The sequence below is a fragment of the Megascapheus bottae genome, chromosome 13, assembly GCF_031878675.1.
Source record: "Megascapheus bottae isolate mThoBot1 chromosome 13, mThoBot2.hap1, whole genome shotgun sequence".
Lineage (NCBI taxonomy): Eukaryota > Metazoa > Chordata > Mammalia > Rodentia > Geomyidae > Megascapheus > Megascapheus bottae.
In genome coordinates this window covers 34,474,488-34,546,576 of record NC_143521.1, presented here as the reverse complement: position 1 = coordinate 34,546,576, position 72,089 = coordinate 34,474,488, and the positions used below count along the sequence as shown (strand labels likewise).

The window sequence follows — 72,089 nt, the reverse complement described above, 5'->3', positions numbered from 1 at the left end:
CTGCACCAGAATCAGTATCCAAATCGATCAAACCTGAAAATAGGGAAGCATTAGGGCTCCTTGGAATGGGTTGAAACCTTAAGTAATGATCCAGGAACATAAGTCAACAAAAAGCTGGATAAATCAGAGTTCATCAAACGCAAGAGTTCCTACATGGCAAAAACATTGACAGCCCACAGAGTGGGAGAATATCTTTATTAGCTATGAATCAAGAATATAGAATATACTTAGAGCTAAAAAAATCAGTCTTCCCAAAACAAACACTTAAAGAAAAAAGATTAATAAATGGGCTAAATTCTTAAGGATTTATCTAGGCTTGTCTTGAACTATGATCTCAGCCTCTTGATCAGCTAGGATTACAGGCATGAGTCATTGGTTCTCCACTTCTCTTTGCCCACTTTAAATTTATATTAAGCTCATTCATTAATGGTTTCCACATGTAGAATGCATCTTCACGGAAACTCTCAAAAACAAAGAGCCTAAGATGGAGAATTATAATATTCATAGGGATAAAGGATAAGGTAACAAATATATGAAAGATCGGATTTCACTAAGAAAGGCTTAAAGTGTAACAAGAAGGAAAAATTTTTAGAAAAATATTGGACCAACAGGAAATATGGTCAATTTCTTATTTGAAAATCAAAGTGGGTTTTGTGTTTCTCAACATGGATACAAACTTGTTATTAAGGATATGTGTTTAGTCATTTACCTTAAGAAAAGGCAGTGTGTTCAAACACATGTCCATGAACACATTGCAGAATAACGGGGGAAGATAAATTTAACATCAGTGTCTTCTATGCGTACCTTATCCTCAGAGAAGGCAGAAAAATCACCATTCAGAATGACTTCTGTTTTGATAGGTGCAAATAACTTACAGAATATAAGTAGATAAATGATAAGATGATAATGACTGAAGCAAAACCATGATTTAAAAAGAGAAGATGAAGCCAGGTACCAGTGGCTCACACCTATATGCCTAGCTATTCAGGAAGCTGAGAGCTAAGATCCTGATTCAAAGTCAGCCAGAGCGGGAAAGTCCATGAGACTCATTTCCAATAAATCATCAAAATGTAAACAGCTGGAAGCAGAGCTGTGGCTCATGGGGTAGAGTGCCTCAAGCAGAAAGAACTCGGGGATAGCTCGTAGGCTCTGAAGTCAAGCCCCAGGATTGACAAAAACAATTTTAAAAAGGATATGCGAAAAATTGTGTACACTCAATGTATATATTTGAAAAGGGATACAGATTCCTTGGAATGGGTAGGATATGGAGAAAAATGACAGCAGGAGTGAGATTGATCATGGAGCATCGTATTCAGCATATTGAAATGAAAGCTCTTTGTTCATCTACTTAGATAATAAAAACAAGAAATCATTCAAGAAACAGTGAGAGGGAAATTATTGCAACTGTTTCCATGTGATTACCAATGCCCAATTCTATTTTTTTCCATTTCATACAGGGAATTCATGCAATGAATCAGGGATTATACTAGGACTGAATATGACCACAAGATTTCCTAAAATATCAGAAGGATTATAGCACTAACATATGTTTGACAGGAATTTAAGATGTGGGAGAATCTTAATTCTAACATGAAAATGCTTAATACATTAAATTAGAAAACATCTAGCTATATTCCTTCTTGGTGCTTTTTAAAAATTTTGTTTCTCAAGGGCCATTTCTAAAATGGTAATACAAAATATAATTGAAGAATGATTAAAATAGTGTGTGAAAGGAAAGAATCCTTGTGGGAAAATTCAGAGGTTTTTCTTCTGTTTGAGTTCTTTATTTTGTTTCACTTTGATCTTTCAGTGATAATGAAATTCAGCATTTACAGAGTCAGGAGAAATTGTTAACTTTAATTAAGACTTGATAACTCCTATAATATATACCTAGAAACACAAATACTTGATTTAGACAAAATAGATTTTTACATACTTTACTCTGTAATTCTGATAGTTCATTGGGACTACTTTAATAAGAGTGTCATAAAGGGAAAACCTTACAAACAAAGGAATTTTATTCCTCACCATTTTGGAGGCTGGGAGGTAGAAGATCTAGGTGTCAGAGCATTCAGTGTTTGATGAGTGCTTTCTGCTGGCACTTCTTGCTGTGCATTTAATTTCTGGAAGAAACTAGCTCCCTCATTTTGTTCTCTAATAAAGGCATTAAACCCAGTTAATAAGACATTGATCACACCACTTAATGCTACATTAAACCCCATCTTCCAATTTTATATCCTAGTGATTAGCTCTCAGCCTATAGCTTTTGTTGAGAACCTATTTAGGCCACACCAGTATCTATTTCACAACAACAACATCAACAGCAAACCAACTATTTGTATACTATCACAGAAATTAAAAATGTATTCTTAGGAAATTGGGAAACTAAAAGTCAATTGTCACAAAGCCTTACATTTGCCATAGTAATGTAACAAACGTGTTCATTTCTTTTTAATTTTTCCTCAAACAAATTACATGTAAGTATATTTAATATACTTTGTATTAATGTGATTGGTTATTATTAGAATAATGAATGTATTTAATACATTAATATTAATGCAATTTAATTGTAAGGATGTGTACATGAGTGACTGGTTCTCTACTAGATTTTCTTCAAGCAATCTAGCATCATATAGATATTTAATTTTTTATTCCATGCTTTGTTTTTTTTTCTTTAAATGTTTTGCAAAAACTATTTTAATGTAATCTGCTACTATACCATTTACTGTTAGTTTTTTTATTGTTGAAATGTCTAAAGCTTAGGTAAAATCTCTTCAAGATTATCTTTAAGTGCCCCAAAATACACATTTTAATAGCCAAATTCCATTGGTTCTATCCTAAAGACTGTGATAAATTGTTTCTGGTTATTTATATTTGTGTCCTTCATAACAAACATTGAAAAGTCATTTTATAGTGTTTATTACAAATAAAAATGTAAAGTCCAAGGATATTGAGTGATTTGCACACATCAGCACAGCAATCTCGGGGGAGCTAGAATTCTGAGTGCTACTTGTGATCTGTTCATCTGAATTAGCTAGTTACGCTGCCCATATGATTATAACAGGTACAAATTATCATGATTTGAAAAGCATTTACAGATTATCTCATAAATGAGATAGCTTTACAAAGCTTTTAGTAATTTCCAAATACACAGCCTTTTAAATAGATTAGATCAAAGTACTTCCTAACAAGTCAAAGAAAGAATTCAGGTCACTGTAGTTAGAAAATTGACATGCTGAAGTTATTCAAAGAATTTCAAAGGTATCACATTAGTTCTTGTATGCTCAGGAATCCATACATTTTTGGTCAACTAATACTGTTATCTCCTTGGAATACTATTTGGTTCTACATTTGAGGTACAATTAAGTTTTAACTATTAAAATCTCTGATATCTAACCGTAGCCTGACTTTGGTATTGTTTGATTATATGTACTTTTTGGTTTTGAAACACAAATTCACTACAAAATTGCCAGTGACATAAAGAAGATAAAACAAGCAAACACAAACTTCTTGTTCTTTCTCCATGGGTTTGTCCCGTAGACTAGAAATCCACAAACTAGATTGACAAAGTAACAAATCAACAAGAAGAAAATCAAATGCAAGTTATTAGCTTGTGCATCATGCACAGTAATAAGCAACTCAAAACTTTAATAAGATATTCATCGGAATGGAGCAATAACAAGCTTGTATTTACACAATGGTAAGGATAACTTGGGAGGATATTTCATATATTTACATATCTGTGACAGTGATAATATTAAACACTTTGGGCAGTCTTGAAAAGAGCCTACCAAGAATGAAGTCATTGGAGTCCATTTCATGACAGAGATTTACAGAATTTGTGTCAATCATTGAACAAGATTTTCCTAATAGAGGTAAATCTATCCTTAATCTTATAGATTGTTGTTCTCTTGAGCACAAAACTGAAGCTCAAGAATAATTTAAAAATTTTAAATTTCCTTCAGAAAATATGTCTCTATTTAATCAGTGAAAAGGATTGCATGAAGTTCAGAAAAGCCTACACACACACACACACACACACATACACAGACTTTAAAAGACATAGCCCTGGAACTACCTAAAAGTAGAATTACATTTTAAATACATTTTAAATCTATTTTCTTTGAAAACACACAAATGATAAAAGGGGAATCATAGATGATTACAACTAGATCTTTACTATTAGCGTAGGAGGATTTTCTTGTCTGAGAATGGTAAAATGTGTGAATTTTCACTAGGACTGATACTCAGGAAGCAGAGCCAAATATGTGTATGTGTTTCTTTTTTTTTGTGGGTCATGGGGCGCAAAATCTAGGGAAGGACACTGTCCCTAAGCTCTTCAGCTCAAAGTTACTGCCCTATCCCTGAGCCACATTCCCATTTTTCTAGTGAATAATTGGAGATAAGAGTCTTAGGTTCTTTTAGTGACCCTGCTGGCTTTGAACTTTGATTCTCAGATCTCAGCCTCCTGAGTAGCTAGGATTACAGGCATGAACCACTGTGCCTGGCTATCAAGTATATTCTTATCTAGTGTTAAAACCCTGAAGTTTGTTACAATAGGTTTTATTTAGTCAGTTAATCTGATCACATTACAGGGCCTTGTGCATGATTGGCAAATGATGCAACTTGAGCCTCATTCTCAGAAAATACTTACTCAAAATTCCCTAGGTCCTCTGTGTACATGGGCAAGCCTATGTCAGAAGAGGTTTATAACCCTGATGTCTTATCTCCATGTCTGTCTGAGCTGGTGACCAAGTATTTTTGTATTTAGCCCTCATGTCTGTGTCAATATGTTAAAAATAAAATATGTCAAAGTATGATTTTAAATAGTTTTTTTCCTTCAAATTTAAAACACAAAGATACATAAAAGACACCAAAGATATCAGGAGGATGGCATGGGGAGGGGACAGAACCGAAGAGTAAAAGGGTAAAAAAGTGCAGCAGTGGAGCTCACTGAACACTGATGGAAGTGAACTATACAGTTTGTGACAAGAGACAAGTAGAAGAGACTGGGAGAAGATGAGGGAACAGAAGACACTGTATGAAAGGAAATGTACTTATCATCTTACTCATGCAGTTATAATTCCTCTGTACACTATTTCTATAATAACACTAAGGGTTTTTTTATTTTTATTTTTTTATTTTTATTTTTATTTTTTTTAAATCAGTCCTGGGCTTGAGCTCACAGCCTGAGCACTGTCCTTGGACTTTCTCAAGGCTAGAGCTCTACCTCTTCAGCCTCAGCACCACTTCCGGCTTTTTTCTAAGTATGTGGTGCCAAGGAACCGAACCAGGGTCTTCATGCATGCTAGGCAAGCACTTTAACCACTAGGCCAAACTCCCGGCCCCATTAAAAGACACAAAAGATAAAAGAGAGAATGAATTAAAATCACCTTTGAAACCATGGGAAACTACCAAGTAATTAATGATACAGATCAATTATCCAAAGAAACCCCAGTAAGCTCAAATTTTATATAGTTTATTCTTTCAAGGTAACTTTTTTTAAAATTTTTTTTCTTTTCTTTTTTTTTAAATCAGTTTAAGTAATTATTCTACATTTATCATATATGCTTTCTACTGTATTCCTTCCCTTTCTCTTTCTTAAAGGAGATGGAGAAAAGGGGCTGAATCCAATGATAATAAGCAATTTCTAAATGTTTGGAGGCTAGTGATTGTTGCCATTCAAAACAGTGGAAATTCTGTGTAGCTTTTTTTCATATATTTTTATTGTAATTAATAGAAGGGTTACATTACATTCATCAGATGGAAGGTGCATTGCTTCACATACATTGATACCCTTTCACATGTCTTGGTCCCCATTTCCCTCCCCCCCAACCCCCACCCTCATTTTGTTTTCCCCCCTTCCCTATCCAATTTCAAATATTCAAACACAAATATATCCGATATATCAGATAACAAAGTGAGATACTGTAACAATATGAGATAACCAATGAACAGCAAAAGAGATGAGAGATAACATAGTACATTAAGGACAACAATCATTCATTATATGGCTTATGTTTCTATATCCTAGAGGTCCTTTCATTTAGTGTCATACTATGTGGCCTTGTGTATCTAGCTTTTGCTCTATTGCAAATCTCTGCTAGGAGAGCCCAAGGTTTCTACTGATTATGACAAATGAGGGAAAACATTGAGCCTAAGTTCCTTTGAGTCGGGCTTATTTCACTTAATATGATTTTTTCTAAGTCTTTCCATTTCCTTACAAATGGGGAGATGTCGTTCTTTCTGACAGCAGCATAGAATTCCATTGTGTACAAATACCACATCTTGGTGATCTACTTATCAACTGAGGGACATCTGGGTTGATTCCATGTCTTTGCTATGGTAAATAGTGCTGCAATGAACATCCTTGTGCTAGTGGATTTAGTATGCCCTTGTTTCTGGAAGGTTGGTTAAATGCCAAGTAGTGGAATTGCTGGGTCATGGGGGAGCTCTATGTTTAGTCTTTTGAGGAACTGCCACACTGCTTTCCATAGTGGTTGAAGAGTTTGCACTCCCACCAACAGTGTAGTAGTGATCCCTCCTGGCCACATCCTCTCCAGCATCTGTTGTTACTAGTTTCCTTGATCCTGGCCATTCTAACTGGAATGAGGTGGAATCTTAGAGTTGTTTTGATTTGCATTTTCAAGGTAATTTTTTGTTTTTGCCAGTCCTGGGCTTGAGCTCAGGGCCTGAGCACTGTTCTTGGACTTTCTCAAGGCTAGAGCTCTACCACTTGAGCCTCAGCATCACTTCCGGCTTTTTTCTATGTATGTGGTACCGAGGAATCGAACCCGGGTCTTCATGCATACTAGGCAAGCACTTTAACCACTAGGCCAAACTCCCGGCCCCTTCAAGGTAATTTTTAATGTTAAAAATCAGGTAAAAAAATTGAATGTAATGTTTCAGCTAAATGTGCACAAATCTGGGGACATTTTTGTAGAAGTAAAACACAGATTTGAATTTTAGGAATTATGTTGTGTACAATCACTACTTGCAAACTGTTATTTCTATTGTTTTTGAGCAAGTGCATATCCAAGAAAAGAAAAATATCAAATAGCCACCCACTAGAAAATCCTCAATCAAACCGCCCCTTGGAGCAATATTTAAATAATAGAATGTAAAGCCAGAGCTAATTCCCAGAATTTCTCCATGGGTAATTAGAAAGTAAGAATATATATTTCTATGAACATGATATAAGAATAGAGAAGGAAAGTAGCACAAAGTTTTTTTTTTTAATTCTAGGTTGTTTTCTCTTAGAAGAGCAACAATTTTTACCAATCTTATGCACTTTTCTGAGTTATTTGCTACGCTGTTTCATTCAAATACATGATTTATTATTTATTAAGCATCTAAAAATCAGTACAATGAATTGTATTGTATCCTCGGGGACCAGGCATTTTTTCATGTATTTGTTTGATAAAGGGAAATAGGGATTTCCAGGGAAATTTCAAAGAAATTATTATGCTAATAGAACCATTATGCTAAGAAACAATAAAAACCTCATCAAATAATAAAGTTGAGGTTATTTTCTAAATGTTAGGAGATTGGAGTGCAAAGTTCTTTCATTTGTTCATTGCAGAAATTTAAAAAATTAAGCCACTTAATGCATTCTAGAATTTGCAAATGAAACCCATCAAAAACACATTCAGAATATGTAATGAAAACCAATAAAGAACGTGAAGAGATGTTATTGTAAAGTTGGTTATAGAGGACACTATTAAGTCTTTCTTTAATGAAAGATAATCTCAGCAACAATTGCAAGCATAAAAAAGTGAATGGATGAAATTCAGATGGAGAAAAGTGACATTTGCGTAATGATTGCTGCATCTCTATAAAAACTGATCATTTAAGCATAGTGAAGGTCATTACAAATGCATTAACATAGTCAAAGTTTAAATTCCATTTTCAGGTAACAAGTTCTCCTATCATTATTTTCCAAAAGATTATGAAGATATTGTAACTTTTAAAGCACTAATTTAGTTGATAAATAAAAATGGGAAGTAAATGATACAGAAAAAATAGTGGGAGATCATCTCTTTAAGAAAAGTATTTTTTAAGGGGCTGTGTAATTTATTCAGTGATATTTCTAAGTATATAACATAGAAAAGCAAATGTCTTACCAGTAGGGGTTTGCTTGAGTTAATACATGTCCTAGGGTAGATATTTTTGTGTTGATATTTGTAAAGAAGAATTATGAAAATACACAAAAAATAGATTGCAAAATTGGCACAGAAAATTATGGAATTATGCCTCATTTATCATTCCATGCACTAAGAAGTTTCAGAAGACTACATAGACATATAGATAATCAACAATGATGATGATAATAAAATCGAAGAGGACAATGATAGATGAATATATTGGTAGGCTCATAATATTATTGGTTGATAAAGTTAGTATTGTATGACAAAAATTTGAAACTCATTTCAGGTTTTTATTGTCCATAGAGAGTATGATGAAGCAGAGTCACTTATGAGTCATATGTTGAAGTAGCTCTGTGGCTTAAAGTGGTAGAGCCCTTGTCTTGAACAAAAGAGATCAGGGATAGAGTCTATGCCCTAAGATCAAGGACTATGGCTAACAAAAAACATGAATAAATAAAAAATAAGTTTCAGAGAAAAAAAGGGGGACAAAAACATGATAAGTGGTGTCAATGTTCAAGAGGTATTTTATCTACTGCCTAATGAATGCAACTGTAACCTCTATGTATATTACCCAGACAAAATACAATTTAACCAAAGAATCATATGTTGACCCATAAAAGAGGAATAAACTTAGCAGAGATTAATTAGATGTGCTCAAAAATAGAAAATTTTATATAATGTATAAATTTCTAGACAAAACTAAGTGAAATACCATTAAAATTGTTGAAACTCTAATAGTACTAATTAAAAGGCATTCATTGTTAAAGCTGATTTAAGAAAATATATGTTCTTTTAAAAATCCACTTTTGCTTGTTTACAAAGCACAACAGTTTCATATACCTAAAGGTTTTCATGTCAATATGAGGAAGGATAATCATTTTTCTCAAAATTAGGTTTTCAGGACATTGAAGCACTTTAAATCACAATTAAGTACAAGCCCAGATAATCAGATCAAGGACAAATTTTTGTTTACATCATGGATATAAAGATTCTTCTTATCATGATATATCAGTCATTTTTACTTTGCGAGCAAATATAAACATTTCTTCATTTGTAAAAAAAATAATTACTAATAATAATTTGTTCTTACACAGCATGAGGGCTGTGAGTTTTTGCTTTCTCCAAGCTGTGGCCTGAATCCAAATTTCTTCTCCATGCAGTACCAGGATGAAGAAGAAGCTGTCCATGGTGTGTTTTGGTAGTGGAAGAGAGGAAAATAGAATCAAGAAAAGCTAAAGATCTTCACCAGCCATACAAAGGACAAAGGCCTCATATCTAAAATATATCAACAGCTCAAAAAATTGAATCACTCCAAAACTAAACTCCAAAGTAACAACCATCCCATTAAAAAATGGGCCAAAGACTTAAAATCATCTCTGAAAAAGAAACAAAAATGGCCTATAGACACATGAAGAAATGCTCAACATCTCTGGTCATAAAAGAAATGCAAATCAAAACAACTCTAAGATTCCACCTCATTCCAGTTAGAATGGCCAGGATCAAGACAACTAATAATAACAGATGCTGGGGGGATGTGGCCAGGAGGGATCACTACTACACTGTTGGTGGGAGTGCAAACTCTTCAACCACTATGGAAAGCAGTGTGGCAGTTCCTCAAAAGACTAAACACTGAGCTCCCCCATGACCCAGCAATTCCACTACTTGGCATTTAACCAATCATCCAGAAACAAGACATACTAAATCCACTAACACAACGATGTTCATTGCAGCACTATTTACCATAGCAAAGATATGGAACCAACCTAGATGCCCCCCAGTTGATGGGTGGATCAACAAGATGTGATATTTGTACACAATGGAATTCTATGCTGCTGTCAGAAAGAATGACATTGCCCCATTTGTTAGGAAATGGAAAGACTTGAAAAAATCATATTAAGTGAAATAAGCCCGACTCAAAGGAACTTAGGCTCAATGTTTTCCCTCATTTGTCATAATCAATAGAAACCTTGGGCTCTCCTAGCAGAGATTTGCAATAGAGCAAAAGCTAGATACACAAGGCCACATAGTATGACACTAAATGAAAGGACCTCTAGGATATAGAAACATAAGCCATATAATGAATGATTGTTGTCCTTAAGGTACTATGTTATCTCTCATCTCTTTTGCTGTCCCTTGGTTATCTCATATTGTTACAGTATCTCACTTTGTTATCTGATATATCAGATATATTTGTGTTTGGTTATTTGAAATTGGATAGGGAAGGGAGGAAAACAAGATGAGGGGTGCGTGTGGGGGGGAGGGAAATGGGGACCAAGACATGTGAAAGGGTATCAACGTATGTGAATTAATGCACCTTCTATCTAGCAAATATCATGTAATCCTTCTATTAATTACAATAAAAAATATATGAAAAAAAGAAAAGCTAATCAAATGAGTGCTCAGCTGTGTTTGGGAACATTTTTCATGATCAGACATATCTCATTACAAAATCCTGTGGCCAGGCCCAACACTAGTCAAGAGATGAAAGCACATGCAAAACACTTAAAGGAAATAGTCCTAAAATTGCTTACAATGGTAAAGCAGTGAGTTGTGAACTACTTAGGGATAATTGAAGAAAGCTACTATGAATTCCTTTCACTGAAAGTAAGCTTTCAAATAAAACCACCTATAATTTCATACTATGAGACTGGTACTGTATAATTCCAAGTTCTAGGAAGATTTTAATGCATTTGCTTCTTTGTAAGAAGTCTTCTTTCTATCTTTTTTCTTTTGTAATACAAATTTCTATAATGATTTTGTATTCCAATTGCATTCAGTTTTATGCGTCTAAAGAGTTGATTTTTTAGTGCACTATGTGAAGCACTACTTATGTGTGTGAATTTATTGTATGGTGAGTATGTACTTTATATATGAAATAATCCTTTTCTTATATGTTTCTAAGACATCTTAAAGTCATAATGTCTACATTCATTGATGGCTATTTCAGTAGACATAAAAACAAGAAAATAACAATTATAGCCAGTTTAATCCAAATTTAGGTCTCCAGTGACCTGCTTGTGTATTTGAAGTTCAGTTGTTTCCCCACTGCACAAAGCTGGGTCCCACAAGTCCACTTGACTCTGTACATCTTATGTCAGTTTTGGAGCGTGGACCACTAATTTTGTACAAACATTTTTTTCAGTTGGTCATGGAACTTGAACTCAGGTCCTGGTTGCTGTCCCTGAGTGCCTTTGCTCAAGGATAGCACTCTACCACTTTGAGCCACAACACCACTTCCAATTTCCTGGTGTTTATTTGGAGATAAGAGTTTCATGGACTTTCCTTCTCCAGGCTGGCTTCAAACCATGATCCTTAGATCTGACTCTTGAATGTATAGGATACCATGCCTAAGCTACCAGTGCCTGCCTGTAAAAGCATTTTGCAGAACTGTGCAAACTCTAAATACGTGCTTTCTTCTTAATACATTGGAAGACTCTGTTTCCATGGTTACCTAGCTGCCAAAGAATCCTCATGCATATATACTTCTTTGGGCAATGTTTGTGCACTTGTATATGTGTTTGTTTAGAAATCTTGCCTAATTGACTATATCATGATATAAACATGAACAGAAAGTTAATTATGACCTAAATAAAAGCATTTTTTTCAAATGGTTATGTTTCCTTCATGGTTGAGTAGACAGTGTATCACAGACAGATTAAACATTTTAATCAAGTATTTATGTAACATAAAATCTAATTTTGAGAGGAATTTGAGGGACTAGATGCACAAGAGGATGAAAGGATATATTGTGGGTAGCAACTGACCATCTTCACCCTTTACACTGCTACTTGTTTACTGAACTCTCGTCTTTATTTTGCAAGTCTTCCTTTTGTTCATCTGTTGTGGAAGTATTTCAAGGACCTTCTCTTTTACAGAGTTGTACATGCATACCTGGTATTCATTTTGGGAAAACATACAAGTATATAAACTGAATAAATTTTCATGTATCAGTGTCTGTTCCTACTTCACTAATCCAACCAGACCTGTCAAAAGAGTATGCCAAGATGTATAGTATTATGGGTTACTCAGTTAGCTGCAGGAATTTCTAGAACTATTCAGTGGCTTCCCCAGTAGATCTTTGAGAACCTTCTAGATTGAATCACATTCAGTGTTATGTTCCAGCAAACATGTTTCAGCCAAGAGGAAAGGCTAATACATTTTTTATGGAACCTTCTGGTCTATAAATGTACAGAAAATTTGTTTAGAACAATCACCTACAAACTAACACTAAATTTTCCAGTGAGTTCCTAGTTGTTTCATTGATATCCAGAAGCAGACTGGCCTGCAGAGCGTTCCTTCTCAGTGCTTACATGGCAGCACCATAGAAAATGAACCACAGCACAATGTAGCTGGTTCAAGAGAATGTTGCTCTACATCAGATTTTGACTTTAATCGCTAGGTGTCCTTTCATATAGTTCCACTTCAACTATTTTCAATGTCTCTCAAGTGAATGATTTTCAATGTGTTCTCACCCATCAGACTGGCAGCCACTAAGAGTTTTATTTTTTCACTAAATTATATTCATATTCCATCACTCATCAAGTGTGGGAAGAATTTGAAACAGTTTAAACATTGTTTTTCCTTTGACTTCCTTTTTGACTTTATCTTAAAAAAAACAGTCAGATACTGGAAGAAATTTCATTTTTTCTTTGCTTTCTTCCAGTGCCCCATGCTTTTCAACATTGTGGCTGTCAAGAGACGTGACCACAAAGTTTATCTCTGTGGGTTCAAGTCACTGAAATTTGGATTGATTCCGCTACTGTAGGATACCCTAGACTCACTCATAAATTCTTTTCTGATTAGGAAAGTGTTAGGCGGTCCTATCCTTTAGAATAGGAAATAAATCCTGCCTGCAAAGTACTATAGTTACAAAGAAGGATTTAATGAATAAATGAAATAATGCAATGAGAAATACCTCTCTGTATACACTGCAGTAAGTCAATCATGTAAGATGTTGATTTTTGATGATTGTAAGGGACCTGAGTGGGAGAATTACAGGTATGAACTACTGGAACATGACAGTACATTTACTTTTTTTTTCATTCTTTTTTTAAATTGCAATTAATAGAAGGGTTACATTATATTCACCAGATAGAGGTGTATTACTTCACAAACATTGATACCCTTTCTCATAACATGGTCCCCATTTCCCTCCCCCAGTACTATTTACCATAGCAAAGATATGGAACCAACCCAGATGTCGCTCGGTTGATGAGTGGATCAACAAGATGTGGTATTTGTACACAGTGGAATTCTATGCTGCTGTCAGAAAGAATGACATCACCCCATTTGTTAGGAAATGGAAAGACTTAGAAAAGATCATATTAAGTGAAGTAAGCCAGACTCAAAGGAACATAGGCCCAATAGTCTCCCTCATTTGTCAAATTCAGTAGAAACCTTGGGCTCTCCTAGCAGAGATTCACAATAGAACAAAATCTAGAGACATAAGGCCAAATAGTATGACACAAAATGTAAGGACCTTCAGGATAAGATAACAAAAGCCATATAATGAATGATTGTTGTCCTTAATGTACTATGTTATCTCATCTCTTTTGCTATCCCTTGGTTATATCATATTGTTAAAATATTTCACCTTGTTATCTGGTATATTTTATATATGCTTAATTGGTTATTTGAAATTGGGGGAAAATAAAAAAGTACATTTACTTTTAAAAGTACATGAATTCTATGCCATGATTAATTAAAATGTCTATATTCCCTTTTGATTTTTTTTGGCAATCCTGGGGCTTGAATTCAGGGCCTGAGCACTGTCCTTAGACTTTCTAAAAGACAGTTCTCTACCACTTGAGCCACAGCACTACTTCTGGCTTTTTCTGCATATGTGATACTGAGGAACCAAACCCAGGAATTCATGCATGCTAGGCAGGCATTCTACCAAAAGACCACATTTCAAGGACCTCTCTTTAGATTCAAATAGAAAATTTACATTGGAATTAAAATTTCACTGCAAAGACAATGAAGAGGTTCAGGGAGAAAAGGAACTGAATTTAACACCTCCATTGGAAATCTCATAGGTTGTTTCAAATTAAAGCCAATGGCCTTCTCAAGGAAGTGCATAATTTAATATTTTCACGGGTACCACCATTTTCCCAAGAAAGATCATTTTCTTAGATCGATCGATAGATAAGTAGATAGATAGATAGATAGATCTACTTACATAAGAGTACACCTCGTTATTTTCATGAAGCATCCATAGTCAACATATACAACACATTGTAAAAGAGTTGGATATTTTTGGCATACAATGTGAGTCACTATGTTAATACTCTTATTTTGTTTCTGGTACATTTGAAATAGTATGGATTAGGATGTGTATTAACCACCTACTTCACAATCTGTGATTTAATAAACTCAGTGGTCTGCAACTTCCACCAAATTTTTCTCTATGCCAGAATTCTTACCTTTCTTATGAGAAAATTCCACTTTGAAAAACTGGTAGCAGGTTTTATCTGTTATAATTGATTTCTAAGTCATTATCATGTTAATAGTTATCATATGGAAATTAATTAGGGTACACATAATGAGGTAAGTACTGGAGTGTGTAATTTTGTGCAGTAGTCATTTATTAAGTCTTTAATTTTATTCTGTTTGTTCAATTCAACTCAATAAAATGCCATTCTCTTGATCCTAATTTATTTGTGCATACCAGTTGTGTCATGTATAAGGATGTCATGTATAGGGATGTTTTTGTTTGTTTCCTTTTTTTGTTTTTGTCTATCATGAGACTTGAACTGTGGGCCTTGACGTTGTCCCTGAGCTCTTCAGCGCAATGCTACTTTCCTACCCCTGAGCCATAGTGCCACTTTTGATTTTCAGGTAGTTAACTGGAGTCTCTTCGATCAGCTTCTTCTTTGGTTCTTAAAAATATTGTTCAATCATGATAAATGTGGTGTAAATTTAGCTGAGTGTACAGAATATGTGTGTGCTCTGAACGCTCTGTCATTGAGTTCTACATACCTGTATTTTCTGTCTTCCGTATGTAGCCCTCTGGACATCACCTTGACAATAAAATTAAATTAAATTTAGAAAACAAGAAAAGATAAGTGAGTTCATTCCGTTCTTCAGCAACACTTCTGGCAGGGAACAATGGCTACTATTAGCTACACATAAGCATTTGTAGCACTGTTTTGAGCAAGACACAGTCTAAGTTATATATATATGGGTCTTTTATTCCTACCTCTTGTGTCATAAGATACAAATATGTCTTTGGGAAAAATATCATGAGCTGAGTATAGTTTTCTTTCTTCAAATAACAAAAAATGATATAATCATGTCTTTCACATATAGAAAAGGAAATATTTTACTGAAGTAATTATTCTAATAAACAGAGCAGCACTCTGAAACATTGTATTTTTTAAAAATAAAATGTCAATTAGATAGTGAAATTTTGATTTCTAGAGAACTTTACAACATACATTTGATCACTTCACACTGTGAGTTCCAGAATACCATTTAATTTAATTTTCTAAGCTTGTATTCCATGTATTGATACTACTTGAATTAAGATTCTACAGTCACGTGTCTAAGACAGATCAAAGTATAGTTCTTACTTCTGCTTAACTTACCTTTTGATGACTTTCAGACAAAAGGAACTCTTTTTTATCTTGTCTTTTCTGGTATCGATGTGTGAAAACATAGTATTTTACTAACCTAGGTTTATCAAGGACATGACAATAAAATAATTTCCTGGTTTTAATAGATTATCAAAGTGAGAAAAGAGCAATTTCTGTAATTATATGAATTTTTAATGTCAGCTCTTGATCCCAAGTCATGTGATGTGTGCATGAACATGAGGTCTTGGGCTTCACAGGCAGTTCCTCTACCACTTGAAGCATGCCTCTAGTTCCTTTGACTTGATTTTTCAGATGACTTCTCATCTATTTCCATGAAATCCAGCCATGGACTGGGATCCTCCTACCAGGCCATTCAATCAAGTAGTTAGGACAACAGGCATGAGCTATCATGGTTAGTCTAAGATATTATTTTCCTTTAAAATGCATTTCTCTGGATAATAGTTTCCTTTTTTATATCACATAAAAACATAAAGGTTTTTCTGTTGTTGTTAACATTTAGAAGCTCAGTAATCTCAAGTGGCATAGAACAGAACTATAAAGTCTATGGTGTGGTCTTTGTAACAACTGTACACATATATACATATGTATATTGCTTTCCATACAATTAAATTTTGTAGTTGATTTGTCCTTTTTAAATAAGATGTTTAAAAATCAAAGTTTATCTCTAATAAGGTCTTGGCATTTTATTCAATTATGTTTTATTTTATTGTACATGTCTAAACAATTAGTTTGTTCTTTAGTAGTGAGTGCATATGTATCTTAATATAGTTTCACATTTTGATTTTGAATTATGTTGCTCTAATTACTTTTAAATTTCATTTCTATTATTTATTATTATCAGTTTTTGAATATAATATACCTCCCATCACAATCAGTGTGACAACAAATATCATTACGTACATTGATATTTTTACACATATACAAATGAAGCTTACACTGTAGTACCAAAATAAGACTGACACTTCTTAGAAGGCATATTTCTTTCCTAGTGATGATCTTGTGTGATAACAAACATTTCACATTGCCCATCAAATAGGGAACTGTATCATGATTTCAAACAGTACTGTTCCATAGATAAATTTTAGTGTATTTCCATATGTAAAATATATTTAAATGTAAATATGGCATGTAAATATGGCATATAAATATGGAATATATGTGCTATATGTATTTTGTATATTTAAATTAAATGTCATCATTTCTGATTTATGTCTTTACCTGTTGTTCCAGTTGAGTTCTGGAATCTGGATATTCACGCATTAAAATGTTTGCTTAGTATCCAGGTGTCTGTAGCTCTTTTCTGTAACATCATCTCTTCTGGAATCTGAATTCTGGAGAAACAAGGATTGAAGCCAGCTTGACATGAAAGTCTGTAAAACTGCATCTAATTGCTAATGAAGCAAGTAAGTAAATTGGTGGTCTGTTTGTGCCCATCAGAAACAGAGTATAGGCAATTTACTGGCTCTATATTTTTCTATATTCTTGATCAGAAGCATCAGAAGCATCAGAAGCACTACAAATACCTGTTATTCCTCTGTCATGCTGCTGTCGGCCCACCTCATATCCGCCAACACAGTATTTCCTATCTGCATAGCTGATGTGGCTATCCAAATTAAGGAGTGTGTAAAAATGTGTCAGAGTTCAAAAATCACTTGAAATACGGCCTTGAAGGATGACAGTGCACATTTTATACTTGTGTTTGAATATAAAACTTGGGGTTTAAGATTTAATTTTTAAGAAGTTATCAAACACAATTGCACCTATCTTTTTGCTTTTTCAATATGTCTATTAGAAAATTCAAAATGACAGGTGAGATATATTGTAGATGTCAGTTTTCTAAAAGAATTTTTTAAAAAGACTTGCCTATTGAATATCATAGCATATAAAAGAAAAGTCTGTATATGTTTTTAAAAAAACAATCGGATGAGTTTATAGGCAATGTACAACCAAAAGAATAGAAAATACACCTCACTTCCTAGTGTCCTCTTTTTTTCATTCCTAATTATCATGATAAAATAAAACCATGTTAAATTTCTATCTTCTTATCAGATGATTAAGTATGAAATCCAGAATTGTAAATAGTAGATAGTATTCCACACAATAGATCTCTATAGCTTTGGGCTGGTTGAATTGAAACTTGGTACCCTTTAATAAACCTTTTGGTTCCTCTCTTTTCAGCCTCTGGCAAGAATACTCATTTCTGTTTTCTTTTCTGTTTCGCATAGCTAAGGGAAATTCCTGAACTAAAATATTCCCCATCAAGGACGTATTCATACAAAATTATCTTTGCACAGAAAACTGCCAAAGGAACCTGAAGTTACAACCATATCTCCATCTGTGATCTTGAATCCTAATGATAGATTAGACAAGCATGGCTTTCTGTATAGAAACAACATTTCAGTTCAAGTTAGAGGCTGAAGTGGAGAATGATATGAATCCTATCATCCATTCTGTAATGTGTCACTTAAGAGCATGATATATACTAGTTTCCAGTTCCCTAGGGCCTGTCTTCAGTCTTTCATGTAAAATGATTCAATTTAGTTCAGACCAATGTAATACATATTTGTTAAAGTTTTCGCACGCTTCAGTGGCAATATGCCAGAAACTGCTCCCATTATTTTTCTCTTCAGCTATATTATGGATAAGAAGCAATAAGGATGTATGTGACGAGACAAGGATGGTTCCCACCTATTTCAGGTAGTCTCAGCAGGCTGAATGACAGGAAGTTAAACCACTACTGGATTAAGGACCCATCTTCACAATTCTTGCAAAATTCTTGGTGGTATTCTTGCAGGTTTGGTAGAGAATACTTACCTACTTGCTCCCAAGTTTTGTTTCTAGTATAGCACTTAGAGAACTGACAATTTAGAAAAATGTCTATGTGTTGTAGTTGGATTGCAAATTCTCTTTCTTATAAATGTGTTGGGGTAATTTTAAGGAAATGGAAAGACTTAGGAAAAAATCATATTAAGTGAAGTAAGCTAGACTCAAAAGAACATAGGCTCAATGGTTTCCCTCATTTGTCATAATCAGTAGAAACCCTTGGGCTCTCCTAGCAGAGATTTACAATAGAGCAAAACCTAGATATATAAGGCCATATAGTATGACACTAAATGAAAGGACCTCCAGGATATAGAAACAAAAGCCATATAATGAGTGATTGTTGTCCTTAATGTACTATGTTATTTCTCATTTCTTTTGTTGTCCCTTAGTTATCTCATATTGTTACAGTATTTTACCATGTTATCTGACATAATGTATATATGTTTATTTGGTTATTTGAAATAGGATAGGGAAGGGGGGAAAATAAGATGAAAGGCGAAGGTGGGGGGAAGGAAATATGAGAAAGGGTATCAATATATGTGAAGTAATGCACCTTCTATCTGGCGAATATAATGTAACCCTTCTATTACTTACAATAAAAAATGTAAAAGGAATGTGTTGGAGTAAATGTCACTTGCAAAATTAAAAGAAATCCATGTTCTCTTGCTCAGTTACCATATTTATTATAATTAAATTATTTAGGATATCTTAATTTTTTAACAACTACTTTCTCTAAGCAATAAAAATTAAAAATTTGTTTGCATCTTTTTAACTTACATAGCTTGTAAGTTCTTTGTTTTATCCCATAGTAATATTTTACTTAATGAATGCACCAGTTTATCCAATCACTTGGTGAAGCATATTTTATCTGTATCCTGTTTTAGAAAATAGCAACACACTGATTGAAAATAATCTTAAGTAACTAGTTTCCAGTGGCTCTTGCCTGTAATCCTAGCTGAATAGAGGGCTAAGATGTGGAGAGTTGTGGTTCAAAGCCAGGCAAGCAGCAATGTCTTGGCAATTCTCACTGCCAGTTGACCAGGAAAAAGCCAGTATAAAAGTATGGCTCAAGCAGTAAAGCACTAGTCTTGAACCAAGAACCTGCTGAGCAAGTACCAGAGCCCCTAAGTTTAAAACTCAGTACCAGGGGGAAAAATTACATTTTTATTGCTGTTGATTTTAAAATATATTTTCAACCCAATTGAATACATAGAGTGCAATTGACAGGAGATTATGTTCAACATTGTAAAAGACACACAAATTTTCTTTCAAAGTGGCTATACTGGACCATTTTGCCTCTACAGTGGAGTCAGAGATCCTATATTCCATATTTTTGTTTAGAATATCTGCACATGCTCACTTGTCCTCTATTAATCTTCATTGATTGATTGCCTGGCAAAATCTTTTACCTCTGTTAACCTATTTTCCTTTTTATTGAGCATTTAGCAGGTTCCTCATTTGTCGGTTGTCTTTTCATTCCCTTATCAAAGTCACTCACAAAGCTGATATCTACTGAACACAAAATTTACTTTGTTTTTTGTTTTGTTTTGTTTTGTTTCAATCCATCATACTTCTGCTATTTATACTCTAAGGTCATCTAGATTGAATCTCATTTATCCTAGAAATTTTAGTTTCATACTTTACACTTAGATCTACAATGTAAAGTTGTGACATCTGTTTATTTTTATGTTTTTTTTTATTATCCTAGAGATCCTCAAGAGTTCTAGCACCATCTGAAAATGCTATCTTTTGTCCATTTATTACCTTCGGTTGTTACATATTACTTGATTACTTGTAGGAGTCTTATTTCTGGGCTCTCTGTTCTTAGCCCTGTTCACGTGTATCTATTGTTTCACAGAAGAATGCTTCCTATATTGCTCTAGCTTTACAGTAGGCCTTATGGACACATATTAAATATATTCATATTTGGCTTATATTTTTCAGTTTTCTGTTTGCTATTCTGGTGCCATGTGTTTTTTTATTTTTTGTATCTGCTTTTCTATATAAATAGAAACATGCTGACAGAGAGCATTTCTTGCTGAAAATTTTGTGTGGATTACTTTCCAATCTATAGGTCTTTTGAGGAGACTGTACAAACTACTACATTGTATTAAGTTGTTTCCTACTTTTTACAGAAAGAAGCAATTAAATTTTGTATGTTAATTTCACATTAAGTGATACACTATTATTTCTTATTATTCCCAGGAGATGTTTTTGAAGGATTCTTTAGGATTTCTTTTTTATTGTGGTCATATTTAAGGTGAAAAAGACATTTTTATTTCTTTTTTTTCTATCTGTAAATCTTTCATTTTATTTTCTTATCACTCGTACTAGCTAGAATCTCCAGAACTATACTGCTTAGGAATTGTGAAAGGATAAATTGTAGCTTTGCTTATGATTTCAGTGGGGAAGCATCCAGTTTCTAAATGGTAAGTATAATCCTCCTTATCAACAATATAAAGCTTTCTCTATTAGTAGATTGAGAGAAATGTATGCTGACTAGCTTTGGAATATTTTCTAAGGCTGTTTTCTATAATAACTCACTTAATCATATCCTTTTTCTTCTTTAAACTTCTGATGTAGTTATGATAGTTGTTTCTGAATGATCAATCAGCCTTGCTTACTTCAAATAAGTCTCACTTGGCACATAAATAGTTGAGTGTGGGATTTAATTTATTATTCATCTATGAATGATAAGGAGTATTGATTTGTCATTCACCTGTTTCAGAACATATTTCTATGGCTAACTATGGCTTTGAATTTTCCTCCTGTTTATTCATGGAAGATTTATTTGATTAAAAATTGCATTATTTCCTTCTTAAAAGTTTGGTAGAATGTGCAATAAATTCACTTTTTCCTCATGTTTTCTTTTGTATAAACATATTAGTGGCTGATTTAATTTCTATAACAAATATGTCTTATTCATTTATATGTTTTACAAATTTCCTTAGTTTTCTTTCCAGAAATGGTTCTCTTTTAATAATCAAATTTGCAGCTATTAAATTGTTTTGTGTAGTCTTTATTTTCTTTTAATATTCACGCCATCTGTTAAGAAAACTTCTATTTCTGATATTTGCAATGTCTGTTTTCTCTCTTTCTATTGATAACTTGATTGTAAGCCTAGCATCATTTCGAATTCTACTAAAAATTTTCTCATTGCTGAATTACATTTTTCTATTTTCATTTTAATTAAGATTTGCTCTGATTTTTAAATTTTCTTTTATTTAACTTTCTTTAGCTTAATAATGTCCATTTCTCTCTAGTTTACTAAAATAAAAGCTAATGTTCTTAATGGTAGATCTTCATGCCAGATGCATAAGTTAATTCTATACTATGTCTACTATTCTGTCAGAGAATATTCCTGACTTACTTTAAGAGCCTTAGCACAGTTCCTGCATTAATTTTCTTTATGTTTCTTTGAGATTCATGAGAGAATATTGTTTTAGATGTCCCTTGTTAAAATAGAAACATTCACCAATAATATTGTTTCAATATCCTTTCACCATCTTATCCTTTCTCCTTGTGTAGCAGAATTTCACATATGTTACATTTTTATGTCTGCAAATATTTACTTTTTCCCTCAGTATTACCAGGGAAATTCACACCCTTAAATATGAGAATACATAGATTCTGTAGGAATACTAATGGCATAGGTAAGATTAGTTATTAATGTACAAGCAATTACATGATGTATTGTTTGTTATTTATTTATAATTATGTATTTATTTACATAGAGAAAAGTTCTAAGTTCTAATTGAGAGATGCTCTAAGCAAACATATGTAGGATTTTGTTCAGTTCAAACCTATTAAAATATTTTTTAAATTTTACTTATTTTGCATTTAACTACAAATTAATTGGAGAAAAGAAATGTATAAATAAAAATATTTAAATATCTTTTAAATATTCATAATAATAATAGACTTGGTAAGTCTATTGATAAATATGCATTAGCCAGGAAAATATGAGGAGATGGCAGTCTAAATAAAAGAGTTTAGCATGACATTTTTTAAAAAAAAACCAAGAACCCAAATGATACCTTACTCTTTGAACTATGTCAAAATATAAATTTTAAATAAGAGACAAGTAGAAAAATAAGACCCAAATTAAATACAGAAGAAATCAATGACTTCTAAGCTTCTCTTTATATAATCATCTACTTCTCTACTTCTCAGAATATATTTATATTTAAATATAATACAATACTTGTGTGAACACATTTGTATAATTATAAAATAACTCTAATGATCAATGTGAGAAATTAATATTTTGAACTAAAATAGCCCTTATTTTCTGAGCCACTATTTCTTCATTTTTTACTTTAAGAAACCATTTCAGAAATCGTCTTGATGCCTGGATAAAACGACAACTCTATATTCAAGTTAGTAGATGATTTAAAAATAAATTTCACTTAACAATCTTTAAGCGATTAGCTAATTCCATGCCATCATAGTGACTGTGGCACAGGCAATTTGGTGTTGACACATTAATATTTAAACATAAAAATATATATGTAGCCTTAATTAAAAACTCAACTAGTTAAAATAGCTTTATAAACCTGTGTTCCTTGAGAAGATTGAAAATATGAGTTAGTCAATTTTACCACTAGTTTATTTAATCACAACTGTTATTTTTCCTATTTGAACTCAAATTTGTTGCATTAACTCATTATTTTACATTTTTACCCTACTGATTGTAAATATATCAACATTCTCTGGACTTATAAAGTATGTTCTTGCCTCACTAGTACATAGGATCCCTTTGATCCAGGGGTTATACAACTTTTTGTGGTTTTTTTGTACATAATATAATTAGGTTTATGATATGCCAGTTTGAAAAATATTGAATCTATATCCTCTTCTTCTCCATTCTGCAGTGGCTTTACAAAATTTCACTTTTGTCATTTTCTTTCTTAGAACTTCTCACTAACTTCCAGTTGCTTATATGTGACCTTTTGATCACATTCATAAAATGTAGGCATTCTATCTATACAGGTACATTTTATGCATGCATTGAAATGTCATGATCAAGCATCTGACTATGAGCAATCTAATAATATATACCAATAACAATTTAAGAAACGGAGGTACTCTTATAATGTTTATTTAGCATTTGTAGATGCAGGAAGAGTCTCTCATTTTCCCAAAGAATGAAATATTGCCTGACAACATTGATAAAAACATTACTATTTCCAAAACCCACACAGGCTGATGTGTACTTGTTTCTCCATTCTCCTTGTTGCCTGACCCTAACTCTCCAAACCATAGCCATATTAGTTGCCTTTCCACTTCTTCCCCATACATTGCTGTCTTCTGTTTCTATGCTCACCTTAGATATTGAGAGGGAGACTTTCAAGTTAATGACTTACAAGGCTGTCCAGGGAGGATACATCTATAAGGAGATAAGTACAGAGAAAGTAGGGAGGAGAGAGGACCAGTATTATACTCATACCTTGGGTGTCAATTATATAAAGACTTCTACAGACTTATATCTCAGTAGATTGATTCTAAGTGGAGCAAGAAAATAAGGCCTGCAATTGACCTAAAATTAACTTGTAATTGCCTATGAGCTTCTCCTAGGAAAGTGACATCGCCTTAAATAAGAGAGCTCTTTGTGGTAGATGGAAATTTCTACTGAGAGGCACGTAGGAATTTTGGAGGGAGGTTAATTCCAGCTTGAATGATATCCCAGTATCCAGTTTTATGCCTTTCTATAACCTGCTGTGTCTAAGTAAAATGTTCCCCTTTGTCTCCCATTGTAACCACCCTCCAGATCTTATATACAGTGGTGTCTCTCACAGGGTGCCTTCACTGACTCCTGATCTTAGCAAGAGGCCTCTAAGAAGCTCCAGTAGTATTACCCCAAACCTTTCAATCCTAGAAATTGTTAATGTATATAGACAAAATAAAACCAAATTCCAAGGTTATGAGAGCAAAATGGGGCCTAATGGGCTAGTGAAATGGAGTCAAGAAAGAAAAGGTAAGCTACTAGGAAGGCAAGAAGGAAATAGGCAAAAGGAAAGGGAGGAGAAGCAATGGGTAAAAGAAGAATGGAATCATTTTTATGACTTCTATTCCATTTGTCCTCAGGCCATTATTGTGCCAGTATTGTAATTACTATGGCTTTGTTATACAGATTGAAGCTTGGTGATGTTCTTCCAGCACTGTTCCTCCTACCGAGGATTGTAGTTGCTATGCAGAGTCTTCTATTATTCCATATTTAATTTTTTATTGCTTCTTCTTTTTTCATATATTTTTATTGTAATTAATAGAAGGGTTACATTATATTTGCCAGATAGAAGGTGCATTAATTCACATACATTGATACCCTTTCTCATGTCTTGGTCCCCATTTCCCTACCCCCACCCCCACCCCTCATCTTGTTTTTCCCCCTTCCCTATCCTATTTCAAATAACTAAATATTGCTTCTTCTATATCATTGAAGAATGTTGTTTAGATTTTGATGGGTACTGCATAGAATTTGTAGATAGCGTGGGCTAGCATTAACATTTTCACAATGGAGAGGATCACAAGGGCTCAGTAGCTGTGTACATATGATCATATCAAACTGTGCTTATCAAAATGAATTCCAAGAAATGGAAACCAGAGTTTTTTTTATTGTACTTGTTGTGGTTCTTTTTTATTTTTCTTTTGGTTTATTCCCCTTTGTCAGTGTTTTTGATTTTTGACCTTTGGATTGTATGTAAGTTTGTCTGATTTGGGGAAGAGATGGAGAAGCACAGAAAGGTTGGGACAAAGATGAGCCAATTTGACAATGATACTCACTAGACACTGTGCTAGAAATGAACTACACAGTTTGAGGGGGCAAAGGGAGTCAGGAGGGGAGCAACTGGAAGAAAATGAGGAAGGTGGTGACACTGTTAAAAAGAAATGTACTCGCTGCCTGATTTATGTAGTAGTAATCCCTCTGTACATCACCTTTAAAATAAAAATTGAAAAAAATGAATGGAAGAGATGAATAACCCAAAATACATTATATACTTGTATGTAAATTCAAATTGAAAGTTCTTACTCTCTATAGTTGAAGATATACCCGTAAACTTTTAAAAAAAGACGTACTCTTATAAAACGTTGATTCAAATTTGTAGAAACAGTAAATGTTTTATATATATATATATATATATATATACTTGCATATACATAATAATAGGTGCCAAATAAGTATTTGTTTGTTGAGTTCAGAATTTCTTTCCAGAAAAATAAGTTCTGATAATGAGGAAAATACAAAGGGGAAGGGAAGATTGTGAAAAATATTTCAATTAGATATTTATTTCAGAATTTTTCTCATTTCTATTTTCAAATTCTAATGGAAGGAATATACCAATTCCTGCCTATAATCTGATTTTCTAATGTGTATCTCATCTATTAACTCTGCCATATGATTATTTGAGAAGCAAAATTAGTAACCATGAATCAATGTCTTTCTTACTTTTGTTTCTGCTGCCATTGTAAGAAATGACCACTTGGAGATGACTATTCCCTTAATTTTATAGAGTAATATAAAAGAGCAGTTTCAGTGGCTGAGGTCCATGGCAAATATAAGATCCATTCTTATAAAATACATTATATTTGCATCTATCCCTGGAGAATATCACCATATTTGGGATAAGGTTAAAAATGACTGAGTACAAATAAAATTAAAAAAAAAATAAATAGACAAATAAAATATATTGAAAATATATTTTCTACTTAAGTTAATTATCAGATTTGTTCATTTTCTGTGAGTGATGAGCATAACTGTCTATGCAATTATAACCCAAGCCAGAACAAATATAATAAGCTGCATTTGTTAATCTCCCATTATTTTTTCCAAAGAGTTATTAAAGCCATAATTAACTGCCTATTTACACCGATAACCATCAAAGCATGTAAGCCCACACAAAACTATTTGTTCAATTGAATTTTCATGGAAATAAAAAGGTCATCAGTTTAAATGAAAAAAGATTCCCTTTACATCAAAATTATCTCAATTTACAAGTGATTTTTAAATTCAAACACTATGTCTTATACTTTCAATGCTAGTGATTACATATTAGAAAAGTCTACTGAAACAATTTTCTAATGCAAGCAGAAATTCCTTTTTCTGTCTAGATAGTTCTGGTTCTGTCTAGATACTGCTTCTCTAAGAATAGCAAAGGAAAGCCTAAAGTACAATTATACCTCCTTCCTGGTCAGCTTGACATTCTTCTTTTATAGAAATATTCTCCTAATCAATGAATGATTATTTGAACTTGCTCCTAGTTCTTCAGTTGTGAACACAATTTCCTTAATTCCCTTAACTCACTTCTGAATTTTCTCCAAAGAGAAATGATCAGATGCCTAAGTAACTTAGAATTTAATGCACATGAAGTACCCACATAAAAATGACTACTTCTATTACCTTGCCTCAAGGTAACATGATTATAAAATTTCCACTTTCTAACTGTCCTTGAATAATAACACTATTATCCATAACTACTTAGTCTGCTGTCCAAAAGTAGAGTATGAGTAATTTAGTAAGTGTATGAGGCATTAAATTAATGGCACATTTTTCAAATGCAAAGTTAAGCATGACAGAAATTATAGAAGCATTTCGTGGGGGCAGGTTTGCTCTTAAAGGTTATACTTTTAAAAGTTTATGTTTAACAAAAATTCATTCATCTACTATGATAACATTGCATTTGTTTTGCATAGTTGAATATTATTCAGAATCACATATATTCTATTGTGCTATAATAGCTACAAGCCTATATTTTGTCATAAATGGTAAAATCTTGTATTACATAGAAATTTTGTAATAAAATAAAGCCTAGTGCTAGACATTGAAATACATTTAAAAAGAACTATCGATACGATTCAGCTTTCTAAACAAACCTTTTAGTGTTCATGTTATTGTCCATTTGTAGGCTTAGGGTCTTACTAGTCTATGCAGAAAGAAATTGTGGGTAAAGTACCGTCAGTGTTTCGTGCTAGCCATACCTGACTGTTTGCCAAGGCCTAAAGGCTAGGCTGGCAGATCTATAGGTTTACAGCTCCACATCCTACCAATGAGAACCCTGATATTTCTGGCTTTAGATGCCAGACTTGTGCATCTGGTTAACTAGGTTAGAGTCACATTTCTCTAAGCTTTATCAACCAGTGGTAGGCACTGGGTTTCTCTTGTATCTTCCCTACTGTCAAATAGACACTGGAGGGAGTAGCAGCCAGTGCTCCTTATAGCTAAAGTGATCTGAGCTGATGGCTGATACATGGAACATGCATTTATCACATTTATCCTACATATAAATAAAGACTGTGCCTGCCATAAACAGGTTTTCCACTGTCCCACTGGAGGAAGTGCTTCGCCTGAATTGGGTGGACAGGGCAACAGGCTCAATTAGAGTTCTCTGAAAGGTGTGATAAGAAAAAAACCACAATTCTAATGCAAGCTGTTTGAGACAGTGGTGGTCCTGACAGTGCTGGCAGGATCCTGAAATGTGCTTTGGCAGGGAGCAACTGTGGTTGTCCAACAGCTGACTTAGGATATCCATCCAGTGGTCAAGGCAGTCAGGGCTGGCAAAGGGGAACACTAGCTGATGGTTTGACACATATATCTTTCCTCACATGATCCCGGGACTACAGGAATAGTATGTGACAGTGCTTAATGAATGTACCATTATTCCTATGACAGTTTACTAGTAAAAGTTGATAGCAAAAATAAGATAATATTCTTTTCATTGACTATTTTTTAGTTGTATGAAGGAATTGCCATTCAACAAACCTGTTGAATGAATAAAGTAGATGTTGATCAGTTGTGAACCCTTTCAGCATTCACCCCACCCCTCTCAACTCACCTCTTCCCTTATTCTTCTTAATTTTTACATTATATATTAAATTTTGTCACTTAATAAAGCAGTTTGTGTATACAATTTTCTTGTTTTCTATTTTATTTTTTCCATATATTTTATTTAATTAATAGAAGGGTAACATTATATTCACCAGACAGAAGGTGCATTACTTCATATACATTGATACCCTTTCTCATGTCTTGGTCCCCATTTCTCTCCCCCTCCCTTGCAGCCCCCATCTTGTTTTCCCCCCTTCCCTATCCTATTTCAAATAACCAAATATACATATATCCAATATATCAGCTGACAAGGTGAAATACTGTAACAACATGAGGTAACCAAGGGACAGCAAAAAAGATGAGAGATAACATAGTCCATTGAGGACAATAATCACTCATTATATGGCTTTTGTTTCCATATCCTGGAGTCCTTACATTTAGCGTCACACTATGTGGTCTTATGTATTTAGGTTTTGTTCTATTGTAAATCTCTGCTAGGAGAGCCCAAGGTTTCTACAGATTATGAGAAATGAGGGAAACCATTGAGCCTACGTTCCTTTGAGTCTGGCTTACTTCACTTCATATGATTTTTTTCTGAGTCTTTCCATTTCCTTACAAATGGGGCAATGTCATTCTTTCTGACAGCAGCATAGAATTCCATTGTGCACAAATACCACATCTTGTTGATCCACTCATCAACTGAGGGGCATCTGGGTTGGTTCCATACCTTCGCTATGGTAAATAGTGCTGCAATGAACATTATTGTGCTAGTGGCTTTAGTATGTCCTTGTTTCTAGATGATTGGTTAATGTGCATACAATTTTCTTAATCAATGACAGTAGAAGGTTTATTCTTCATAACAGGAAAAGAAACAAAATGGTAAAAATACCATCTCCATATAATTTAATAACAAGCCTCTTTCTATCAAATATGACTGAGTTGACATGGAAAGATGTCATGATAGTTCAGTATTTTAAAACCATCACAATTAGTTCTTATAAGAAACGTGAAAATATAGTATCAAGTCCATGTCATAGGAATGGCTCTCTTCTATTTCAGAAAAGATTAGTGGGATGTACTATGGGATGAAACTTAAATTGAATCATGCATCCACATTCTTGACAAATTCTTATTTTAGCCCTCTATGATCAAGTTGAATAATGACTAAAATTTTGCAATGCTTATAGCTAAATTTTTAAGGCTATATAAAGAAATGTAATGTGTACATGTTCTGAGCTCAGAGTTTGCTTCTCTTTGGAAGTGACATTGTAATCTAATCTGATATAATTTGATGAAGATAGGGATATCAGTGAGCATTAGAGAATGTCATACACATTGCCATAAAAGAAAGCTCATTCTCCATGAGTCTTTAACCCCAAGCTCTAAATCTAACCTCCTTATGCTTGAGTAGACTTGTGCTCCTCTACTAAACACAAATAGCAAGTATGGATGTACTGATAAGGGGCAGGAAGTGATACTTCTTAGAAAGCTGGATTGCAAAAGATCCAAGTGGAAGTAATAAGAGAATTGAGGGGGAAAAAAGTAAATATTGCTCCCATCTTATCTCTTACCACTGTAGACTTAACACACAGTATTAATACCCCACTGTTTTTTACACATGCTAATAATCTTCCATGTGAGCTACAATTTCTTTGCCAAATGGGCTCAAATTATAAAAGAGAAGAGAATTTTACATTACTTAATTAGAAATTATTGATGAAATGACAAGAAAATTAATGTTCACAGATAAATGCCAAGGGATACTAAGAGATAGTGACTGACCCTAGGAATATAGAATCTTAGTGTTAATCCTATTTGACTATTCAATTTTATCTAACTCAAACACAAAAATAGTAATGAAGATTGTAATCCTATGTAATAGCCCGGAATAATAAACTAACATAAAACAATTTTGTCTTTAGTGATACAAAAGACCACAACATATATATTTAGTTTCACAACAACAAAAAATCCTGAATATATTTGTAAAAATTTTCTAAACTCAACGAATATGCCAAAAAGAAAGACACACAATACTTAGGCAATTGGATCACAATCGGTTCATTTTTATTTCCAGTTGCACGGTTGGAAAACTTACCAAATCCTTGATGAAGTAGTTGATCATGGTGCATTTGCCTTGTTGACTTAGGTAAGCATAGCAAAAAGCCAAGCTCTTGAGGCATAAAAAGTAATTTGGCAGTTGATTCAAATTTTAATTATCATAATAGCTTAGATCCCTATACAAACCAATACATAAATAAAGAACATATATCCATGTCTTCCACAATAGAAATAGGTAATGACAGTTGCATTGTGAGGTGATTTGCTCTTCTGTAAACAATGTGGAGTGTACTTACACAAACTTAGATGCTGTAGCCCAATACTCAGCTTAGCTATGAGAGATATACTATTGCTGACCAAAATGCCATTAGTCATTACATGAGTCTATTTATTTACATAGTATTTTTATATAAGATGTAAAATAATTTCTTTCATGCTTCCTAACTGGCACGCTAAGCAATTATCTAAAGCACTGAGTAGGGAGACAGATGCATGCTTTATTAGCAGGAATAAGGAGACAGCTGTATATTTTATTAGCAGAAGGAAGGAGACAGCTGAATACTTTATTAATTAGCTATCTCAGTACTTAATTTTATCAGTTTTCTTCATCCTTTTCCCCCATCTAGCATTCTACCGTGAGTCATTTCCTCTGCCTTTTTATGATTTTAGTTCCTATTTTTCAGTGGTGATCTGACTGTCCATTAGACGGCCTCTTATTTGGGAACACAAGATATGCATATATAGCTTGTTGGTTGAGGTGTAGCTCTCTAGATTTTTGCAGGCTTAACTTTAAACTGCAAACTTCCTGATCTATAAATCCTAAAGAGCTGGAATCGAAGACAAGCCGTGGCTCCTAGCTGACCTGAATTTTCGGATAAGAGCAAATTGACCTGTTTCTACCTGTCTTAACATCATATACTGCATGAAATTCTATGTAAATATTCATGAACCTTGTTAAGTATAAAAAGCTATTTTCATCATTTCTGAATTTACATTGAGCAAATTGCTTGGTATTTGTGTTGACACAGGTATCTGCGTCCAATCTCCTTAGTTGTCTTCAAGACTACCTTAAACTTGAGTTGCTGGTGAGAATATTTATTTCTTTGTATTTATTACCTAGCACTACAAAAAAAGAATCTTTGTTTCTGTACACAAACTTGACAAATAGGAAACACAGGAAGAAATGATGTAGGGTAAGCTATACTATATACTAAACTACATACTAAACTCTGTAATCTTAAATATTATCAGATCTGGGGAAAATGATTGCCCATGTGACTACATTAATGGTTTAAAGAGAATGCTCTCAGAATTCTTAAAGGATAGAAAAAAGAGTGATATAGATAATGCAAGCTAGAAGACAAGGGCATAAATGCCATCAGATAAAAAAGAAAGAAAATTAGTTTCTGCTCTACATTCTAGAGAAAGAGCCAGCCTTGACCACACTAATGAAACCACTTTTTAACTTCAGCATTTTTAGAACAGAAAAATAATGTGTTAAACCACAAGATTTTTTAACAAGGTATTATCTAAAACTAATGCAGAAAAGGAAAGATGAGGGAAGGATGGGAGGAAGAAATGAGAAAAGGATTTTAAAGTGCAATTTATTCATAGAGGGCTTGCCTAGCATGTACAAGATCCTGGATTTAATTCTGGTGGAAGGAAGGAAGAAAGGATGGAAGGAAGGAGGAAAGGAAGGAAGGAAGGAAGGAAGGAAGGAAGGAAGGAAGGAAGGAAGGAAGGAAAAGAAGGAGGGAGGGAGGATGACAGGAAGAGGAATAAGGGAGAAAAGAGAAAGAACTGGAGGGTAAAAGTATAGAGAAGAAGGGGAAAAACAAAGGAAGGAAGGAACTGGAATTAGAAATGAAGGAAGGGAGAGGGAATGAAAGAGAGAAAGGGAGGGAGGGAAGGAAAGAGGAAGAAGGAAGAAAGGCAGGCAGTCAAAATCAAAAAATAATTCCATGGTTATGCAGACAAATGACCAGAGAATTATCAAAGACATTTCTGCCTTCTGACCACAAGGATTATATTGTGAATATCAGCCTACTTTTAAAATGGTTAGAAAAGCTATTTTAGTGTTTATACCTCTATAGGATACTACAGCCCATTTTTTCAGCATTAAAAAAAAAAAAGCAAATGAAATAAAGCTCAAGCTCCTGCTTGATGGAGTGGTTTCTATGGAAACTGACATCAAAACCAACCTTCAAGGGAAAAGAAAATATTTCCAGAGAGCAAATTAAAATGATTTCCCATAGCCTTTAAAATGGGTTAAAATTCAAATGTCAGATTTAGCACATGAAAAATATTTAACAAAATTTGTTCAGTGAAGTTTTACTTTCAACTGATGTGTCTGAAGCAAAGTGCAACATATTGCATACTATGTGTCTGTAGATAATCCCGTGTTCACTGTAAATGACACTTCTATTTGATTTCATTCCTTTTCTTGATTTCTAATGCTAGTTTTTGTTCCTATTACCTTTGTTTTGTTGGTGGTGGGGTTTGATCTCTTGGCCTGGGTGGTATTCCAGAGCTCTTTAGCTCAAGGCTAGCACTCTACTACTTGAGCCACAGCACCACATCAGGCTCTCTGTTAGTTAACTGGAGAGTCCCACAGATTTTCATGTCCAAGCTGGTTTTGAACCATGATCCTCATATCTCAGCCTGTGAATCATGCTCTGAAAAGGAGCCAGAGCTCAACTTCCAGGTTTTCTGTGTGGTTAACTGGAGAAAAGCCTTAAGGAGTTATCTAACCTACTTAGCTTCAACCTGTGATTCTCAGAGCTCCACCTCCTGAGTAGCTAAAATTATAGATGCCCATCAGTGTTCATGCGTGTTCAATATACATTTAAATTCTAACGACTGTGACAAGTGAATGTGTTAAAGCTTTATTGGTACCATAAATTGCACACTAAAAAAAAGGTGGAATGATCTGCCAAGAAAATTCAGTTTTATTCATTTGAAAATATCTGTGTGGAATTCCTTTATTCTTTGATCTAGGTACGATCCACTCCCACTGTTTCTTCACTCTCTGAGTTTTTATATTTCCAATATCATTAAGGCAAGGACTACATCCATGCATGTACTTTTAAAGCCCTAGATTTACTGAGATCATTGCAGAATAGGTAGATGCTTTGGTGTGGCATGGTAATAAAAGCTAATGAACCTTAGTTGCCAGGTAGGAATAAAGTTTTTGCACCTCACTGCACTGTTCCCATATTTAGAGAAACTTAATTAAAAGCTTGCTGAGCTCTTTATCTCTGATAACCTACATAACATCACTCAATCTTTTCTGTCTTTTTTGTTAAGGTAGTAAAAAATGGAATAAAAATGGCATAGAACAATTTATCTCAATCTTTTTATTGATTTAGTGTTCTTTTAATCCTTGACAAAGGAATGATTGCTAAGATTTCCCAATTCTTGGATTTATCTATAGTGTCAATCTCTACCCATGAATAGATCATCACTGTCACAGCTATATTTTAATGCTGTTTATTTGGTGCCAAACTTTCTGTTCTATGACTTACATGCACAATTTACCATCAGGCAAGGTGTCTTTGTCATTTTTCTTTTAATCTTTATTTTGTAACTGAGAAGATAGAGCTTGAGAGATTTTCTTACCACGCCCACAGCTACAGGATTAGTAAGAAGCTGGTTTTAAAGCAACATTCTGTCTGATGAGACTACAGCTCCCTTAGTTGTCAAACTCCATACTTTGCAGATCTAGTGTAGACAGAAAAGCAGAAGGGCAAGACTCCAGCACCATTGGAAAAGAGGAGAGGTCCTAGAAATGAAGGAAATGTCATGAGAGAGAAAGGGAGGTTAACTGGGAAAACTTTCTGAATTGGAGATTTTCTGGGCAGCACGTCAATTTCCATTGCATTCACACGTTGTTTCAAATACCACATGTAGTCAAGTCCAGCAAAAAATTTTACAAAGAGTTATTTCTTTAGTTTGCCATATGTTTTGGGTCCCTTCAAATGTCAGTAGCGGCATTGAAATGATTGTTTGGAGAGAAAATTACAAGGATTTAAAATGATTCCAGAAATTGAATTAAAAAATATGCCGTTATTATTACTTTATATTTCTAATTGAGAGTCTGCTGTTTGGAAAAGTGTAATTTGTTTTTCTTCAGCATATTTTCTTTGCACAGGGTTATGGGAAAGGTATTTGAAGAACTTTCATCATTCTCTCAGCAAGGTTTTCTTTTTTGCCAGTCTACGAGCTGAAATTCAGTGCCTGGATACTAACATTGAACCTTCTCAAGGTTAACCCTACCACTTAAGCCACAGCAACATTCTAGCTTTTTTGTGTGTGTATGTGATACCAAGGAATCGAACCCAAAGCTTCATGCATGGTAGGCAAGCATCTACCAATAGGCCACACTCCCAGCCCAGTATGTTATTTTATTTAACACTTCATCTGGCGCACACCTTTGGTCATTAAATGTATAGCAATATAATTTCCCATCAATAAGACAAACAGAAATATAAACATACATGAGTATACACACACACGCACACGCACATGCACACCTACACATATGTCTCTTGCTGCAATTTTTATTAGTTTCTTAAGAAAAATGTGTGCATGTATTCAGATAAAACAGTCTGTTATGTAATAATCCTGGAACAGAGTACAAGAGATTTTTTTGCATTGTTGTTACTGTTTTTGTTGTGTTTTCCCCTGTGTCTTGTTTGGTAATTTGTTTGTCTTTGGGAGAGTCATGGGTGGCACAGAAAAAAATGGAACAAAGACAACCACAACAGTGGTACTCAGTGGACTGTGATATGGAAAATGAACTGTACACATTGTTGGTGGGGATAGGAGGAAAAACTGAGAGAAAAGGGGAGACATGTTTTTTTAAAAATGCATTCTTTGGGGCTGGGAGTTTGGCCTAGTGTTAGAGTGCTTGCCTAGCATACACAAAGACCCAGGTCCAATTCTTTGGTACCACATACATAGAAAAAGCCAGAAGTGGTCCTGTGGCTCAAGTAGTAGAGCTCTAGCCTTGAGAAAGTCCGAGGACAGTGCTCAAACCCTGAATTCAAGCCCAGAACTGACAAAAAACTGATAACAATTTTTTTTTAAAAAGAAATGCATTCTTTAATTTATATATCTTTAATCTCTACATCACTTCTACAATAACAATAAAGTATATATTTTGAAACAGAAAATTATCGATGTAAATATATTAGAAAATTTCATTATTACAGCTCAAACACTGTGACGGGGATGTGTACAGATGTTGTATGATCATAAAATCCACATTGAAAAGTGATTTATTGTTCATTTCCTTGTCTCTAGTAAAGTATAATACAAACAAATGTGAAAAGAATACTTTCCAAACCAGGTGCTGGGAATTACCAGCCTTGGAATGTAGAAATAGAATCAGGGCTCAGGGTTCAGGACCAGACCAAGCATGCAACGTTTGTGAGATGCTACCTCAAATAATGAATGGGCTTGATGGCACTGGACTGCCACTGCAATCCTCAGGGAATAGCAATGATGATGTACAGTGACATGCCTGTCATCGCCAGATCTCCAGGGACACAGGGAAGCACAAATAGTCTGGGCAGCAACCTAAACTGTCAAGGGCATAGTGTGAGATGCTGTTTTAAAAGTAGCCAATCCAGGCTGGAACCATGGCCTAGTGGTAGAGTGCTTGCCTAGCATGCATGAAGCCCTGGGTTCAATTCCTCAGTACCACATACACAGAAAAAGCTGGAAGTGGTGTTGTGGCTCAAGTGGTAGAGTGCTAGCATTGAGAAAATGAAACTCAGGACTGGCAAGATGAGAGAGAGGGGGGAGGGGAAGGGAAGGGTGAGGAAGGCGGGAATGATGGGAGGGAGGGAGGGAGGGAAAGAAAGAGAGAGAAGGAGTGAGTAACCAATCCACAGAAAGGGTTCTGGAGGCATGACTCAAGTGGGTCACTCCCTGCTTAGCAACTATGCAGCCCAGCCAGAGTTCAATCACTAGTAACACCCACCCTTCCAACAAAAGAGAAAGTTTTAGTTAACTTAAAATTAAAACCTTCTGGCCCTGGAGTTTGGCCTAGTAGTAGAGTGCTTGCCTAGCATGCACAAAGACCAGAGTTCGATTCCTCAGTACCACATACATAGAAAAAAGCCAGAAGTGGTGCTGAGGCTCAAGTGGTAGAGCTCTAGCCAAAGACAGTCCTGAGCTCAAGCCTGGGACTGGCAAAAAAACTTAAAACCTTCTGATGGCAATGATCATAAATACAAATAAAATTTGGAAAATATATATTATCCCAAATCTATCACCATGCACATAAACCAAAGGCTTTAATAGAATAACCATATTAGTTATACTAAAATACATAAAACTCTAAGACATCAGGGTTAATGATTTTCAAAATGTTACTTTTATGATTAGAACTCATTTCATTTGACATTAAGAACAAAATCTATATTTCATTTCCTATCTCCAACCAAAACTTCTGCACAGAGTCTGTCATGTTTTCTTCCTACAGGACCTGGGCAGTGAGCTTGCTGTGACTGCAGCTGAACCAGCCTAGAAAGAGTCATTCCAACTCCTGGAACTATTTTGACCCCAGTACTGCAGACCCACACACATTTGAGCTATCATTTCAAGTTTTGAATTGAAATAATAGTAACAAATGGTTATTGATTAAACCTAGAAAAATATTGTTTCATATGTTACTAGCAGTACTGATAAAAATGTAAAGGCACTTATAAACCACAAACTTTTTTTTCCCTTTACTTTGCAGGAAATGTTCCTTGCAGTATCTTCAGCCATTTTTGTCTTAATATCTATACCACTTAGAAAAATAATTAGGAATATGAAATATATCATGTCAGTCAGCTTTAAGATTCAAATAAAGAATTAATTTAAGAAGTTAAGGATTTGGGGAAAAGCACTTGCCGGGCAATTGCAAGGCCCTCAGTTCAGTCCTCAGCTCTGCCTCCCCCCACAAAAAAAAATCACATTAAGCTCCTTCAAAATAAAGTTTAACTTAGTTTTATTATATTTAATGTTTCTTCTTTGAGAACAGAAGAACTCTGCTCAGTTGTTTGGGTAACTGAGCATGAAATAAGTTGGAAACAACATTATGAATTACAAATAATATCAGCATTTACTATATTGATTTTTGAATGAAAATGATAAAAGTTTAGCACAAGAAGCATGCTTTTGTTGCTTGCTTTTGTACCCACAAAGAATAATTCTGAATTCATTTCTTACTGTCAAGAGGCTGACAGATGTGAAGAATTTCCACTTTACTGTTTTCCTGTGACATCCGTGTTGCATTACATCTAGACAAAACTGTTTCCTTAGCAACAAGACGCAAATTGTTTATATCAAGAAAACCAGTAAAACAAAAGGAATTTTAATAGTTAGTGCCATAGATTAATATGGATAGCCTGTCTGTATGGGATATAATGAGGGATCACATGATTTTAAATATGCAACAAACAAAATGTAGTTTCTGTTTTTAAAGACACCCATACATATCTGCTTTTAAGTTTCAAGATATAATTGTTTCCCATGTACAGAAAATATAAAACAACATGTCTATTACTACTAATTTTTTTTTTGTAGTATTGGGGTTTGAATTCAGAGTTTTTTGCTTGCTAAGCTCATTAGTTTCCAACTTGAGCCATGCCTCTAAAGAGTTTTTGCTTGGGTTATTTTCAAGATACTCTCTGTTTCTTTGTCAAAGACAAAGACCATTCTGCCTCCTTCTATAATTAGGAGAGCTGGCATACCTGTCATGCCCCTTTTTCCTGGTTGATACAGTCTATCATGAACTCTTTATTTGGGCTCACTTGGAACTACAATCGTCTCATCTCAACCACCTAAGAAGCTAGGATTAAATATTTGAGCCACAAGTGCCCTGCTAGTATTGCAATCTTGACACTAACTGTATGTATACTTGAACCAGGAAGCTATTTTGTACCATTCTTGTCCTATATTTTTCTATAAATCAATAACCTTATTATATTGGAGCCAATGTTCAGAAAGCTCTGCTGTTCTGTGAATGCTTGATATAACATCTCAGGATTAATGAAGCTATATTTCCATAGATGATGGAAAATATACCACAAACCAACAGATAAGAACACAATAAATATACATCATTAACATAGATAGCCAGAGAATATTACCCTTGTAGCTGTGTCTTCTTATTTTTCTTAAGTTTCTATTCCCTGACTTCTTTTTCTCTATGGTTAATCTTTTGCTTAGTTGATATATACATTTATATATTCAGCTGATACTTTCTTATATTTTTAGGAATCCCTCTATCTTTTTTAAGCAGATACTCCTTTGAGACTTGGTTTCTTCAATAAGTTCAAACAACAACATGCAAAACTATAAATAAAAAGGAGAGTAAGGAAGAATTAGAAAAGTAATGCAACACAGTCTTTTTTATATAGTGCATAGTTTCCTCTAATGTAGATATTGGAAACCTAACAATCAAAGCTATAGGCTGTAGATATATTTACAATCCAAACTCAGATGGTAAATATACTGTGAATTTACCTTTTTTTTGAAAAGGGTATGTTTTATTTCAAATAAATAGTAGGAAAGATTCTTAATCTCACAAAGTTGTCATAGTACAAAGGGTAATAATAGTAGAGTGCACAGCAGTTTAGAGTCACTGAAGCCAAGCTGTCATTATCTTTATTATAATCACATCATTCAGTAATATCATCAAGATTGTGACTCAATAACCTCACCAAAAGATGTTTTTACTTTGTGATTGGCAGACAGAGGGTGTGATAGAAAACAGGAAGGACTTAGTTTTCTACTGCAAATCCAATAAAACAATTGGAATATCAGCATATGATATGGAACTCAATAATCCTGGAGACATTTGTTTTATTACAGGTATCTACAATATACAACAAAACTATTGGAACTCTACTTTATAAACCTGTGAAAGAATTTGAAAAGAAAAAGAAACGTTATCTTCTACATTGTAACAACTGATTCTTTACGGGCCTTCTAAAAACAACTTCCACCAAATCATAATGAAAAAGAAAAGTTACATTGGAAAAAAAGAAAGTAATCAATTTTCCAAAGCTTTAGGATACAGTGACCACAGTCTAACAAAAATCATCATCTAAGAGAAAGATATCAAGCTAGAGATAGCTCTATAAACATGAGATTCATGTTTGTCCACTTCTGAAATATTTTCAGGCAGGACACACAAACACACACACACACACACACACACACACACACACACACACACACACACACACACTTCTTTTTCCACTTCAGAGAAAATATTGTCAGTTTTGCATTAGGCGATCTGAAAGTGTAGTTGAAGAAAGTTATGCTCATTTGGAAATTGTGAATTCTCTTTAAGAATTACACAATACTCTATTGCAAATCTCTGATATGAGAGCCCAAAACCTAGATACATAAGACCATATAGTATGATGCTAAATGAAAGGACCTCTAGGATATAGAAACAAAAGCCATATAATGAGTGATTGTTGTCCTTAATGTACTATGTTATCTCTCATCTCTTTTGCTTTCCCTTGGTTATCTCATATTTTTACAGTATCTCACTTTGTTATCTGATATATTGAATATATTTGTATTTGGTTATTTGAAATTGGATAGGGAAGGGAGGAAAACAAGATGATGGGTGGAGGGGAGGGAAATGGGGACCAAGACATGAGAAAGGGTATCAATGTATGTGAATTAATGCACCTTCTATCTGGCAAATATAATGTAACCTTTCTATTAATTACAATAAAAATATATGAAAAAAACAAAAAAATTACACAATACCACCCTCTGGGTTGAACATAGCTTGTGTTAGAATCAAGAAATCCTTAGAGCTCTGAAATTGTTCACTCACAAAAATTTATTTATGGAACATTATTTGGCTAGATTGTAAGGGTAAAGGGCAAAAATCACATACATTTTGAATTGTACCAAGATCTATAATACACAAGGTGATATTTTCAGTTGCTACATAACATAAAGTAAATGTATTAGAAAAATAAATGTATTAGGCTATTAGAAAATAAAATTTTCTGATCTATATGAAATTTAGTTGTGTTGTAGTAGAGTTTGGTTAACCAAAATTTTGGAGATTAAATAGATATTAATGAAGATTGAATCACGGTTTTCTTGTTAGAAAATCGAAGTCAGTCAAATGATTTTACAGGTAAAGCATTTTTTAAATCCTACATTTTATTAAATATTATTCTTTGGTTTATGTCAATTGTATCCTGAAGTTCACTAGGATTTGAATTCTATCAAGTTGTAGGTTGTGATTAGCTAAAAGAAATTTGTTTGAAATTGGATCTGAGAGAAAACCCAATATACAAGAAAAGGAATAAGATGGCTCAGGTAGACAGAAAGTAGTAGAAACCCGGTTAATACCTGATAGAGGTAGGTAAAAACCTATAAAATATATAAAACATTAAACAATGACTCACCAGATCCAGGTGGTCAGGTGTAAAGATTATTTTCCCTGATATATTGATAGATACCATAAAATTAATAAATTTAAAATAAGCTTATAGTGTTATTTCATGATCTAAATTTTTCAGAAATGGGAAAATAGAGAAAGAAACTGCTTCACTTTTTTATGTCACTTCATCTGCTATATTTTGTGTGTAAATACATATTTGGGGTTTTTTTGGTGGGTCATGGGGCTTGAACTCTGGGCCTGGGCACTGTCTCTGAGCTCTTCAGCTCAAGGTTACTGCCCTACCCCTTGGGAAACACTGCCAGTTTCCAGTGGTTAATTGGAGATAAGAGCCTTATGTTATTTAGTGCCGGGCAGACTTTGAACCACAATCCAAAGATCTCATTCTCCTGAGTAGGTAGGATTACATGCATAAGCCACAGCACCTGGATAAATATGTATTTTTTAATGGCACGCCTTGTTCTGTTATAACTTATTTGGACTATAATTGAGCCTTGACAGTGAAGAACTCTTCTCAGTAATCAATATAAAAAAGGAAAATGTAATATTATAAATTGTGAATAAGTCTCATAACAATCACTGACAAGAATGTTTGTTGAATATTGCTTTTTTGAATATTAAGTTAGGTGTTTGGCATGTATGAGTTACCCAGAGGCAAATAGAAGTTAACATTTCTTGACATAATTCAAGTTATGCAAATATTCTCTGCAATACATGGTCTATTACATTTCTCAATCACAAACCTGCCTTCAGGCTTCTGGTCAATTGTTTTGCATCGAAAAATTTCTTGTCATTTACAGGATGAATTACACTTCACATCTTTTATCTTTTTTATTTTTAATTTTTCTACAATCAAAGAATAAAACAATAAAAGCGCTCTCACCTAGACCAATTCAAACTGCAAATGATCATGGCTATAAAAACCAGTTGCTGCTGGGCACAGTGGCACATCCCTGTAATCCTAACTATTCAGGAGGCTGAGATGTGAGGATCACGGTTCAAAGCCAACCCAGGCACTAACGTCCGTGAGACTCTTATCTGCAATTAACCACCAGAAAATCAGAAGTGGGGCTGTGGCTCAAGGCATAGGGCGGTAGCCTTGAGCTGAAGAGCTCAGGTATAATGCCCAGGCCCAGAGTTCAGCCCCAAGACCAATGACGACAACAACAACAACAACAACAAAAGCATTGCTGCAAATGATGTTCACATAGCATCACTACAGCTTTTAAAAATGTTCCCAACTACCACTTCTCCCAGAACCACCCCCCCCCCCGTCCCCGGCTTAAAGTATTTGGCCCTCATCTCTGTCCCCATTCTGCAGGACATAGCCAAACCAGATTCCAACATCCCTAAATCCCTACAGCAGTCAGAGAAAACTTGGAGGGCTGAAATTGGAGGAAGAAAAATCACTAGTACATAGGCAAGCCCACCAACTTGCAGCTACTGCCTAGGAGAGGGTCTGTCCTGTTTCAAAGAAACCCAGCACCAGTGGAGACTAGCCTTCCATCCTGTGACAACTGTTGTGGAGGGGATCTGGCCTGATTCCAGCACAACAGTCACAATCTGACAAATTGTACAAGTGGAGAAGAGAAGGGGGTGGAGGAAGAGAGGCGAAATAAAGCAGCAACCCAGGACTATGAGACAGGACAACCGATTTCCTGGTCCCATTACTCATTTTTGTGAGTGGTATTTACTTAATTCTTGGTAAATAAACTCTTTCAAATTGTGGGGAAAGGGAGAAGAAATGACTGTTAAATTAGAAAATGAAAAATGTATTCATATTATTGAAAGCCTTAATATTTTTTCAGGGTTATATTTTGTATATCTGAGGGTATTTTTGTGTATTTAACTGGGAACTTATTATAGAGTTGATGTGAATGCCATTTCGGGACAGATAGTATAATAAAATTTTTATAGCACATATTAACTCAGAAATAAAGCATAGCTTCAGATATCAGATAGAAAATGAAGTTGAAACTTTACATTATGAAACATGTCCAAAGTGTCAGAATACACTGATAGGAAGTAAAGTACACTAGGAAGAAAGAATATATTTTTCCATTACTAATACAACACACTGAAAAAAATTCCATACCTCTTTATGCTATGATACTACTGAGAAATAAATAATGTTGCTCCTGATTATAATACAATTTAAATTTTATTTTATTTGCAAATATTTCTAAAAATAGGAAAATAAAACACATATTTCAGTTACTATTCTATTCACATTTGTAATTTTCATTAGATGAGTCCTTGAGGAAAGTTCTGGAAATTCTTGATCTGTATTATTAAGCAATAAAAGAGGATATTGAAAAGTAAACATTCACAAAGGCAATGCACATGCATTCCAGGCAGATGTAGCTTAAAATAATTTTGTTACCAGAGACTTTGGCAGCTGGAAATTTGCAACGTGGACCATTTATTTGTAGTGAGCAGTCCAAAGGCTAGAGTGGGACTTAACCACATGCCAAACTTTTGTGAAATGCTGTAGATACTTGTTTGTTCCTGTTTTCAGGACAGCAGGAAATGTAGGAAAGGATGTATTTAACCGGGCTCCACTAGAGAGATTAATTAGGAAGGTTCCACACTCCTCAAAATAGTTCCCACCACATGAACTTAACACAACTATTTGTATAATAAGTAAGTTTTCAAAAAGAACATAGGCTCAATGGTTTCCCTCATTTGTTATAATTAGTATAAACTGTGGACTATCCTAGCAGAATTTTGCAATAGATCAAAACCTAGATACATAAGGCCATATAGGATGAGGCTAAATGAAAGGATCTCCAGGGTATAGAAACCAGAGCCATATGATGTGTGATTGTTGTTCTTATTGTCCTATGTTATTTCTCATCTCTTTTGTTGTCCCTTGGTTATTCTCATATTATTACAGTGTCTTACCTTGTTATCTGGTATACTGTAATATATTTTTATTTTGTTTATTTGAAATAGGATAGGGAAGGGGAAAAACAAGATGAGGGGAGGGGCTGGAGGGAGGGAAATGGGGACAAAAACGAGAAGGCATAGCAATGTTTGTGAAGTAATGCACCTTCTATCTGGAGAACATAATGTGACCCTTCTATTAACCAGAATAAAAAATTTTAAAAAGATGCAAAACAAACAAAAAAATAAGTAAGCCTTCATTTTTATTTAAGTACCATTTCACAACATAAGGTGATGAATCAAATTATAAATATGTAACTTAGCAAATGCCTTCCCTCATACTTGAGAATTATTTAAAACCAGAGAATTATATAAACCAACTTTATTATAGCATATTAGAGACTGGCTTACAGGAAAAATGTATTTTTATAAACAAACAAATAAATGGGAATAATTAAGTCTCTCTTATTCAATTATATTTTATTTAAAAATTAATACAAAATATGTTAACATTTGGTACTACTTTCCTGTAGTAAAAGTCAATTAAGAAGGTTAACAAATGGCCAAAATGGATATCCTCTGTGAGGAAACCACACCAACATTCCTCTTTCAAAGAGGGACATCTCACTCCTGCGAGCCATACTTGTGCTTTGGTTTCTTATCTTTTCTCAGATTCCTCCTTGGTACCAGCCCCTGGGGGCACTAACTATCTACTAAGGAACCCATCTACCTGGCACATCATTAGGGGCTCTGAATGCCTTCAAGTGGGCTTTTTTTGTTTCAAGTCATGCAAGATTTCTGTTGCAAGGTGCAGGGAATGAATGATTCCCACAAGAGAAACAAACTCTGGTCTCTCCTAAGAAAGACTAACTGCTCTCTGAGCACCTGGTCAGACACAATGAAACACACATTTTAAACGTATGTAAAGTGAAGCTCATCTATTTCGTTTCTATCTTTTTTCATATATTTTTATTGTAATTAATAGAAGAGTTACATTATATTCACCAAATAGAAGGTACATTACTTCACAAACATTGCTTTCTCATGTTTTTGTCCCCATTTCCCTCTCCCCCACCTCCACCCCGCATCCTGTTTTCCACCCTTCCCTATCCACTTCAAAAAAAACAAATATGCATATATACAATATACCAGATAACCAGGTGAAATACTGCAACAATATGAGATAAACAAAAAGAGCAAAAGAGATGAGAGATAACATAGTACATTAAGGACAACAATCATTCATTATATCGCTTTTGTTTCTATATCCTGGAAGTCTTTTCATTTAGCACTATATGGCCTTATGTATCTAGGTTTAGTTCTATTGTAAATCTGCTAGGAGAGCCCAAGTTTTCTACTGATTATGACAAATGAGGGAAACCATTGAGACTATGTTCCTTTGAGTCTGGCTTACTTCACAATATGACTTTTTCTAAGTCTTTCCATTTCCTTACAAATGGGGCGATGTCATTCTTTCTGACAGCAGCATAGAATCGATTCTATCTTGAAAAGGGAGTTTTTGAAAGATAAAAATATCAAGCCAGTTTATTTCAAAATGTGAAAAATAACTTTTGTGAGATTCATGTGATTATCTGTGCATTTGGAAGTGTAGGAAGAAGATCCACATTTTTATGACATATTGCTCCCTGTTTTGCCTGGTGGGTGATTTTTTTACAAAACCAAGTTGCAGTCTTGGTTGACAACACAGCCAAAGTGTCTTTTACCCTGAACATTTGGTGTACAGTACATGTAAATGTAACTATATCTCAATCTAGGTGCAGCATGCAAAAGACCATGCGTGAACTCTCCTTCAGAAAATGCACCTGGACAACTAGAATGGTTGCTCTTCTCATTTTGATGTCTATAAACAAACTTGAGTGTTGTGTTTAGTAAATGTTTGCACTCTGACTTCAAAAAAATAAAGTTAACAATTGAGCAGGGAGTTTGGCCTAGTGATAGAGTGCTTGCCTAGCATGTACAAAGTCCCAGTTTTGATACTTTGGTGCCATATAAATAGAAAAAAAAAAGCCAGAGTTAGTGCTGTGGCTCAAGTGGTAGAGCTCTAGCCTTGAGAAAGCCCAAGGACAGTGCTTAGGCCCTAAGCCCATACCCAAGACTGACAAAAAAAAGAAAAAAGAAAAGAAAAAAAGGTTAACAGTAGATAAGACAGTAGGTTGGCTTACATAGTTTTGAGTTGTGCTTTGCTCTTCCACAGATCCCATGCCAGGATAGCCTAACTTACCACAGGTTCCACATCAACACTGTCAATCAACCATAGGCTAAACACTCTAAAATTATGAGCTCAAATAAATATTTTTTTCCTTCTATGTTGACTGCTTTTCAAGTATTTTGCCTTAATAGTAAAAACAAGATTAGTGCAACAATGATACAATTCTTTGTCTAGAATTTCACATACATTCTTCATGGATCTTTTTTGTTTTTTCTTTGGAGGAAGTTCCTTAATCAACTGTATAAAGCATCAACATGATTTCACTTACAGCACAGAACTGATTTTGTCATTCTGCTGCTCATAGTCCTACAATGGCTCCAAGTACCATCCTACTATTCCTTCTGAGTGAATTCTCAACTCCTCACCAATCTCTACATGCTCTGGCAATTGTCACCTCTTTGATGCCACATTATTTGCATCTCTCTCTACTCTGTTCTGTCTACATAACTCTTTCACAATCAGTTCTTGGCAACCTCAGGGATTTTGCGTTCTTGTTTCCTTTCTCTATCTACAAGACTAATTCACTCCTTCCTGAATGTATAAGCAATGATATTGGGCTTTTAACAGTCTATCATTTCATGATAATTTAATCAAAGATGATTAAAAAGGTATACTATACACATTTTGTGTCAAAAATTAACTGTTTAAAATTTAAAAACCCATATTCAATATTTAAATATAAAGCAACAAAAGGCTATGTCTATTTTTTCAGTATGTATACATAACAACCTGTAAAAGGCAAATGTTTCTGAAGAACATCATTTATAATAAAAAGATTTATCTAATAAATATATTCAGAGATCACTGCATATAAAAGAGCAAGACATGCATTTAATGCTATAAAATATATCTACTTAATTATTCGGTTAAAAATAAAACAGAGATCTTACACCAAATTCCTTCTTAGAAAATCACTAAAAAAGAAAACAATTGAAGTCTGTTTTCCCCAAACGAAATAGGCTTAGTTTATATGAAACACTAAAATGCTAAATCTTCTTAACTAAAGACATGCATTTCAAAGTTGTACACTAAGTTTGAGAGGTCTGAGCTTTGCTAATACCAGTAGATGCTGATTTGTTAACCAAAATACAGCTAAATAATTTTCAGGAGAAAAGAGTAATGTAATTTTGGATTATCCAAAAAAACTTTTTCTTTAATAGGTTTCCTGACATCATTTAATCAATTTCATATTATAAAATGAACTTACATTTTGGCAAGTGATATCTGTTCAATTTTAGTAATATTTAATTTGTGTGATTTAGAATTAAATCAGATGTTGTCTAATTGAAGCTTTTGACATTTAACATGTACATCATAGAATTTAAAAAATCACAGATATATATGATAATAATATAATATTTTTGTGTTTTACATTTCCATGTAATTCATAATTTAAAAGATTTCATGTTTTATTGAATGTTGAGTTAAACGCAAATGTCTGAATTGAAAAAGCAAAATTTTTAGCAAAATTATGCATCATTTTTATTTAGCTAGCATTCTTGATGACTTTTGGTACTCTATAAAAGTTTCTTTGGAATTGTGTTAAGTGACTAATATTAAAAAATGATTTGCCACTTTCATTTTTTCCTCTTGTGCTTCTTTTCCATTTGTTTCTTTTTGTCATTGTGCAGTAATAGCAGGAGCAGTTTCATTATCTTTTCCTCATCCAATTACCTTGTGCTTCTCCTTTGTCTGATCAAGTCTCCAACATGTTCCTGAAGCTACACAATAGAACACTTAGAAGCCTTTCAGTGTTAAAGTGGAAGAGAAGGAAAATAATAGCATGGATAGGAAATAAGCCAGGGAAGAAAAGACTGCATTGAAAAAACCTTGAGGAGAAGCCAGGGTGTGGACTTAGGCAAAATGTCTTTGATGCTGCCTTGTGTCTTAATCTCTGAAACACACCATCCACTTAGGCAAACAAAGCAGTGGAAAGATACATGATGGTCTGATGCCAGTGCTTAAAGTTTAATGCTGTAGAAGGTAGCAATGGTAGCCTACTGACTGAGTCCCTATGGGTTTATTCTACAGGCAGGCTAGTATGCACTCTCCCTGATCTGGTTTAAAGTGACATTACACTAAAAATCATTTGGCTAACCCTAAATTATGATTATTTTTAAATTATCTTAGCCATATCTGTTAGGAGGTTTCATTTAAGGCCTACTTGACCCATAGAAGAGTGATTTGGAAACCGGGCACAGCAGCTCATGCCTATAATCTCAGGAGGCTGAGATCTGAGGATCAAGCTTCAAAGCCACCCTGGGAACAAAAGAACCTGAGACTCTTATCTCCAATTAACCTCTAGAAAATAGGAAGTGGGGCTTGGCTCAAGGGTAGGGTGGTAGCCTTGAGCTGAAGAGCTCAGGGGCGAGTGCCCAGGCTGAGTTCAAGCCCCATGACCCACAAAAAAAATTTTTAAAAAGTAATTTGGGAAGCAAATAGTTTTCATTATTTTACTTTTTTATATAAGGAATGATTTCTTGTACCAGGGACAAGATAATATAAAAAGTAATGTCGGGGTTTTAGTCCTTCGTCCCTCCGGACCAGCAGGAGGGCTAGAGAGAACACTCCCCGACCAAGATAATGCCGAGAAAGAAAGGCTGGCCGACTGCACCCAGCCCTCCCTCGCCAAGGGAGGACAATCAGACACGCCAGGGAGACTCCTCAAGGCAAGAACTCATTTACTGGTAATTACATTTTGCTAATATAGGATGCAGGAGCCAATCAGCACAAAGGTGGGCAGGGCCAGGGGAGGTACCTTCATTGAGGACAATACAACTACATCAGCATAAAGGTGGGCAGGGCCAGGGGAGAATGCAACCACAGCCGTGCCTTCCAACCGGGTGGCAGGCACCATCTCAGCCAGGTGCAGTCCCAGGCCATTTCCCTGATGTGACGTGCCCCACAAGTGTAACACAGGTGTTTTTGTATTGCTCAAGATTCATTTTACTTATACACTATTATTTGATTGGCAACTGCTATGTACTAATACTTAAAAGAAAAAATAAAGCTTTAAAAATATACTGTAATTAACCTGCTATTTTCTGCTTTTCTCTAAGTCAGGAACATATTGTTGCCAGTATTTTAATCAACTATAAATACACATTCGAGTATTATACATGTATGTGCATATGTATGCAAATATACACATACCTCTGTGTGGTTGGTTATTTCTTTCTGTCTGACATCACATACACAGTTGACTGTAAAATGGGTTAGTGTGATGTCCACTTGATTTCTTTTTTTTCCCCCCATATTTATTACATAAGATGGGTTCTCTTATTGTGAGTTCATTCACAATGCCTTTTTATTTAATGACTTCCTTTACATGGTATCGAGGAATTAAAACCCAGGGCTTCATGCACGCCAGGCCAGCACTCTACCACTAGGCTACGCTCCCAGCTCCCAAATTCATGTTTTTGAACATCAAAGTCTTTCCCAGATTGCTCACATACACAAAGCTTCTCCCCAGTGTGTTATTTCATGTGTGTGTAAGGAACTAGAATCGCTGAAGGCTTCGCCACATTCGTTACAGAGGAAAGGTTTCTTTTCACTGTGAGTTCGTTCATGTTTCCGTCGACCACTCAGGGTAAAGAAGGCTTTCCCACACTGCTTACACACATAAGGCTTCTCTCCAGTGTGAGTTCTCTCATGGATGAGACAGTGACTGGACTGCCCGAACGCTTTCCCACATTGGATACAGACATAAGGTTTCTCTCCAGTGTGGGTCCTTTTGTGGATGGTCAGATAACCACAGGACCTGAAGGCTTTTCCACACTGTCTACATACATAGGGCTTCTCGTCAGTGTGAGTTATTTTATGTTTGTGCAAGGAGCTTGAATCAATGAAGGCTTTGCCGCATTCCTTACACAAAAAGGGTTTCTCACCACTGTGAATCCGTTCATGCTTTCGAACATCACTCAAAGAATAGAAGGTTTTCCCACACTGCTCACACACACAGGGCTTCTCTCCAGTGTGAGTCCTCTCATGCCGGATGCGGTGACTGGACTGCTGAAAGGCTTTCCCACAGAAGCTACACACGTAAGGCTTCTCCCCACTGTGGGACCTCTCGTGTATTTTAATGTAACTGGAAGAACGAAAAGCTTTCCCACACTGCTAACACACGTACGGCTTCTCTCCTGCGTGAGTGCGTCGGTGTGTCCTGCGGGAAGTGGGGTGATTGAAGACATTCCCACTGCTCACACTGGTGGGTTCTGGCATTCTGAAAGCACTGGGCATTGCTGCAGGCTCTCCCGCACATGGGGCATTTACACGGCTTCTCTTCAAGTTCCCTATTCTCATAGTTTGGAGTCAGTGTAAGTTCCGAAGGCCATGCTCAAGGATGAATGCCTGAGGAAGATGTCAAAGACACTCGCTTCCACTCCAGCAGGGGTTTCAATGTTCATAACAGAATCTAGAGTACCACCAAACACTTCTCTACCTTGAAGAACTTCTTTTTATTTTGCCAGTCCTGGGACTTGAACTCAAGGCCTGGGCACTGTCGCTGAGCATGCTTTGTTCAAGGCTAATGTTCTACCATTTGGGCCACATTGCCATTCCCAGCTTTTTGGAGTTTATTGGAAATAAGAGTCTCATGCACTTAACTAGCTGGTAGGGCTTCAGATCACGAGCCTTAGATCTCAGCTTCCTGAGCACCGAGGATTACAGGTGCTGGTACAGGACTTGTTTCCATCAATCCTGAACTCTCGGTCATCTCTGGGGACTTTTGCACACTTCTTCAACTGCCTGGTCTTCCTGTTCTTTTTGTATGGAGGCCAGGTTCCTGAAAGTATCCACCATCACATCTCTGTACAGCTGCTGCTGGGCAGCGTCCAGCAAAGCCCACTCCTCCAGGGTGAAGTTGACAAATACATCATCAAAGGTCACAGACTCCTTGCTGAGCCCATGGATTCACTTACAGCAGGAGAAAATCTTGACTTCTTAATTTGGCATGTGGAATTGCTCTCCTCCCTGCCTCATTCTCACCATGGCCGCCTCCCGATTCGCAGCGTCCTCCCCACACCTCCCCACACTAGGAGGCCCGCCAGCAGCGGAGGCCCAGCCGCCAGGGCCCGGGACAGCCTGGAGCCCGAGGCGAGGGCGGGATTCCACTTGATTTCTTAATTTTCTTATAAACTTGTCTTTGACAAGAGAATCTTACAGATTGTCTTTGCATTGTAATGTTAAAAATTATTTTATATTTGAATAAAGATATTCCCTATTAAAACTGCCTAATCTTACATTTCAAAAAATGTTCAGAACTACTTACTATTAACAGAGAATTAAAAGGATTTTGCACACTAGGATCTCGTACGCTTTCTTTGATTTATTTCAGACAATAATTGATCCATTCAGGTAAACTACTAGGGCAGTTATTCCTCATAATTTCTGCACTATTATTACATAAAATAATCATGGTATTTAACTCCCTTTTTACAGTCTGGCCCTACCCACACTCATGATGTAATGCTTATGTGTTAGCTTTTAGACTCAATCCATTGCTAATATGCAATATTAATTCTAGCATGTATTTGACTTAAAATTAAAAAAAACTTATTTTTAAAATAAAAATCAAAGTACTTATAATAGCAAGTCTAAATGTTTAAAAGAAGAAAACAGTGAAATAACATATGATTTTACATCTACAATGAATTTACTTAACATAGTTGTGTCTCAAGTTGCTTCAGTGGCAATTAAATCACAGAAAAAGAAGAAAGTGAGTCACACAATAATTACGTCAGTTAATTTTAGCAAACATATTAGGTAACTTGTTCATTGAGGTGATTTATATATTCTGCGTCATGTGTGGCATGAATTACCTAAACTTGTTTTCAAATTCACTTGCACAATTAATTCTCTGCTCTTTCAACTTCACGAGTATAAAGGTAGACAGAGGCAGAGACTCTTGTTCTGGTCATTTTGCTAACTGGCCTGTGAGTATGGCACTATTGCCTCCCTGTCATGACAACCATGAGCATACACTGAGGAGAGTTGAAAAATCAAATATGTAAGTGAAAGAAACATGCATTTTTATGTTATGTCATACTGTCACTTCCTTAACCAATCTCAACACTTAAAAGTGTCTATATTATATATATATATATACAATATATATATATGTATATATATAGTGGATTATGGGGATTGAATTTGGTTCTGGGCGCTGTCCCTGAGATATTCTCTCAAGCCACCACCCTACTCCTGGGCCTGGGTACTGTCCCAGAGCACTTCATCTCAAGGCTACTGCCCTACCCCTGAGCCAAGCCCCACTTTCCATTTTCTTGAGGTTAATTGGAGATAAGAGTTTCAGGTCCTTTTGTGCCTGTCTGGCTTTGAACTTTGATTCTAAGATCTCAGCCTCCTGATTAGCTAGGATTACAGGTGTGAGCCACAAGACTCAGCATTCTTTATTTTCTTTTTATATCAATAAATAAAATACATTTCCCCAGGTGTAAGATATTGTGAGTTCACTGTTTATCCTTTAATGCAAAAAGAATACTAAGTTTAAAGGCATACTGGATTTATATATTTAGGTATAACGTATATTTCCAAACTATAGTCAGTGGTGTCATAATCACACAATGGTCTGCATGAAAAAAAGAAAAATTTAAAATGTTTCCATTTTAGTGGAAGGACTTAGAAAAAAATCATATTAAGTGAAGTAAGCCAGACTCAAAGGAACATAGGCTCAATGGTTTCCCTCATTTGTCATAATCAGTAGAAACCTTGGGCTCTCCTAGCAGAGATTTACAATAGAACAAAACGTAGATACTTAAGGCCATACAGAATGATGCTAAATGAAAGGACCTCCAGGATATAGAATCAAAAGCCATATAAGGACTGATTGCTGTCTTTACATTATCTCTTTATATCTTTAGGTTATCTCTCATCTCTTTTGCTGTCCCTTGGTTATCTCATATTGTTACAGTATTTCACCTGGTTATCTGATATATTGTATATATGCGTATTTGGTTATTTGAAGTCAGATAGGGAAGGGAGATGAGGGGCAGTGATGGGGGGGAGGGAAATGGGGACCAAAACATGAGAAAGGGTATCAATGTATGTGAAGTGATGCACCTTCTATCTGATGAATATAAATGTAAGCCTTCTATTAATTACAATAAAAATATATGAAAAAAAATTTTAAAAGCCCAAAAAAGATATAAAACAAGAATAATGAGTATTTTAATAAAGCTAAAAAAATTATTCCATTTTAGTTTATGGACTATGTTTTACTTTAGTTAGATTTAGGAGAAATGTTCTTAATGCCTCTACCAAGTATGCAAATACAATGACAAGAATGCAATCATAAAGCACGAATACATAGTTCTGCTTTTATAATTTATTATAAGAATTTTGAAGTCAACTTTAATTCCCCTGAACTATCATTTTCATATAGTGCATTTGAATGAATAGAAGCTCAAAAGGGGACATTAAAAAACTTAAAATGAATAATACATCTAGAAATAGAGCACACTAGACCATATGTGGCTTCCTGATACTTTTGACATGCTTTGAAAAGCTGCAGACACCATCTGTTTTCCTTTATGTTGTTATTTTGTTTTTAGGGATACTTCAGAAACTATGTGGATACAAAATGTACTGTTTAGGAAGACAATGATTGAAAGATAATATAATGCCTCTCACAAAAAAAAAAGGAGAAACCTTTGTCCAACGTGTTGCAAAAAGCAAAAGATGTGTGATTAGAGTGCTGAGCATAAGATTGTAAGTCTTTCCCTTAGTATGAAAAGGACAGTAGTTAAGAGAGTTAAAATATTGTTACAAATATCTGTAACAATTTTAGAACAGGAATGAGCACTCTATATAAAGAAAGGACTCATGTTCATACATTTTAGAAGACTTGAAGGAATTGTGTTTAACTCTTCCCAACTCTTCCCAATTACATTCACTGGCCATGTGCTAGATACTGCATGTGTTGGTTTGGCACACTTGATTTATCCACTTTACAGTTATGACCCTGTCTCTCTACCAGACCAGTGATGCACCTGACCCTTCATAAAAGTAGAAAGTCCATTTGTCTTAATGAATGTATCCAACATGTGGAAGAGAAAATGACACATCTTGTTCATCAGTAAATGCATGTTAGATAAATGCACAGCTCTCTTAACAAGCAGTGCCCATTACTCCCATGTCATGCTGCTATACAAAAATGATATGACATGCAGAGGGAAAAATTTAATAAGGGTGAATTTATATGACAATAGATGCTATTGCAATAAAAAAACACAAAACATGGGTTTTACAATACAAAACACAGCATCTTCTTACATGTACATTTGTATGCACATGAAAAATGTCCACCATTGCACTGGCTAGGAATTCTAGTATTACGTTAAAGAGGAGTGGAGAGAGTGGGCATTCTTGGCTCGTTCCTGATTTTAGAGGGAATGGCTTTAGATTTTCACCATTAAGTGTAATACTAGCAGTAGGTTTCTCATACACAGCCTTTATTACATTGAGGAATGTTCCATGGATTCCTAGTTTCTCCAGAGCTTTTAACATAAAGGGGTGTTGGATCTTGTCAAATGCCTTTTCCGCATCTATTGAGACAATCATGTGATTTTTGTCCTTGCTCCTGTTGATGTGTTGAATTATATTAATTGATTTGCATATGTTGAACCACCTTTGCCTCCCTGTGATGAATCCAGTTTGATGGCCAGGATCAGGAAAACGAATGACAACAGATGCTGGAGGGGATGTGGCCAGGAGGGATCACTACTACACTGTTGGTGGGAGTGCAAACTCGTTCAACCACTATGGAAAGCAGTGTGGCAGTGCCTCAAAAGGCTAAACATAGAACTCCCCTATGACCCAGCAATTCCATTACTTGGCATTTACCCAACCATCCAGAAACAAGGACATACTAAACCCACTAGCACAACAATGTTCATTGCAGCACTATTCACCATAGCAAAGATATGGAACCAACCTAGATGTCCCTCAGTTGATGAGTGGATCAACAAGTTGTGGTATTTGTACACAATGGAATTCTATGCTGCTGTCAGAAAGAATGACATCGCCCCATTTGTTAGGAAATGGAAAGACTTAGAAAAAATCATATTAAGTGAAGTAAGCCAGACTCAAAGGAACTTAGTCTCAATGGTTTCCCTCATTCGTCATAATCAGTAGAAACCTTGGGCTCTACTAGCAGAGATTTGCAATAGAGCAAAATCTTGATACATAAGGACATATAATGTGAAGCTAATTGAAAGGACCTCCAGGATATTGAAACAAAAGCCATATAATGAATGATTGTTGTCCTTAATGTACTATGTTGTCTCTCATCTCCTTTGCTGTCCCTTGGTTATCTCATATTGGTATAGTATCTCACTTTGTTATCTGATATATTGAATTTATTTGTATTTGGATATTTGAAATTTGATAGGGAAGGGGGGAAAACCAAGACGGGTGGGGGGTGTGGGGGGGGAGGGAAATGGGTACCAAGACATGTGAAAGGGTATCAATGTATGTGAATTAATGCACCTTCTATCTGGCAAATATCATGTAACCCTTTTACTAATTACAATAAAAAAAATTAAAAAAAAGAAAAGAAAAATGTCCACCATACTCAACATTAGTTTGACACAGGTAAGGAGTTGTTGGGAGCTATAGGCATGGAGAAGAAAAACATAGCTCAGTTCTAGAAATGACATCCATCTATATCCCTTACGTAGATTTCCACAAATTTAGATTTCCTAGCAATTAGAAAAATGCCCTATATAAGTATTCTTCGTTCCAGTGAATGTTTTAGGATGGGTGTAGTTTTTTTTTTATAAAGATAAAGACAGAGTTGTAGATGTTCTCGTGCAACTCCAAGTTGTTAGGAATTGTGTATTATTAGTATTATTAATAGTAATAATGTTTATGTTAGGAGAACTTGTAGTTATATTATGACTGGAGATTTTATAGTTATAGATAGTTTTGCAATAGTTACTTCTGCCAATCTATGAGCCTGGGATACTTGTCCATCTTCTGGCATCTTCTTCCAGTTTTCATTGTTGAGGGTTTTCATCTCCTTAATTAAGCTTATTTTGATGAATTTGCAAGTAAGATTATTTTCTTTATTCACTTCTCAGACAGTTAGTATGTATAAGAGCTGCTGCTTTTTCAGGATTGTCTTTTTGTACTGTAACTTGACCATAAGTGTTCCTCTAATCTAAGAGTGTTTTTAGTGGTGTGTTTACGGTCTTTTAAGTGTATATCATCTGAAAAAGAATGGGTTTCTCTTTTTCTATTTTCTCTCTCTGTCTCTCTGTCTCTCTGTCTCTGTCTCTGTCTCTCTGTCTCTCTCTGTCTCTTTCTCTCTGTCTCTCTCTCTCTGTCTCTCTCTGTCTCTCTCTCTCTGTCTCTCTCTGTCTCTCTCTCTCTCTCTCTCTCTCTCTCTCTCTCTCTCTCTCTCTCTCTCTCTCTCTCTCTCTCTCTGTCTCTCTCTCTCTCTCTCTCTCTGCGGGTCATGAGGCTTGAACTTGGCCTGAGCACTGTCCCCAAGCTCTTCAGCTCAAGGCTATTACCTTACCCTTGAGCCAAGCCCCACTTCCCATTTTCTAATGGTTAATTGAAGATAAGAGCTTCAAGTCCTTTCATGCCTGGGCTGGCTTTGAACGTTGATCCTCAGATCTCAGCCTCCTGAGTAGCTAGGATTACAGGCATGAGCTGCTGCCCCAGGCTGTTTCTCCTTTTTATTTTGAACCTAAACAAGAAAAAAATCCTAAAATTAATATAGAACATAAAAGAATCCAAGTAGTAATTCAATCTTAAGCAAGAAAGCAATGCTGAAATTATCACAATAACCGAATTCAAATTATTCTTCCAAACCATACTAACAAAACAGTGCGGTATTGGCACAGAAACAGACATAAAGACAAATATAACAGAAGAGAAGACACAGAAATAAATCCACAATGCTACACCCATTTGATTTTCTACAAATGTATCAAAACCTATTTGGAAGAAAAACCCTCTTCAACAAATGGGTTGGATAAAACTACTCACATGTAGAAGACAAAAACTAGAGTCCTTTATTTCCCTATGTGTAAAAATCAATTAAAAATAGATCACTTAAGTAAGATCTGAAATTTTGAAGCTCCTACAGGCAAAACAAGGAAGACATGAAGCTATTGGTATAGAAAATAATATTTTGAATAGGACTCTCACTCTTCAGAAACCTACAACAAGAATTGACAAATAAGGCAGAAGCTGTGGCTCATGCCTACAATCCTAGCTATTCAGGAAGCAGAGAGATCTGTGGATCACAGTGCAAAGCCAGTCCAGGAAGGAAAAGGCCATGAGATTCTTATCTCCAATTAACCACCAGTAAACAGGAAATAGTGCTGTGGTTCAAGAGGTAGGGCAGTAGCCTTGAGCTGAAGAGCTCAGGGACAAGGCCCAGGCCGAGATCACACCCTATGACCCACCATGCCCCCCCACCAAAATTTCATCTGACTCTAGTTAAAGTAGATTTTATCATAAAAACAAACAGACAATACCGGTTGGGATTGGGGAGAGGCAGAGGATAGTAAATCAACCCTTTACACATTTGTTGAAAATATAAATAAGCACAGCCATTATCAAAATCAATATGGAGGCTCTGCAAAAGAAACACTTGTTGTATCTGACTATATAAAATAATATTTATCGAAATGAAAACCAGAGTTTTGTTTTCTTTGTTGCTGGTTCTCACCCCCTTTCTTTTTGTCTTATTTTTTCTTTTATATTTTTTTTTGTAGAATAAAGGGGGAGACACAAAAATGAAGGGAGCATGGGGAAACAAATGTACAGTAGTAGCCACTAAATGCTTTGTTGAAATGAGCTATACAATTTGTGGGTGGAGCTGCGGAGGTAAAACTGGGAGAGAACAAGGGAAGGTTAAAATTGTCTAAAGAGAATGTACTCTTTACTCCCTCTATACATTATCTTCCCAATGACAATAATGTTTATAAAACAATTAAAAGGAAAAAAATTTAACTGCCTTACATCCCTGCTATACCATTCATTGTGTTGAGATACACAGAATGAGAGTAAGTCAATATACAGGAAAGACACATGCATACTCTGGTTTATGGGAACACAATTTACAGTACTTAGACTTTGGAAACAATCTAGGTGATGCTAACCTAATAAATGGATAAACAAAATATGGTCCTAACACACAAGGGAAGACTATTATGAATAATGCAATTTTATCATTTCAGGAAAGCAGATGAACTGACTCTTGTCAGGCTGACCAGAAAAGCCAAGGTAAAAAAAAAAAGACAAAAACAATGTTTTTCCTAATATATGGAAATCATACTCCAACTTCTGCTAGTGGTAATGAAAAGAAGATTAATCTAAGAAAAATAAGAGCTTGGCTCTTCAATGAAATTGAAAATGAAGGATCTTTGACAAACTCATTCTACGAAGCTACTATAACCCTCATCACCAAACCAGACAGAGATTCATCAAAGAAAGAGAACTATAGACCTATTTCTTTGATGAACATCGATGCAAAACTTCTCAACAAAATACTGGACAACCGTCTTCAGCAACTCATCAAAAAATTATAGACTATGATCAAACAGGATTCGTCACAAGGACGCAAAGCTAGTTCAACATGGGCAAATCAATTAATATAATTCAACACATCAAAAGGAGCAAGGACAAAAATAACATGATTGTCTCAATAGATGCACAAAAGGCATTTGACAAGATCCAACAACCCTTTATGATAAAAATTCTGGAGAAACTACGAATCCATAGAACACTCCTCAGTATAATAAAGGCTGTGTATGACAAACCCACAGCTAGTATTATACTTAATGGTGAAAAGCTAAAGCCATTCCCTCTAAAATCAAGAATGAGACAAGGATGCCCACTCTCTCCACTCCTCTTTAACATAGTATTGGAATTCCTATCCAGTGCAATAAAGCAAGAAGCAAGCATAAAGGGGATCCAAATAGGGAAAGAGGAAGTAAAACTTTCCCTCTTTGCAGATGACATGATTCTGTATTTAAAGAACCCTATAGATTCCACTCCCAAGCTGCTTGAGCTGATTAAAAATTTTGGCAAGGTAGCAGGGTATAAAATTTACCCTCATTGGGCCTGGAGTTTAGCCTAGTGGTAGAGTGCTTGCCTAGCATGCATGAAGACCCGGGTTCAATTCCTTGGTACCACATACATAGAAAAAAGCCAGAAGTGGTGCTGAGGCTCAAGTGGTAGAGCTCTAGCCTTGAGAAAGTCCAAGGACAGTGCTCAGGCCCTGAGCTCAAGCCCAGGACTGGCAAAAAAAAATTTACCCTCAAAAATCAACTGCCTTCCTCTATGTCAACAGTGGCATAGAAGAAGGAGGCAACAATCAGGAAAGAAACTCCTTTTCCAATAGCCTCAAAGAAAATAAAGTATCTAGGAATTAACTTAACTAATAATGTAAAGGACCTTTTTGATGGAAACTTTAAAATCCTGAAAAAGGAAATTAAAGCAGAACTAAGGAAATGGAAAAACCTCCCATGCTTCTGGATTGGAAGAATTACCATCGTGAAAATAGCAACCTTGCCAAGGGCTACCTACAAATTCAATGCAATACCCATCAATATCCCAATGTCATTCTTTAAAGAAATAGAAGAGGCAATCCAAAATTTCATATGGAATAATAAAAGAACCCGTGTAGCAAAAACACTTCTTAGCAGAAAGAACAGCGCTGGAGGAATTTCAATTCCAAACTTTAGACTCTATTACAGGGCTATAATTATCAAAACAGCTTGGTACTGGCACAAGAACAGGCCTGAAGACCAATGGAATAGAACTGAGGACCCAGATATTAAACCACAGACATATGGCCACCTAATCTTTGACAAGGCAGCCAAAAAAATAGAATGGAAGAAAGACAGCCTCTTCAACAAGTTGTGCTGGCAGAACTGGTTAAGCACCTGCAGAAAGCTAAAGTTGGATCCTTCTTTCTCACCCTGCACTAGGATTAACTCCAAATGAATCAAAGACCTCGAGGTAAATGCAGATACATTGACAACGTTGCAAGGAGGAATTGGAGATACACTAGACCTCCTTGGCACAGGTCAAAACTTTCTTAATAAAGACAAGAAACACAACAAATCAGAGAAAGTCTGGATAAATGAGACTGCATTAAACTGCAGAGCTTCTGTATGGTAAAGGACATAGCTAGCGTACAGAGTGGAAGAAAATCTTCACTAACCATGCAACGGACAAAAGCCTCGTATCTAAAATATATCAACAGCTCAAAAAATTGAATCACTCCAAAACTAATCTCCAAAGAAATAACCATCCCATTAAAAGATGGGACAAAGACTTAAAGAGAGTCTTCTCTGAAGAAGCAATAAGAGTGGTGTATAGACACATGAAAAATTTCTGAACATCTCTGGCCATAAAAGAATTGCACTCACTCCAGTTAGAATGGCCATGATCAAGAAATCTAATAGCAACAGATGCTGGAGGAGATGCAGCCCGGAGGGAATCACTGCTACACTGTTGGTGGGAATGCAAACTTGCTCAACCACTATGGAAAGTAGTATGGCAGTTCCTGAAAAGACTAAACATATAACTCCCCTATGACCCAACAATTCCAGTACTTGGCATTTGCCCAGTTGTCCAGAAACAAGGATATACTAAATCGACTAGCACAATGATGTTCACTGCAGCACGATTTACCATAGCAAAGATAAGGAACCAACCCAGATGTCACTCAGTTGATGAGTGGATCAACAAGATGTGGTATTTATACACAATGGAATTCTATGCTGCTATCAGAAAGAATGACATCGTCCCATTTGTAAGGAAATGGAAAGACTTAGAAAAAATCATATTAAGTGAAGTAAGCCAGACTCAAAGGAACATAGGCTGAATGGTTTCCTTCATTTGTCATAATCATTAGAAACTTTGGGCTCTCCTAGCAGACATTTACAATAGAACAAAAGGTAGATTCATAAGGCCATGTAGAATTACGCTATATGTCAGGACCTTCAGGATATAGAAACAAAAGCCATATAATGAGTGATCGTTGTCCTTAATGTACTGTGTTATCTCTCATCTCTTTTCCTGTTACAATATTTCACCTTGTTATCAGATATATTTTATATGTGCTTAATTGGTTATTTGAAATTGGACAGGAAGGGGAAAAAACAAGATGAGGGACTGTGGTGGGGAGAGGTAACTGGGGATCAAAACATGAGAAACGGTGTCAATGTGTGTGAAGAAATACACTTTCTATCTTTTGAATATAATGTAACCCTTTTATTAATTACAATTAAAAATATATGAAAAAAAGAAATCTTAAAAAAAAGCGAAAGAAAAATAAGAGCTTGGGTAGAAGGAAACCTTGGGAACAGAGGAATAAAAGAAGAGGAGGTAATGAAGATGAATGTAATTGAATATGAATAAAAGCACTATAAGATTAAAAGATATGAATAAAAACAATATATGAATAAAAAACCAAATAATGGGAACCTTAAGTACTATTTTCTGTATGGATGTGGAGGGGGTTGAAAAGTATTAAATGAGATGGTTTAGCTCAAACATCTATGGACATATCACCTTTGCGTATAGTTAATTTACAATAAATTTGTATTGTGCATGTTTCATTATTATGCTCTTACGGTGAAGTGCGTCTGATTAACTTCCCCTTCTTCCATTCTTCAAAGGCAAGGCTCTGTGGTAGGTAGAAGAATGCTTTGGAAGCAGTGGATCTGAGTAAAACCTCACAAACCACAGGACCATAGTCCAACTCAGTTTCTTCTTTTATAAATGTCCTGACAGATTCACCAAAGTAATGTGAAAATGAAGCGAGGCAATGCCTGTTAAGTTCTCAGTACACAATAAATATGAAGTGAAAACTACACTCCTCTTTCCCTTTTCCACATACATAATTGTTTTTATAAAACTATTCATTCATTTAGACAATTGATGTTTAATGATAGTGATTTTGAAAATGAACTATCTATTGAAAACCTGAATATATTCCTAAAACACTAGAAGCATATTCATGTTAATCAATTGTAATAAAATAAGGCTTTCTTAGTTATAGTAATCACATCCTTGGCTATTTGAAACATATCATTATACTTGTTTTGGATATCTTTTTACATAATTGCTCTATTTGCTTTACCTAACATATTCAGACAAAAAAAGATATGTCTGCTTATGTGTTGATGCAATCCAATTTATTTTTGATGTACAAGTAATTACAAGTAATAGTAGGTATTTTCCTAAGTGTTATCAGTAGACGTTTTAACTCATGGAAAAGAATTTGCTGATTTTGTCAGAAGGTTTGGACTAAAGAAACTGCTAATAACATTTTACACAGCTGGAAATCTGCTTGTATGTTTGTTGACAGTTTTCTGAGTTCAATATAATTCTGATTTTGTCTTATCTATGGTGTATTTTTCGTTTGTACTTAACCTCACAGGATCTATGTGTGGAAGATAATCACAGATGTGCTATCAAGAGGTGAGAATGGACATCTCATGACTAGGTTTAGTGATGCTAGGTTTAGTCTCCTTTCATGTGAGAGGAAATGATGTAAACATGAAGCTGGACCAAGCAATGTGACCTCCCTTACAAACTGAATTTTCTAGTAAAATCGTTTTGGAGTTCACAAAACATATAATGTGAAAATTTGATTTTGATTGCTCATAAGCCTCTTAGGTTATGGAATTCTGTTTTGCAATCTAAATGGAGTAAGATAAATAGTCATCACTTTTCTATTGATCCCAAATTTATAAATAATAATTTTTCAATAATCTAAATGCATCCAAAATCAGCATTCTTCAATCTGAGCACACTAAAATGGCAATGGAAGAATTAAAATAATTTAACAAATATTCTTTTGTAAGATCACAATAAGGCTGATTTTAAATTCTTTTGTATTTCCTTACCATCCTTAACATTGAAATGAGTGAGCAAAAAAGACAAGGAGGCATAGCTTACTATGCATTCATATGATTCACATCTCATGCTCGGGGCAATAAAAACATCATTATCCCATGATTCCATGATTCCATAAAAATCATATCATAGCTCTATTTTCTTATAAGTAAGAACACTAATACCCAAGAAATCAAGTAATGGCTTGAAGTTCCTCAAGCATCTTTACCTATTATCCTGTTTAGATGCTAAAACTTCTCTTAACTCTGTTCACTAAGGTAGATTCTAAATAAATAAACTAGATTGACTTGCATTGTCAGGCATCACTGTGGAAAATGTACCAGATGAGCCTGGCAAAGCTATTGAATTGCTATCATACTAAATTGAAATTGGGAAAAAATATACTTTATGAAGAAAATAATCTTATAATAATCTTGAAAACCCTACTCAGAAATAAAGCAAAATTTAGAATTTATATGATCGATCTTTGAGAAGACATCTATAAGTATAAAAATTAAATGATCCATGCTGGGTAAGGTGATTCACACCTGTAATCCTAGCTACTCAGGAGGCTGAGATCTAAGGATCAAGGTTCAAAGCCAGTCCTGGCATAGAAGGACCTGAGACTCTTATCTCCAATTACCCTCTAGAAAAAGAGAAGTGGGGCTTGGCTCAAGGGTAAGGTAGTAAGTAGCCTTGAGCTGAAGGGCTCAGGGACAATACCTAGGCCCAGGGATAGGGTGGTAGCCTTGAGCTGAAAAGCTCAGGGACAGTGCCCATGCTTAGATCAAGCCCCTGACCCACAAAAATTTTTTTAAATGTTAACTGGTTCAATATTTCATATGAGTTTTCTACCATTCACGAGATTGTTGAAAATGCATACTTACTGCTGATTTGAAACAGCCATAGCTAGGAATGCATGTGCCTCTCTGTGCCTTCAATAAAAGGGAGACAGAGGTTTGACAGGCATATTTGTGTTCCTATATGTAGAATTTCCTAATTATCTTCTGTGGGGGTAATCCAGGAGGCAGCTCCTCTTTGGTCTGACTTGCTCCAAAAATGAGTCTGTGTGGTGTTCTGGCAGTTCATGCTCACAGCACCCCCACAAGATCAGTATTGACAGCAAGCATGTACAATGTGCCAGATGGAATCAGAAGATGAGATGCATCACAAACTGGGAAGATCTTCATTTACAGATCTTCACTCAGGTTCTGAGGGAATTCTGGGAGTCATTTCCTTTTTCTTATACCTGTGTAGTCAAGGCCAGTAACTTGCATGCTTGTTTCATAAGGGGGTTTAAGTTATTCTTGGAAGGATAGGCTTGCTTATAGGGTTGTGACAGTTCATCTGTCGTGAGATGGCCTGATCCTTGGAAGTTCCTCAGACAGGTCAGTTCATACTACAAACAGATACAGAGTATTAATTGTATAACAATAGCATGGAGTTTAGGATATTATTAATCTCATAGTTGTTTTCTTCCATAGTATGCCACATCAGTGAAATGTGCTTAGGCAAAGTATGTCAGCTACTTAGGTTTCATTCCACTTACAAGTGATGAGTGTACTTTTAAGAATTTTCTTAAAAACAAAAGTAAACTTCTAATATTAGCTTGAGAAGAAAGAGGCTTACAAACTCAAATTCCAGGTTGCACTTTCAGGGAACAGATCATTCATCAGAACTTTCTCTTCTCCCACAAAGTGAAACATAGACATAGAGCTGTAGATCATAGAACCAGTAATCTTTTGCCAAACATTGTGAGAGAATTGGTGCCACAAACTAGCTACCTTCTTCCTCATGGAAGTTCTTACAACTGTGTGAATTTGCTGTACTTACAACAATTCCAGAAAGTTGCATGTTACCTTGAAGAAGGCAGCATTTAGCTTCTCAAATAAAACATTAGAGATGGATGAAACTATCTGGACTGTATGCTTTCAGTTTCTGTTCAGGTTACTGTATGAGGAAACGGATGGCATGTGTTTTTGCTTGTAGTTTGTTTCCTGAGGCACCAAGCTAAAGCAAGGGCATATATGTAGAGCAAAGGAAAGCATAAATAATTAAAGACATGAGCCAATGTGAAGACTTTAAAAAGGAAATCCAAACCATAGAGAAGATACACATGCCAAAGCAAGAAGAAGAGATACAGGATACACTTTGTCATTATGGCAGAATTGGTCTATCACTAGGCATGTGAATAAAGAGTTAATATCATTTGCCCAAAGGTTGTTGCATAATGTCTCATGATCAGAGAGATGGAGTCTAATTTCAAGTTATAAATTAAAAAAATTCAAAAACTATTTTATTTCAATATGCTCTAATATCAAGAGGCAAGTATAACGATGTTGCCAGGTTCTTCATGGTAGAGAATGTAAATGTGCAATGCAAATGCTTAGCTGTAATTGCTATGTTTTAATGAATGGTCATTTTGTTTCTATAGAGAAATTGTTGTACTAAATACACATACCCCCAGAGGTTGGTCAATTCTTCTTTAGCTAATAGGCCTTCTCCTGAATTGAAAGTCCTGATGTAGAGCTGAACATATTCATCAGCGTTGGGTACTAGAGCCCTCCCAATATCTTCTATCTGCTCTCTGTGGAAGACTTACAGCTTCAGGGAGCCTTCTCCCTGAAATAGTCCTCAAGGATTCCCAGGGATCCCTTCATAGTTCCACTGTCACTGTAGTACCATTTGGGGCTTTCTCGAGTTATTAGACTTGTTTATGTGCCTGTGGTTAGTGCTTTATGATGGCACCATCTAGTGAGATTCTTAGAAGATATTTAATAAATAATGCTATGGAAGCAATAAACAAGAAGAGAGCCAAGCAGTAAGCCAAATGAACATGTTCCTGAGCAGCAGGAAGAGTGGCTGTCTCCATTGTCTAAATACAGCCGATGTGCCCTGATTGCTTGGAATTCAAGCCTCCTGGCAGACCTGCTGACAGCAGCAGAAGGAAGTGCAGATTTCTAATCATATGTCATCTTTCCTTTGAGCAGCCAACATCTCCCTTCTCTCCTCATCTGGGGAGGTGGAGCAGGAGAAACTCTGCTCCCCTCTCTTAAAAGACTTTTGCTGAGGTGTTAGAAGAAAAAAAATCTTTTCATGTGAAATGCCAGTGAAGGAAACTGCAGCAAAAACTATTTTTGCACATTGGACATTTCCTGAATATGTTTTTTGACTGACTCATTACACACAACACATTTCTTTTGAGTCATTTCTAGATCCCACGTCAAAAGCATTATTCACAGGTGAGACAAATTTAGAAAGACCTAAAGCTTTTACTTAGCTCATTGATTCAGTTACTGCTTCATTCTTTTCAGGAAGATATATATGTAAACCTGTCCCCAAACAAAAGAGCGTTTAAAATCTTATATATTGGGGTCAGGAGCATGACCTAATTATAGATTGACTGCCTAGGATACACAAAGCCCTGGGTTCCATTCCTTAGAACCACTGATGTAGAAAAAGTCAGAAATGGTGCTTCGGCTAAAGTAGTAGAGCACTAGACCTAAGAAAGCCCAAGGACAGTGCCTAGGCCTTGAGTTCAAGCCACAGGACTGGCTAAAAGAAACCTTATGTACTGGGGTAGTTAAAGTTGTTTTTGTTTCCTGAATAGAGTAGATTTCACATGATAGACATGGCAATATTTCAGGGGGCTCCAAAAACATTTCATAGAATAGGAAGGGACCCTTAGATTTTCCCCATTCTCAGGGCAGTTGAACAATTATTACCTACCCGAGGATGAACACAATAACTTCAAGTCCTAAGGCAATAAGTGTTAACAGTAGGCACGTACATATATATTGCACTAAAGCCTATCAAGCAGTTATTAGAATTCTTCAAATGATAACTAGACTATTAAGGCCTTGGGTCCCATGAATTAACTTGAGTCTTTCATTATAGCTTATAATTTATAATTTTAGTTCTGATTGGAATTGGCAGTACAGAAATAGTAGACTCATGATAGCAGGCAACCATTTGAAATTTGATAAGTAAACCATTTTTTTTCCTTTGATAGGTAGGTAATTTGGTAGTTAAAGTGGGAAGGCAGATGTAGCAGTCTATTATTCAAGCAAATGAGCATCAGGTAATTGTATAGTTGCATGGTTACTCAACAAAGATGACTAATAATTCTCTGATCTACCACCAAGAAATATTTGGAACAAAAATTTCCAATACATGGAAAAATCCTATTGAGAAAGAGAACTTTTTTCTAATTACTGAACATATGAGGGAATAAGGGGAAGCGTGAGTGAATGAAGTCATTCTATTCAATGTGCATTATGTAACCTGAGAGTTAAGATGGGAGGGAGAAGAGTAAGGGAAAATGATAGAAGAGATAACATTGATCAAGATATATTGTACTCATAACTTCACCTGGAGAATTGAAACTGTTTTGTACAAATATTCAATAATTTTATAATGACTAAATAATGAAAGTACACAGAGAAAAAAGATGTATCATAAAGTATTTTATTGTCCAATAAGAATATTTATCGGTATGAATATGACATTGTTTGAAGATTTTGATCAAGATTCTAAAATGGAACTACCAGAATTTATCACCGTGTTCATCTTTGTGGAAAAAAATATCTTCATAAAGCCTGGATTTGTGAGTGAGTCATATAGTCACAATATTGAGATGAGACCAGGTTGTGATTTCAGAACTTACCCATTTAAGTAGTCACCTGGAGATGCATGCTTACATGAATCGACAAAAAACTGTTCTGGTAATCTTAGCAAGTTAACAAATAACCATTTAACCTCACATTAGCATAATGTCTCATTCACAAGTAGATACCAATTTCAATCTTATAAATGTAAGAAAGAAAGAGATTTTTTCTTCTCAGGACATCAAAACCCAGTTATCTAGACCTAAAGAGATGCAAATGAAGCTGCACAGTCTGTCACATGGTGGAGTGAAAGCATCAGTTTGTTCACATTCTGCATTGTGTGAGGTCTGAGCTCGGCATTTATGATATTTATGATGCAAATGTCAGCAGGCAAAGTGCAACTGAAATCAATACAATTTTGCTCAGTATTCATGCAACTGACACCATCTGTATAATGTTCTTTGAGATGATTTCCACAGAACTATAGAAAGTAATGACTGTTCAAATATAAATGACACTTGATTTTAACTGAAAAGCAACCCTGAAACACCAAAGAAGTGCCAGTTATGTCAGTTTCAAAATCCTGTGTATTTAAAGTGATAAAAGCTGATATTCCTTCATGCATATGAGTTTGTAAGAAGAGTAATGACTATAGATGTAGCATAAACAACTGTCAGTTTGAGGGAGCTCTTCATACAGAGCAACAAATTAAATAGTGTTTAGGTGAGTAGCTACTATTGATTTGATTCATGGATCAAACATGCTCTATTTTTATTTCTAATAAAACTTAACTCACGTTTGTTTGCTAAGAAAGCTATCATCTTGCCAATGTTGTATTACCATTCCCCATACAATAAAGCAATTAAAGTTGAAATAAATGAAAACAAGCCAGAGTCTTTGCTCAAATTATTAACAGTTATCTAATTTCACATTGTAAATGTCCTACATTCAAAGTTGATAATAACACAGAAGACATCAAAAAAAGAACAGCTCTGGAATATTATCTAGAATAACAGAAATTGTCCAGCAAAGATGACCTCCTAGGGAAGCACTACGTATGGAAGATACTCTTAAACACCACAATCTAAAATGTGTTCAGTCATTGGTTAGAAGCACATTGTGGTGACATGAACACTAAATCCTGACATTCAGCCAATTTGGAAGTAAACTAATGGTTGTCACTGTGGCCGCTGCAGCTCTTTTCAATAGGAGGTCATGGCAAAGAACATGCCTTGAGTCACTCAGGAGATTGAATTTGGAATTTGGAGAGCTGCAAAGGGTGACAGAAGAAGGGTTGAATATTTTCTTCATTCTGTGATGGATATGAGTTCCTTTTTGGAGAAGTGGCTAGAATAGAATACTATGGTTTAAATCTAAAATACCCTCCAAACCCATGGTGCTGTTGGGAGTTGGTAGAACCTTTATGAGATAAAGGGAGAAAGAGCCTAACAGGAGGAAATTGGAAAATTGAAGGTGAACCCTTGAAGGAGACAGAACCCTAATTACTTCTTTCTCCTCTTTCACTTATCAAATGCCATGAGATGAGCTACTTACTGCATCATATTTTTCCAAACACAGTATAATATTTCAACACAGACCCAACAGCAATTTGTACACTGACCATGGACTTTGCACTCAAAAATCACAATCAGAATAAACCTTTCTTATTTTGTGTTTTTTTCTTTCTGGTATTTAGGTACAGTGATAGGAAGCTGACTGCTACAGAACAGCTGCAGTCTGTCACCCAAATCATTCTGTAGAAGCAGATTGTTGTGGAGAGTTGATTAGTTCATTCTTACGATCATCAACATTACAATTGGGTAGCTTGTATGAGCCTATTATTTTAGTTATGTGCCATTTGCTCCTACTTTTATGTTGCATAGAAATGTCATTAACTTGCTGATTTTCTAATACAAATATAATTGAGCGTGTAATTGTGTGTGTGTGTGTGTGTGTTCAAAATAAATCGTGAATGTTATGAGTGACCTCTATGTTTTCGCTGGTCAAACTACTCTAGTCTGTTCTTTGCGAACCTCTTTTACTACTCTATTGCCGGGAACATAATTTGTGTTCATCAACTGATGCTCAAGATTCAGTTGAATATACTAAAATGTAAACAGTGATGAGCATTGACTTAAATCATTGCATGCTTTTAAACTGTAATTATGAAAGATAATAAAAAATTGCAAATGGAATCTGACTTAGAAACCCATGAGGAAACAATTATTTTCATCCTACTTTTAGGATCCCAAACTCTCACTTATATATAAAATATTTCATAAAGAATGGAAAGACTTGGAAAAAAATCATATTTAGTAAAGTAAGCCAGGCTCAAAGAAACATATGCTCCATAGTTTCCCTCATTTGTAATAATTAATATAAGTCTATTATAGTCCTAGAAGAGGATCACAATAGCTCAATAGCTATGTACATATGACCATAGAAGATGTTAATCAAAATGAACTCCAAGAGGCTGAGATCTGAAGATCTCTTTGAAGCCAGTCCAGGTAGAAAATCCGTGAGACTCTTACTTCCAATTAATAGCAGAAAAAGCAGGAAGTGGTTCTGCAGTTCAAGTGGTAGAGTGGTAGCTTTCAGCAAAAGGAGTTTAGGGATAATGATCAGGCCCAGAGCTCAAGCCTGGGACACACAATAAAAGAAAAGAAGGAAACAAAATCATTTAAAATCAATGGTGCTTTCTACAAATGGTAGGGTTATTAGTGTTTTCTATCTTTAGTTTCATTTAAATTTTATAAACTGTTCAACCTTTCTATAAAGTATGTTTTTAAAAATAGATGTGGTATTGGAGACATAAACATAACTACATAGACATAAAAATTTATGACTCTATAGACATTGTTTTATTATATAAATATGTATCTATGACATACAAACCCTCAGCTTAATTTGAATTAGGTTCTAAAATCTAAGTGCCAGTGATTGTATAAACAGATTCCCTTCTTGAATACTTGTTTGTTAAACATGACATTTGAAATATGATGTAAAAATCAATGGTAATAAATTTTTTAGTAAAAAAGAAAAAAAGTTTTAAAAAGCTGAACTCCAAGATACGTAAACAAGAGATTTTCTTTGTTGTTGTTTTTAAATGTATTGTGTTAACTTATTTCTTCTCTCATTCATATTTTTCCTTTTGTTTTTCCCCTGCTGTCCCTGTATTTTATTTTGGTGCCTTGTGTCATGTATATGCATTTATCTAACTTGGCAAAGAGAAGAGGAACAACAAAATGGTAAGACAAAGGACAGAGTGTGAACTGATATTCACAAGACAGTGATATTCACAAGACAGTATGTTGGAAATGAACTCAACAACATGGATGTGGGGCTTTAGGGGTGGGGGAAAAGGGGAGAAAAACAAAGGGGGTGACAATGTTCTACAAGAAATGTACTCAAACCTTTACATATGCAACTGTAACCCCTCTGTATCTCACCTTGACAATAAAATTAAATATAATGTTTATGCTTGGTTAATCACAAAAAATAGATTGTCACAGGTTTGTAATTTGCAGATACATCTGACTTTTCAATAGCAAGGATGTCAACTGAAACGTTTAAAAAATGTGCCAAGTGTGTTAGATAAAATCCAGTGGGTAGGTTTGCATTATATCTTAGACAGACATGCTGTCGATAAAAGGAGTGGAAACATTTAAGTAAAGTGCTTTCCTAAAACGCTCTAACCAGTTCATTGGTTTTGGAGTATGAACTTACTTGCAAACCATAGTTCATCATCCCAAAGTGCCTGTACTTTTACTGTCATGTCAAGAATGGTTACTTTTCTGTTGTTCATAAGAACTTGAATCCAATTTTGTCATTTGCTCCCCGTAAATGCCTCAAGTCATGGAGCACTTCTAGTCCAAAAAGTGAGAAACAAAATTTATGGCATTTGAATCTTAAGTAAGTCTTTTGTTCAGTAGTGAAGGTTCATGATCTTAGCCTTTAGATAGACATGAAGCTAGTCATTAGAAAGCCACAGGCTGAGGAACATGCATCACTGGCTTTCTTATACATGACAAGTGTAAAATCATTTTATTTCTCTTGTTAATTGACTGGCCATTATCATCTCACTTGGATTTCAATACCTTTGAGCTAAAGCAGAAAACTAATGCAGTGAAAGGCTGGTTTTATAATACTACAAGAAAAAAATAAAATTTTAATAATATTCAAGTAAACAAATTTTAAAAAATTGTATTGTGAATTATCTTTGGGAATCCTGGGTTTTTTCTTTTTTTTGCTTTTGTTGCGAGTAGAGGAGTCTCTTGGGGTATCTCCCCAGCAACTCCTCTAGGCGAATTCAGAGAGTTTGCACTGGTTTCTGGTTGCAGCAGGGCTTTTATGGGTGGGGTAAAAGCAGAACTGTTAATCAGTAAACATTCTTAATCTAAGTATTTCTTAGAGTGCTCAAGATTGAGGAGGTGGTTCCTGTACAAGGGAGTGGTCTAGGCTGCCTCCCCTGCCTGCAGTGGCCTGACATCTTGGCTGTTTTACTTTGGTAATAGGGCTACCTCCTCTTTTTCCTTTTTATTTTATTTTATTTTTTTGAAGTGCTGGGGCTTAAACTAAGGGCCTAGGCACTATCCTTA

General features: G+C 35.2%; 1 protein-coding gene across 1 annotated transcript; it reads right to left on the bottom strand.

The window, feature by feature from the left end:
- Positions 1-49,407: 49,407 nt before the first annotated feature.
- Positions 49,408-71,266, bottom strand: LOC150055807 (uncharacterized). The gene is given in 4 exon segments (XM_090343160.1): positions 49,408-50,289; positions 50,722-50,894; positions 50,984-51,116; positions 71,218-71,266. Coding segments are annotated over 4 exon segments (1,200 nt in total). The 3' UTR covers positions 49,408-49,444.
- Between the last annotated feature and the right edge of the window lie 823 nt (positions 71,267-72,089).